This window comes from Malus sylvestris, chromosome 6 (genome assembly GCF_916048215.2).
Source record: "Malus sylvestris chromosome 6, drMalSylv7.2, whole genome shotgun sequence".
Classification (NCBI taxonomy): domain Eukaryota; kingdom Viridiplantae; phylum Streptophyta; class Magnoliopsida; order Rosales; family Rosaceae; genus Malus; species Malus sylvestris.
In genome coordinates, this window is record NC_062265.1 from 16,791,967 (window position 1) to 16,864,055 (window position 72,089).

Below are 72,089 nucleotides of genomic sequence, written 5' to 3' on the forward strand. Positions count from 1 at the left end.
GAAGCTAACACCTTGGAGGGTACATCTAGCAATCCTACTACTCCAAGGTCACTCATTTCTTCTACAATCAAACCTTGGTGAAGAGACTTAGAGGTTCCCTATTTTGGGAACTTGGAGAAACCTATTCTTCCATCCAAATCCATGGATCTAAGAAGCAAGGAATGAAGGCCCTATCTCTTTGGGTGATTAGCCTTTGCTTATGCAAAGAGGAATCTACAAAGGTATTAATTTCAACTCACTTTGTTTTGAGTTGATTATTGGTTCACCAATCTACTAGGCTTTGAATTTCATGGGTAATGTTTTGTTTTTGAATGCATACAAGCATGATTCCGCCTTTAATTTGTTAATTGCATGCTATAGATGTTATTCAAATGAACATGTTTTTCAAAATAATCCCTTCAAAACTCAGGGGGAGTATCCTGAAGAATACTTGCTTGATCTTAATGTACTCTTTTTCCCTATGATTAGGAGTATTTTTCCCACTGGGTTTTTGCTACCTAACTAGGTTTTAATGAGGCACCCACCTTGGGTTGGTCATATCCTTGATGACGTCCCGTAGACGTTTCTTTTGACTTTGCATTTCTCACACATTTTTCCTTAGACTATGGATTTTGTCCCTACTCGAGTTTTTACCATAGCCTTAGGGTTTTTTAGTGAAATTTACTACTTTATTCAAGTTCCTACCTTATTGAGAATAAGCGTTGTTCCTTAAAATCAGTGCCGACGAGTCAACTTCCTCAACTTCTGCATGATGTTGAATCTACCTTGAGAGTGTTGTGAACTTTCCTAGTTTATGTGTGATTGTGGAAATCCTATATTAGATTTGATTCTAGTTATTCTTTCCAATGTGGACTTGTATTCCTTGGGGATGAAAGGATTTCTTATCTCCTTTTACTACTATAAATAAAGGCACTACGTAGGGGAGATAACACATCCTCAATACACAATTCCCCTACAATTATATAGACACATCTCTCCTCTCTCTATTCTTGCCGCCGGCCCTCTTCTCCTTGTCAAATAAAATAAGTTACAAGAAGTTGCAAATATTGATGAGTTTAAATGATAAATGTTTGATGTGGTGGCCATAATTTAGTATGATTTTGAAGCCTGAAATGATTTTGCACTCTAATGTATTGTTTTTATACTCATTTCTTTCTTTGTAACATGAATAATAAATTTTAAAAATTAAAGGAAAATCAATTAATAAAAACAAGGGAGGAGAAGGTGGGTGGCGCCCACTTTGTTTTAAGGACAATACTTGGGTACTCAACAGGGAGTACCGTAGTTGCTGACCATCCTATTTGGACCACTAAATTTAAAACACCTGTAAAATAAAACCCTCTCCCAGCTCTTACTATCTTTCTAACCAAATACACCATTTCATCTCTTGTACTAGTATCCAAAAACCCATCTTCTTTCTCACTACAAGTATTGCTGCCACATCTCCACCAACCACATCTTCTCCCCTCTCTTAAAGCCATGGCAGCTTGACCCTCTCAAATTTCACGAAACCTATGAAAGTTCAGATCCATCTTGCTAATCTTATGAAGGAAATTTCATCTATAAAAAAAATTATGAAGCAAGTTGAAATTATTCAGTGAAATTTGGGAGAAGGTTAGTGTTCAGACATGCCAAATATTCCACAACGAAGAAGTCCGACGACGACGATGGGGTGTTGCCATGGCTTCCTTGATAAAGAATAGGAGGATTTTGGGGTGGAGTTGACAGAGAAAGGTCAGATGTGGGTGGCGCCGACAGAGAATAGAAGTTCCTAGAAGCGTTGGGGGGGACAAGGTTTCTGGTGTTGATAACATAGCAGAAGCAAGGAGTGGTGAGGCTGGAATGGTGAGGCTTTGAGGGAGAAAGGGGATGTTTGGATGTTTGGTTACAAGTTTATAAAATGAGTAATGCTAGGAGACTAAATTTGTGGACAAAGTTTTGAAAATTAAAAGACAGAAATTGATGATTGGTTTATTACTTACATGTTGATAAACGTGCTTATTTTCAGGTGGTGTACCATTTGTATTCCCGTCACAATAATAAAATTCTCCTTGGATACTCAATACCTAAGTATTTTCCTTATTTTAATATAAATTGATTTTCTAATATTTAATTATTTTTATTTGTCATATTTGTAAAATATGTGGGTCTTATATTTGTTATGTCATCATTTAATAATCAACTTAACAAATTATGAAACACACATTGAAGACATTATAAAGATTCAAAAATGATAATATTTAAGGTTGTGATTGTACTAAAACTTGAGGATGTAAATAGTAATTTATCTTTTTGTTTTTGTTAACAAATTATATCCCTCTTTTTATTTTATAAGAATTATTTCCCTCTCCTTTATCATGCACGGTAGTACAATACATGTGTAGAGCAAACAAGAAAAGTGTTACGACAGCGCATCGCTTGACCTGGCCGCATCTGCTTTCCACACCACATGCTCCGATGCCTAAAGCCTAATCCAACTACCAAAATTATGGGAATTAACCCCACTGGATAATTAACCCCCATCTACTCATCCACCAGTGAATTATTGGATTGGGGCCAAGTAATCTAGGACAAAAGGGCAAGTAGCCCGAACGGAATCAATTGATACATTATTTTTCTTTTATACAAACGCTATATTAACATTAAAAATAAAAATAAATAATTTTCAAACTCACTATTTTAAATATTTAAATCTTAAATCTCATTTAAATAGAAAGGAAGAGAGAAACAGGGTCATCACTATTTTAAGAAAAATAATTGTATTTAGAAGAAAATAACTATTTTCAAATTGTTATTTGCATAAATGCTTGAACAAATAGGAGAAACTATTTTATGAGTGGGGATAATAATGGGTATTGCCATTGCCCGAAAACTTTTTCAAACAGTTATTGGCTAGGGATGGGCAAATACCCATTGGTTATGGATAACTGCGGTTACCCGTCCATTTAAATTTCACAGTTACGGTTATGAGTAACCGTTTAGATAAATAACCGTTATGGGTATAACTGTTTACCCGTGGAATTTAAATGGACGGTTATGGGTATTACCCGCGGTTATAAACGGGTACCCGTTTAACCTTTTATTTTAATATATGTAAAACTAAGAAAAAAAATAGTTTCTAGCTAAGTTTAGTATCCCGAAGAAATTGGGGTGCTCCACGGTATGCGGGTTGCCCCAAGGGGTGTGTCTATCTGACATCTATTTTTTACAGATGATTCGATGAATTTTGTTGAGCTTCGATATAGGAGATTCAAGGAGTACTAGAGATGCTTGATTGTTATGCGGATGGTTCCGAGCAAGTTATTAATTGGGAGAAAAGCTCCTTATTTTTTGGAGCTAATTGTTCTACATGGCAAAGGAAGACAATTGGGCAATGTACTAATATACAAGATAGGGATGGTTTTGGGAAGTACTTGGGAAGTATTTGGGATTGCTTGCGGATACTGGGCATTCCAAGCGTGCAGTGTTCAAAGAAGTCCGGAAGGGTATGGATGCACGGTTTAATGGATGGGCAAAGCAATATTTGTCGCAAGCAGGTAAGGAGGTGTTAATTAAGGCAGTTGCAATGGTTATGCCATGTTGGAAATGTGCCCTAATCTAGTTTAATATCAAGGGCAAAGATTATTGTTTGAGCCGTCTCATATAAATGTTATACGCTTAAACGATAAGTCCAAGGAATATGTGATTGGGAGAATGCGATCTAAAGAAGTTAGATTCATGAGACCATTTTTTCGTAGACACATCCTAAACGTTCCTAATCATAGAATTGCCAATTGGGCATTGACAGTCCGTTAAGATCAGTACATGCTGTGTTTTCTCTCAGGGAGAGTGACTAGTCTCGAGTCATTGGTGTGTGTGACATCAAGACAAGTACGTAGGTGCTCAATAGAGAATGAGTTCACTGAACACGATCAACGAAGAGTTCTCATATTCATGTCACATGAGAACTCATGATTGGGATAATGCAAAGTAGTCCTTTGACCTGAGGCATCATAGTTGTCTTGTGGTTAGGTACTTGATCTTTGATTATGTCAAAGTCACCCCATCCGCGGGTGTCCACGACATCGTCGGGGTTAAGCCACTTAGCCATGGAGGCAAGTGAATGCGCAACAAGGGATCTCTAACCTTCAAACCGTTTGGGGGAGAATACTCTATGATATGATTAAGAATCTCTGGCCAGAGTATGAATGAGATTTAGGAAGTCGTTCCAAATCACATTCAAGGTAATCATATAAGCACACGAATCACATTGGATAGTAGACATGAATAAACTGTCAAACCAAACAATGTGGTCAAGAGTATTGTATTAGAGAAAGATTGTATTGCATTTGTAATCCTAAACTGAATAGGTTCTCCACCTCTTCTGATTAGCTTGGGTAACCATGATATGCTGCTAGGTGTCACTCATGGTTTGTGGAAGCCCAAAACGTGTATAATCACTAAAGGGAGAATTTAAAGTAAGTTTCAATTCACAATCGATTTGAAATGGTTTTAATCGCCCACTGCCTCGCTAAAAGGAACCTAATGGATCGTACACCGTGTAAGGTGGAGATTGAAGAAACAATGGAGATGAGTAAGAATAATTAAATGGTTTAATTATTAATGGCAAGGATTAATTAATATGTTAATTAATCAAACGAATAAGTTCGTTAAAGACCTCGGGATAGTTTTGGACCTTAAGGCCCAATGGGCTTCGAACGTCAAGCCCATTGACTTAAGTTGTATGACAACTTAATGAATAATGATTCACAAAGGCCCAATTAGCCCAAATAATACCCTAAGGCCGGCCATTTAGAGATGGAGTGAGTTTTGGACTTATTTACAAGTTTGCCACTCCAATGAATTAAGGTATAAATATGACTTTATAGCCAAAATTCATTTAGGGTTTTTCTTTTGGGGAAAGGATGAGAACATAAGTTCTCCTTTCTCTCTAAAGTGGCCGGCCTCCTTGGAGGGTTTAGCTAGCAATCCTACTACTCCAGGTCACTCATTTCTTCTCCAATCTAACCTTGGTGAAGAGACTTAGGGGTTCTCAATTTTGGGAACTTGGAGAACCATTTCATCCTTCCAAATCCATAGATCTAAGATGCAAGGAATGAAGGCCCTCTCTTTGGGTGATTAGCCTTTGCTTATTCAAAGAGGAATCTACAAAGGTATAATTTCTCAACTAACAAATGTTGTGTTAAGTTGAGTCAAGGTTCACCAATCTACTAGGCTTTGAATTTCATGGGTAATGTTTTGTTTTTGAGTGCATACAAGCATGATTCCGCCTTTAAATTTGTTAATTGCATGCTATAGATGTTGCTCAAATGAACATGTTTTTCACAAAATTTCCTTCAAGTGGTATCAGAGCCTAGGTCTAGTAGTTGGTGAATCCTTTTGGGTTTTGTAGTTCATAGTTTTGATTTAAATGTTGTAATATGTTACAAGCTTTATTCTTGTTTCTTTGAATGTAAATTTTGTTGGAAAATTTGCCATCTCAAATGTTGAAGATGTAGTTCATATGAGCATGAATATTGGAGCTAAAATTTGGTGCCATGTTTTTGGGAAAATTCGGCCAAATCCAAAGGGTTGTTTTTTGGGTTCATGTTTGACTTGTTAAAAGTGTTTTCAAGTAACTTTTGGAACCCCTATGTACCCTAGTTTGGTTATATGTTATTTCCCTTAAGTTTGAGTGGTTTTGGGATGTCTTTGGGTGAAAAATGTTCATGGAAATTTTTTGAGTTTTTCATGAGTGTTCTTCATTGTTCTTGACATTTTTGCCAAGAACAAAAAGTTTGGTGTTTTGATTCAAAGTTTTGATTTATTTCATAAAGTTTATGTTTTATGTTTTTCATATGTTTAAATGTATTAGATATTTGTTTAGAAAGGTGATGGAATTATTGGTGGGTGTGTAAGGATTAATTCCCTTTCACACACACCACTTGCACCACTTGCATGCTTTATGTCAAACTTACCAATCAACACACACATCACTCCTTTCACCTCTCCAAAACCGGCCACTCCCTCAATGGGAGTACTTTTGGGGCTTTTATGCAATTACATAAAGTTTTGATACTTTTGTGTATTTGCATTTTGGCCCCAAAAGTTTACGTTTTTACGTTTAGGTCCAAAAACGCTAAAGGACAAATTGTTTTGCTCCTTTAATGAAGTTTTTGCATTTGTTGAAATTTTTGGGTTCTAGTTGTAATTACATGAAGTAGTGGACTTTTGTGTTTTTACAAAGTGACCCCAAAAGTTTATGTGTTTGCAATATAGCCCAAAAGTTGAGGTTATTGCATTTTGGCCCAAATTAAGTTGAGAACAAAATTGTTTTGTCTCTTTAAATGAGAATTGGATTTTCATTTCATTTAGCTCCATTTAAATCAATTTTATGGATACAAAAACCAAATGAAAATGTTGCATTCAAGTTTAATTAGTTAAAGCGTTAATTAATTAAAGGGTGATTATGAACCTAAGCCTACGATAATTGAGCTATGTGAAAGGCCGTTTCAAATTTGTTTGAACCATGGGAATGTGTAGATTAGATTTTGGTTGTAATTTGATTTGATCAAATGTTGTAAAAGAGCATAAGCTCTTCTTTACTTTAAAGTAATTTGTTTTATTCAAATGTTGTAAAGAGCATAAGCTCATCTTTACCTTGAAGTACTCCTTTCTTGTATTATTTGATATGCATGAAAATGGAGTAAAGGGTCCAACGCCCCTAAGACAACACGCCTTAATATGATTAAACGCGTAACTAAAATCAATCACCATCCCTAGACCGAGATTCAACACTAGGCTCGTGTTGGATCTTATCAAAGGTTCATAGTCATCCTAAGGCCCTAAGGCAACTATATAGTCCATCAATGAATGCAAGCCTTATGTTAGTAGTATCATATGCTCTTGCTTTAAAAACCGTTTTATAAGCATAGTGGGAGTATTATATACAACTAAAAACAATCAAATGGACCAATAGTTGTAATAGGACCAAAATTGTTTTAATAAGATTAAAATGAATGTTTATATATGATGAGACCTAAACCCCTCAACCAAACCATTATTAAGTTGATAAGCGTGAGAGTGCTTTGAACACTCTTTCGTGGCCTTCCACCGTGGTAGGCTCCGATCGTTTGTGACTCGTACACCGGCTTCACCCTATCATGGGGGAGTACAAAGTGCGTGCTTACACTCAGGAGGAGTCTATATGCATACTTGATGTTGTGAAAGGTAGGCAACGAGAATGATCAATATCATATCATTGTGAGGTTGTTCTTGAACCCCTACCCGAACTTGCATGGTGGGAATGACTTAACTAAGTGCAATGGAGCCAATATCATATCATTGTGAGGTTACATTCTCTAGAGGCCAAATAAGATGGGTACTTGCAAGAGATGCAAATGAATAAGCGTACTCTCTCATTATTATTAATGCTAGCCAATATCATATCATTGTAAGGTGGGCTTGGTAGTAGTGAGTCTCCCATACCCTACTAAGAGTTTCCTCCAAAACTCTCGAATTCCAATGAGGGATATGGAATTTGCCAAAAATAGTGGGTGGTGCTATTTGATTTAAAGACCCGGATCAAATGGCTTAAAATCAATCGATTTATATTCGTTATGTATTTATTTACCAATATATTTGCAAACGTTATCCAACACTTGACAAATAAAAGCCGAAAGCTTTAGTTTCCGGACTTGGTACTACAAAACCATAGATTGTCTTTAATTGCTTGTAAATGTACCTAAGTAGTCTCATCCTCACAATCTTCCTATTGATAATGTATCATTAGAAGAATATGTTAGAAAAAAGTCTATCATAAAGAGGACAACACTTTTAATGTCATAATTCTTCAATTACAATTTGTTGTATGAAGAAATAAGAGTTGCTTTGAACAACTCTTAGTTAAATGCAAACATTAGTGCTTGTTTCTTTGTTACATGAACAAGGAACTTTAGAAGTAAGCACAAGGGCATGGACACTTTATGTGCCATGATTCTTCACTTACAAATTGTTGTATGAAGAAATGAGAGTTGCCTTGAACAACTCTTGAAAGTTTGTTATTATGTTTAGAACATAATGGTTGTTTGACAAAAATAGTCCATCAACATGGACTTATGATGATTTTGAATCATTGAGCGTTGAAGTGATAAACCACTTAACGAGATGGAAACTAGGCTAGGACTTCACCTTTTTGTCCCTATCCTAATGGTTCACTAAGTTTATTGTAAACTATGTAGTGAACAATAAACACAAGCTCTCCAAAATGTTTGATGTGTATAACACAATTGAAATAAGTTTCAAGAGAGATAGTGGGAGTTTAGGGAACATGACTATTGTAGTCAAATGAGAAGTCAAATGAAGAAGATAAAATTAACTCCAAGGGAACAAACTTTCTTTATGAAAGGATGGACATTGGAAGGGGTATTTGCAAGAAATGTCTTGCAAGTGTCCAGAACACACCTTTCGAAGGTGCTGTAAATTGTTCTTGAATAGTTCAAAACAGTTGGTTCTTCTACTTGAATGCTTGATTCCGTATTAGTAACTATGTTTTACAATCGTTGTAAAAGTGTGACTAATAAGAAGTAGAAGATATATGAGAGAAAAAAAAGGTGCTTCACATTCGGAACGTGAATAAAATAAAGATCTCTGCGAAAGCAGATAGTACTTACTTCCTCATATGAACTACCAAAGAAATTGGAAAAACCAAAGATTGTCTTTACATTCCAATTTTAAGGAACTTAATTCCGTCACTATAGTAGAGATGGATGAATGTTTTGTTTGACAAAACATTGTTCTTTATTAGTCAATGATTGGATTATAGTAATCTAATTGATTGTCTCTATAGTAGAGATGATATGGTAGTGTTAACTGTTTAGAATATAACGATGCTTAAAACCCAAAAAGTTGCAAGGTAGTGACTAATCCCAACTGAGTTGTGATACCTCAAAAACATAAAATACGAGTTGGTCATAGATGGATGCTTTGGATCGTTAGATCCGGATCCAACACCTTCTTATTAAAATTGTATAGAGGCGAAATGTTCGAATCTTTATTCTTTTGGAAAGAAGAAAGAATCACAAAGTTGTTGAGGTTAATTCACTTAGATGTTAGTGGCACTTGTTCACAACATAATACTACTCATGTTGTATAACATTCACCGAAGATCACTCTCGGTTGGACTATAGTTTATTTTGAATAAACACAAGTCCGAATACTTTGCAAAAGGTTTCAAAGAATTCAAGAAATGTAAGTTGATGAGTAAGACGTCTAAAGTATTTGCCTCCTTAGATTTGATCCAATGAAAGATAACACTTTAGAACAGTTTCCTTGAAAAATATCAAGGAAAGAAGCATCAAAAGATAATGGATTTCTCCATTAGGAGAAGAACGAACTTGAATAAGATTTAGTTCGTTGGATGTTATCAATTACCCATATATAGGATATATGCTTCTAAGACAATATGATTGTCAATTAGAATATCTTCCAAAATTTTCATGACTCCATAGGATGTAGTTGGAAAGAAAGACAAATCTTAATCATGTTAAGATTAGGGGTTGTGTGCTAATAAGCAATATTTGTTTGAGAATTATCTTAAGGATATCCTTAAATTAACCTTTGGATATCAATTCTATAAACCAACTAACAAATGTTGTTTTGTTGGGTAGTTCATTGTAATCCTACAATATGATTTGCCTAAGATAGAGCAATGAACGAGAGATAGAACTCAAAGAATGGGTTCTTTGAGAGACAAAATGATAATCAACAAATATAACAACCTAGTTCCTATACCACAAGCTCCAAGGTAGTCGAGAATGATTTATAAACCGTCTCAGTTGAATGGTTTGAACTTTATGACTATGTCATAGAGTTACACCTCTTAATTCGAAAGAAATAAGAATGAAAATCCTTATGACTACATTGAGTGTATATACAACATATACTCAAGGAAATGGTAAAGTACCATTTGACCCGAAATAATGAAACCTTTATAGCTAATTGGTAACTTAAGGTGACTACAATTAAAGAGATTGGTTGACTTGGAAGAAACCATCTTTAACGTAGTCTTGGTTTCAATTAATTCGAAGATTGCTAGCTACAACTAAATGGTGATTCAATGTTTGGACATAATATGGGTTTCCGAAACCATTATTAAGATAGTCTTGATAATATATGTCTAAAACTATGAATCACAAGACATGTAAGTTGTAGAGATCCAACCATCATGGATCTTAGTAAGCTAGTGGGAGCTATAAACGTCTTATGAGAGAAAGATCAAATCGTTTGATTTCTCATAAAGATGTAAATGAATCTTTTGTTTACTAGGTTTACAAAAGATTAGTGGGAGTTAATCATGTTCCTAAATTTGAATATATATATATATACAAATATATGATATATTAATTTTGGAAATGAAAAGAATACTTCTTCGTTAAAGTTATGACTTTAAAACATTATATGAAGATAGAATGTATATGGGAGACATAGTCTATATACATGGGATGGAAATCTATAATGATATATTTCAAGATATAATTGGATTATATCAATCCCTAATAATAGACAATAGATGCTAGGAAGTTTCTCATATGATGATAAACTTCAATTAGAAGGACGACTCTAGTGAGACTAGCAAGTTGCCCTTCTCAAAGGGAACGTGCCCTTTGACTCCCAAAGAAATAATGCGTAAATAGAATCCTTTATGCATATGCAGAAAGGTGATTTATGTATTTCATATTGTATGAAAAACATTGATATGAGTTGTACCTAGAAAGGTACAAGACGATATCAGTGCAAGCCCAGGATCAGAACCACGGCAACTGTCAAGTGAATCCTTAAGTATTTAAGAAATACTAAAGGATAGATTCCTCAAAGAATGAGGAAGAATTAGAGTAACGTAATGGAAGCGTAAATGTATTAGATTATGAATCTAATCCATCATTGGATGTTTCTTCATTATGAATGAAGAGATAATCAGATATCTCTTTATTATGACTAAAAGAGATATTTGGATGGAAACATTAAAAGTAATGACTTTAGTGTGTTCCATTATGAATGCAAAATAGATTGCCATATAGAAGCTTACAACAATGTTGTTTGGATGGGAAAGTTAATTTATGAACTCTCTATTCGGTTCCAACCAGAAAGTATCTCTAGCGAACTAACACTATGACACTAATGGGGCGATAGCTCAAGCCAGGGAATCAAGGTCTCATCACGATCCGAACTCAAATGAGAGACTAAACCACATGATTAAGAATCATGTATAATGGTGACGTCATTATTCTCAAGGTTGCTTCTATGGATAACATATAGATATCCATTGCCTAGGCCTACTACTCAGCCATTTTTGAAATGACTACAGAAGAGGTATCATCACTGATAACCAAGCTGATTGGCTCTAGTGCAAGTGGGAGATTGTTGGAAATGTGCCCTAAAACCAATCATATGATGATACTTTACGGACATTTCACATGTTAAACTAATATAGTTTAATATCAAGGGCAAAGATTATTGTTTGAGCCGTCTCATATAAATGTTATACGCTTAAACGATAAGTCCAAGGAATATGTGATTGGGAGAATGCGATCTAAAGAAGTTAGATTCATGAGACCATTCTTTCGTAGACACATCCTAAACGTTCCTGATCATAGGATTGCCAATTGGGCATTGACAGTCCGTTAAGATCAGTACGTGTTGTGTCTTCTCTCAGAGAGAGTGACTAGTCTCGAGTCATTGGTGTGTGTGACATCAAGACAAGTACGTAGGTGCTCAATAGAGAATGAGTTCACTGAACACGATCAACGAAGAGTTCTCATATTCATGTCACATGAGAACTCATGTTTGGGATAATGCAAAGTAGTCCTTTGACCTGAGGCATCATAGTTGTCTTGTAGTTAGGTACTTGATCTTTGATTATGTCAAAGTCACCCCATCCGCGGGTGTCCACGGCATCGTCGGGGTTAAGCCACTTAGCCATGGAGGCAAGTGAATGTGCAACAAGGGATCTCTAACCTTCAAACCGTTTGGGGGAGAATACTCTATGATATGATTAAGAATCTCTGGCCAGAGTATGAATGAGATTTAGGAAGTCGTTCCAAATCACATTCAAGGTAATCATATAAGCACACGAATCACATTGGATAGTAGACATGAATAAACTATCAAACCAAACAATGTGGTCAAGAGTATTGTATTAGAGAAAGACCGTATTGCATTTGTAATCCTAAACTGAATAGGTTCTCCACCTCTTCTGATTAGCTTGGGTAACCATGATATGCTGCTAGGTGTCACTCATGGTTTGTGGAAGTCCTAAACGTGTATAATCACTAAAGGGAGAATTGAAAGTAAGTTTCAATTCACAATCGATTTAAAATGGTTTTAATTGCCCACTGCCTCGCTAAAAGGAACCTAATGGATCGTACACCGTGTAAGGTGGAGATTGAAGAAACAATAGAGATGAGTAAGAATAATTAAGTGGTTTAATTATTTATGGCAATGATTAATTAATATGTTAATTAATCAAACGAATAAGTTCGTTAAAGACCTCGGGATAGTTTTGGACCTTAAGGCCCAATGGGCTTCGAACGTCAAGCCCATTGACTTAAGTTGTATGACAACTTAATGAATAATGATTCACAAAGGCCCAATTAGCCCAATAATACCCTAAGGCCGGCCATTTAGAGATGGAGTGAGTTTTGGACTTATTTACAAGTTTGCCACTCCAATGAATTAAGGTATAAATATGACTTTATAGCCGAAATTCATTTAGGGTTTTGCTTTTGGGGAAAGGATGAGAACATAAGCTCTCCTTTCTCTCTAAAGTGACCGGCCTCCTTGGAGGGTTTAGCTAGCAATCCTACTACTCCAAGGTCACTCATTTCTTCTCCAATCTAACCTTGGTGAAGAGACTTAGAGGTTCTCAATTTTGGGAACTTGGAGAACCATTTCATCCATCCAAATCCATAGATCTAAGATGCAAGGAATGAAGGCCCTCTCTTTGGGTGATTAGCCTTTGCTTATGCAAAGAGGAATCTACAAATGTATAATTTCTCAACTAACAAATGTTGTTTTAAGTTGAGTCAAGGTTCACCAATCTACTAGGCTTTGAATTTCATAGGTAATATTTTGTTTTTGAGTGCATACAAGCTTGATTCCGCCTTTAAATTTGTTAATTGCATGCTATAGATGTTGCTCAAATGAACATGTTTTTCACAAAATTTCCTTCATGCCAAACTATGCGATGTCTTGTTTTAAGCCTCCAGTGTGTACGTGCAAAGAGATGGAGCAAGAAATTGTGAGATTTTGGTGGAGGGGAAATTAAAAAAATTGTGGAATGCCTTGGATTGCATGGGAAAATTTGAAGAAGAGTAAGGCCGCAGGGGGTGCGGTGATTGGGGGGTTCAAGGACTTACAATGTTTCAACCTTGCGTTCTTGGCTAAAATTGGGTACTTACACACACACACACACACACACACAAGAATATTAATTAACCTACAACCATGCATGATTCTTGTAATAGATTGACCGTCAAATAATTGGGAGGCATTGCATATATTCATTGCTATTAATACAAAAATACATGTTAAATGTACTTATAACGGTATTTAATTGTTAGAAAAAGAAAATTATGACGAATTTCTTTTTAATTTTCAAGTTGTTAAAAAAATAGGTAGACGGGTAAAAAAAGAGTAAACGGGTTAAAAACAGATAAACGGGTACTCGGTTATGGGTAAATGGGTATGCGGTTATAGGTATGGTTAACTGTTTATAAGCGGTTATGGGTATGGGTATACCCGTTTATGTAAATACCCAACGGGTTAACGGTTATGCGGGCAAGAGCTTAAACGGTTATCGGTAAATAATCGTGGTTACCCGCCCACCATAACCGTTGCCCATCCCTATTCTTGGCACCAGTTAGACCATCTCCAAGAGAGTCTACAAAACTAAATTTGAACTACCATTTAGAATTTTTTGTGCTCAAAGAGCGTTGTCAAATGCATCTTCAAATTAAAAAAATATCATATACTCTCTAGATTTAGAGGCTCTCTATCTCAATCTTCAAACATTATTTTTATTATAGTAACGTGGCTTTGTCAACTTTTTCTCAAAAGTAAAATACTAAAAAGGTCACGCAATGAAACGTAATAATAAATACACAGATTTCTTGAGCCTTATTGGAGCAAAATTATAAATCAACAAATGTTAGTTTTCAGATTGTCATAGAGTCAACAAACTTGTATTTCAGCCACTTACTACAGTCTAAGAGTATTTCTTTTTACTTATAAGTGAGAGGTTTTAGGTTCGATTCTCGCCAAATGTGAATTTGAATCACATTATTACTAGCCTATTATGAGGCTAAGTCCACTCATTCTCCATTAATGTAAATAATATCATTTGTTCAAAAAAATTAAAAAATTAAAAAAATTAAAAAAAACTTGTAGTTGAGGAGTCATTTTCAAAGAAATTGTTGGAGATGCTCTTGTGCTAAAGCTCAACAAATGTCCAAATTTGTGAGTAAAAGTCATACGTCATCCCTATGTATGTCAATATCGAGGCAACTATCATTGATTGGTGAACATTCAAGAGAGAGTATTGTAAATATTATTTATTATGTGGATGTTTACTTCTAAGTCAATATAATATCTCAATAGTTGTACACATTTCTATGTAAATCCTATGCCTATAAATAGGCATTCTAATGAGAAGGAAATCATGGACTTCTCCTCCATTTTCTCTATTGTTTCTCTCTCTTTTTTTTTTTTAATAAAACGATAAATTTTGTTAGATTAAATATTAGATTAGTCATTGATAGGGTTCGAACCCATGTCATCATGTAATGGCTCAACACCTTTCCACCATTGTGGTAAAGGGCCACTTGCCTCTGTATTCTCTCTTATTCCATACTTTATTTCCAATGTTTTACTAGTTATTTAGGGATAATTTGGCAAGAAAATATAAATAAGTTGATGTGGACAATAAGTTACCGGACCTAATCTAATAAGGGGTGTGATATCTACACACCCTATTTTACTTCTTACACATCTTTCTAATTTTCGGCCGTCAGATTAGATGAATTGAAGAAGATCAACGGATAGAAATTAACAAATGGTGTGTGAGAAGTAATTTAGGGTGTGTAGATAGCACATCCCATCTAATAATTGCTCACAAAGTTGAACTTGAGTCAAATAATTGCTCACAAAGTTGAACTTTTGTCAAGTTTTGTATAAAAAATATTTCGTTGATTATAAGTGTAGAAATTAAGGGCCAGGATGCGTTTAGTATTTAAAACATTAGTCAAATGATTATTAAGTATAATTGGCTAAAAAGAAGAGCTAACGCCCTCTAAGAAATGTATATTAACTGATTAAACTACATATTATGAACAATGAAGAAGTCAAATTTGGTTGTCTATAAATATGACTCCTCCAACCAAACACTAATTTGTTATTGCATAAAAGTGCAGTAGGACAGTACCCAGCATAATTAATATGTCGACAACTAACAATAAACAAGATAAACGGTGGCGGTGCATTAATTCTTTAACCTTTGGATTTTTATTTTTGTATTTACAGTTAGAAATTTGGAGTATCTCATTCTTCAGTACAGTGGAAAATCCCTTATATTAAAAGTAGGGACTATTTTGAACCCTGGACAGTTTTTTTAGTAAGGGATAAAATAATTTATGATAAATTCATTTAAATCACAGAAATTAAGAATCAAACACAAAACCTCAAATGCAATGACGAAAACTTTTGAGAAGCTACAAACTACTTGCTTTGAACACGTTAGTTTTTTTTTGTTTTTTTCTTTTTGTTGAAGAAAAAATTCCTAACTAGCTGGAGAATGAGACCCATTCAGATTTAGTTACAACTTTGAAGGGGCCAATGATTAAATTTAAACATGTATATGATTTATATTAATAATACTAAATATCTTACCAACTTTCCTTAAACCACCAAATCAAGGCGACAAGGAAAGATAGTGGGGACAAGCTAAAGACCCCAAAGTTTGGTTTCAATATCATCACTTACTGTGAACTTGACACTTATGCGTGAAAATTTAACACCTTATTTATTAGGATATTTAATCACCTGCATCATATTTTTTGAGTTCTCGATAAATGACTAATCAGTTCTTAGTGTGATAATATTTTGGTTTTCACTATTGAAAAAGAATTTGGACTCGTTTAAATGTGCTTTTAAAATAACTAAAAACGTGTTTAGAAAAAATGTTTTATCGTTTCAAAAACACTTAAAAATGTTTTATGCAAGAAGCACCAGTTATGTGCTTCTTTCAGGAAGCACTTTTAAGTGTTTTTTCATAATTTACTTGCATTTTTACTAAGAATTGAATCCAAAAATATTTTCATCAAAAACATTTTCAATCATTTTAAACGCACATTCAAATAAACACTTTATATTCGAATCTGGATTTGGATCCTCTCCTGAGCTTAAGGAGAGGATCCTCCTAACCAACACATATGGACCGTTGGATGAAAATTCAACGGCTATAATTATTATAACTTTAAAGAAATCTCCCTGTTTGTAGCCGTTGGATTTTCATCCAACGGCCCACATGTGTTGGTCAGGAAGATCCTCTCCATAAGCTTAGGAGAGGATCCAAATCCTTCGAATCTTGCCTGCCTCATTGGTAAAAACATATTTAAACCAATCTTCCACCAAAGGGCAAAAAAGAAGTATTGGAAATTGACACGTTGAAAACTCGATCATAAAGATACACTAATTACTAATCAGCAAGTTTGCAAGTTTTTAACACAGCCAAGGCTGTGATTAGTTTTTGTTCAGGAAAAAAAAGGTTGTGATTATTTTTTTTATTTTTTTTAACAAACGATATTATCCACACTAAGAAAAAGATGGTAAACTTAACCTAGTAATAATGTGGTTCAAATTCACCTTTGATAATTAATTTGCTTTTAAGTAGTCTCTAATCGAAATTTAGTATTACGGTATAGTAACATTCTTTTATTGCAGTAACAGAAAGCAATCATGCTCATGCATCGTGATTCGTGGTGCAGTTCAATCTAGACCGATTCTTCTCCTACAACAACTGAGAGCATCTCCAAAGAAGATGTCAAAATGTTCAAATAAGCAATAATAGTAAAAAAGACGGCATCAATGTTTTCTAATCGAAAAGCCAAATATGATATGGCATGACATGAAATGACATTTACCTCATTGATCTCAAATTTGACATGAGCTTCAAAAAAATTTAATTAATTATTAAATGGTTTTTATTGATTTAAAGCCTTATCTTTTAATTTCTTTTTATTACGAATTCAATGTTTAAATATTTTTATTTTTATACATTTTAATTCATTTTCTTGCATTGCCAATGCAAAGAAAATAAATATGAATTTTAATTTATGTTTAAAACAAAGTTTAAAGATGTCAAAGTATCACATAAGTTGTCAAATTTAAATTTTATATTTAAATTTTGACAGCTTATTTGGAGATGATTTAATAATGGGAAATTTTCTATCTTATCTTCAAACCCAACTTAAATATTTTTGCCATTATATTCTCCATTTTGCCCCGACGTTATTTAGAAAGTAAAAATAAATTAAAAGAACATGAACCCACATATATGCCCACTACTTTTCGGCATCTTCTTTGCTGATGCAAGCGTGAATCTCTTGTCACCGGCGTCTCTTAACCTCCTCCTCTTTTGTATTATCTCCCTTCTCATTTCTCCCTCTCCCTCCTCTATTTCTCACTCTCTTCAATCATAACGCCTGCATCGGAGGCCTACAAGCATAGTTGAAGCTATGTGAGGGCGAGGAGTGGCGGCCACCCCTCCCTTCGCCGAAAAACATGCCTAGGACCACTTCAATTGAAACTTGCACAAGTGGTGTGTCATGGTAGTCCTCGGCTGAGAAGGAGCTCCTTTCTGCAACTTCCATGTCAGGGCGTTTGGCATACATTGTCGAGTCCATACAAATGGAGACCAAAAGTTGTACGTCGATGAGTATGGTGCTTTTGCTTCCGTTCAACTACTTGAAGTTACGTTTGCCGCAACTCATTCAAACAGTTAGAGACGTGAAGATCAAGAGCAAAAAGCTGAAGCACAGTGCTTGATAATGTAGAGGATAAGCAGATTGAGAAAACCCAAGAGTAGAACTTCCTCTCTAGTTACAAGTTTCCGAGTGGTACAAAGCCGGCAATGCGAATAACCACAAATGTCTATGGCCAAGAAGGGATGGCGGAGTTGTTGACAAGGAAGGCATTGAGTTGAAGAGGGATCATTTATCTTGTATGGACATTTCGAAGTCAAAACTTGTGGAAACTAAATGGTGTGCCATATAAGGCGGTTGTGATGTTAAAAGAATTTGAATTGAAGTTGCCATGGAGAATCGTCGGTGAATCTTCCGTGGGGTTTGAGGTGGAAGAAAACCAATGGGTGTGGAAAAAGATTTCAGTTTTGTTTATTTCTTTTTTTTCAGTTTTAATCAAAGGGTGAATTAGGAATTTTAAGAAAATATTTTTTGTATTGGGTGTAGAAAGAAGTTGAATGGGTTCTAATAAAATTTCCCTTTAATAATTTAATCCATTAGCTAGTTTGTTAAAAAATAAAATAAAATTCAGTAATTAAAAATTAAAAATTAATAACCACCGGAGCAGTGAGGGAATGGGGGATGGACGATGCCTTTTGTGACCGTTAGATTAGGGGCAAGGGCAGTAAATTTGACAAACTGGCGGTCAAAGACAGAAGGCGCCCTCCATCTCATCATATTTTGCACGAAACTCACGAAGTCTGCATTTTGGCAACTCTGAGGAGAGAGAGAGAGAGAGGGAGAGAGAGAGTCCTCTCCCTATAAATACACAGCGAAGCCTCCCAATTGTACAGCACCTCCAAACCTCTCCACATCTCTCTCTCCCTGCAAATTTCTTGGATTCTGTGCGAGAGACTCCCATTCCTCTCTCTCTCCTCTCCTCTCCTCCTCTCTCTAAATTCAGCTCGACGAGCAGAGAGGAGCGCCAGGCATTTTCCGATCTCTCGGATACTTTCGCTGAGGGATTTCGTTCGTCGAAGTGACTTAAACGCTCGCCGGAGAAAATGGCCAAAAACGTCGGAATTCTCGCCGTCGACATCTACTTCCCCCCTACCTGTATTCAGCAGGTGACGATCCCTCACTCTCTCTAACTCTTTTCGATTTTTTTCAAATTTTAGTTTCCGTTTCACATTCACATCGATTCCTCGTTGTGCGTCTGATTTCATGATTTTTGTATTTTTATTTTCGTTGCTTGAGAAGTGAGGAAATGGAAACTAATAATCATTTTTTGCTTTATGTTCGATTATTTTGTTAAATCAGACAAAAAAAAAAAAAAAAGCAGAGAAATGCTCAGTTAATTGAGTAGTTGATTTTTTTTTCTTTTTCAAAAATGATTTTTTCTTGAATATTTCTTTTGCATTAATATGTGAAGTATTGTAATTAGACGATTGACATGGAATTTGAGGTTTGTTTTTTGTTCAAAATTTTAATTTTATCTGAATGGAAACAGGATCGTAGATTAGCTGATTATACTAATTGAGTGAAAGATGTTGTGGATTGGATTTCCAGAAAAGTTTGAACATCGATTGGTTTCTTAATGCAATCACACGCACACACATGTAGCACAAGGGTGTTGGAGGCATATGTTTCTCCTAGCTATAATTCCCTGCAGTGATATATCGATATGTGTTTCATGATGTCTTGTTCGTCAAACTAGTTTGATTTCCGTCAACTATTTAAACTTTTCCTTCTTTACGCAAAATAGGAAGCCTTGGAAGCTCATGATGGTGCCAGCAAAGGGAAGTACACTATCGGACTTGGACAAGATTGCATGGCGTTTTGTTCAGAGGTGGAAGATGTCATCTCAATGAGGTACTAGTTTTACATTTGATCCTCAATGCTTTTGTAGCTCAACCAATTGTATTAGTCCCCTCATTGCCATTGCGTTTAGTATTAAGTAGAAGGTTTTAAGAGCACAACGATATGAAAACTGTCCGACTTTTAACAGTGGAAATCTTTTGTCAACGATACAGTTGACAAAGGGAACCTTCTACTCCTGTTTGGACATAATGATCATAATTGTTGGGGAAAGGGCCAGATCACGTAAATATCGTTTTATCTTCTTGTATTACATTTCTTTACTCTTGTGCATGTTAGTCTTAAAACTGTTGTTTTTTCTCCGTAGACACCGTTCGCTATCTGTCTTTACCTTGTACATTATGTGGTCTACATATATATCTATATATGTTTGTATATGTACATGCATGTATCAATTCTTTTTAAGGAGAGTGATGTTGAGACTATATAACGGTTAACTTTTGACCTTGAATTTTCAGTTTGACAGTGGTTACCTCCCTTCTTGAGAAATATGGAATTGATCCAAAACAAATTGGTCGCCTCGAAGTAGGAAGCGAGACTGTGATTGACAAAAGCAAATCTATTAAGACCTTCCTGATGCCAATTTTTGAGGTATTGATTTTTTAGAAGCTGTATGCTCTGTCATTACTCCTTTTAATACAGTTTTTGTTTGGTATCCGATTTTATGCCCATCTTAAGCTAATGCCGACAAATATTATATATCAAATATGCAGAAACATGGAAATACTGACATTGAAGGTGTTGACTCAACTAATGCATGCTATGGGGGAACTGCAGCTTTATTCAACTGTGTCAATTGGGTGGAGAGTAGCTCTTGGGATGGACGCTATGGGCTTGTCGTGTGCACTGACAGTGCGGTATGACCGCTTACATTACCTTGGGTTAACGTCGATAAATAATTAACACAAATTTCCGTTCACATTACTTGTATGTACTTTTATTTTATTTATCTTATCGGAATTTTCTATATCAGGTCTATGCAGAAGGACCTGCACGACCTACTGGTGGAGCAGCTGCTATTGCCATGCTGATTGGACCTGATGCTCCTATTTCTTTTGAGAGCAAAATTAGGGGAAGTCATATGGCTCATGTGTATGATTTTTACAAGCCCGACCTTGCTAGTGAATATCCGGTAATTCTTCCTACCATTTTTGACAGTAGGAATCATATGTTTTTGTTCTTATTTCCTCTGTTTCCAAATGACTTAGGACTATTAATATTTATACTTGAGTGATGCCTTACTGGGTTTCCTTATCCATTATTTAATCATCAATCTGAAATTTTTGTAGGTTGTTGATGGAAAGCTTTCTCAAACATGTTACCTGAAGGCTCTTGATTCTTGCTACAAGGAATTATGTAAAAAGTGAGTTCCTATAAAAATACTTACATCGTGCTATTTTGTTGTATTGTTTTTGCTATTATTTGTTTCTATATAAATGCCTAATTGTTTTCTTTCTTTCTATAGGTATGAGAAATTGGAAGGTAAACAATTTTCTATCGCTGACGCTGAGTATTTCGTATTTCATTCTCCATATAACAAGGTATATATTCTTAGCACTTATCAATTACCATGCCACTGATATTTTTTTTTTGTGGTTTACAACTGAGATTTAGAATGTTTTCCTTCTCCTTTTAAAATAATTTGCCCTTTGATTTGTTGCAGCTCGTACAAAAAAGCTTTGCTCGTTTGGTGTTCAATGACTCCGTAAGAAATGCCAGGTACTGGCCTTTCCTTGATCCCGTCTAAGAATCATAATGCTCCGGACATTATTCTTAATGAATGTTTACGTGGTGATTTATTTGATCTCTTTTCATACACAGCTCCATTGATGAGGCCGGGAAAGAAAAGCTGGCTCCATTTGCTGACCTTCCTGGTGATGATAGCTACAATAGCCGGGATCTTGAAAAGGTACAGTTAACACCCTTGAAAATCTTATTATACTTGCAACTTTCTCGATTCCTTTGATTGCGAGCATAGTTTTACTTATATCTGGTGATCTTTGTTCACTATTTATTTAACTACAGGCATCCCAGCAAGTCGCAAAGCCTCTCTACGATGCTAAAGTGGTACCTACAACTTTGGTACCAAAGCAAGTTGGCAACATGTACACTGCATCTATTTATGCAGCATTTGTATCCCTCCTTCACAACAAACACAGCTCATTGGTAAATGTCCTAAATTTCTTATCCAGAAGGCTCGACTTCACCTGAAACTTTTGGTATAATAAATTTTGTTTGATAACAGGATGGCAAGCGGGTGATACTGTTCTCTTACGGAAGTGGCTCAGCTGCTACCATGTTCTCATTGTGTCTCAATGCTGGTCAACAGCCCTTTAGCTTGGAGAACATTGCAGCCGTTATGAATGTTGGAGAGAAGTTGAAAGCAAGACATGAGGTACTAGTTTTTTCCTTCTTTTTCTGTAAGCATAGTCGTACCATTCAGATACGAACAAACTCTATTTTTCTCAAGTAATGCTTGCATCTTTATGTAATAATATCTTGATTACAATGTGATTCCAATAAATCATACTGCTCATTACTTTGTTTTTGAAATTGCCATGTTAAATTCCTTGGCAACACGTTTAATTGAGTGCTATTGAATAATTAGAACCATATTCTATCCAATGGGAAGTCGGCCGAATTATCACATGTTTGATAAATTAGAAAAGCACCCTCGGTATGGAATTTGTTTATTGAACAACGCGCGTCCTTGATGCAGTTCCCTCCCGAGAAGTTTGTTGAAGTGATGAAGATCATGGAGCACAGGTATGGAGGGAAAGACTTTGTGACCAACCAGGATATCAGCCTTCTACTTCCAGGCACATACTATCTTACTGAAGTCGACTCTAAGTATCGTAGATTCTATGGCAAGAAGGATGCCGCTGCCACCTCTGATGACAATGGTGTGGTTGCCAACTGTCACTGATGGACACAATTTAAGCCTTTCACGCGGTTAAGTTGAGATTTTATGTTCTTCGACGTCAGGTGTAACTCGTAAAACAGAAGATGCTGGCCTCCTTAAGTTTGTATGTTAAAAGCAAATAGTTTGTTCTACAGCAAGTATTGTCGGGTTAAAAATTGTTTTTTCTGTTGTAAAATTGATGGTGGGTGCAGTGGAATAAATAAACAAGACACAAAATTTACGAGGTTCCTCTACAGTCAGTGTGACTGGAGTACATCCTCGGGGCAGCATTGATGCTTTCATTATAATCTGAAAATAAGAGTACAAAAATAACTCTCTCTATTATCTCCTCTCCTCTTCTTTCCTCTCTCTCTTTACCGTGATTCTCTCTGTATTTTTGAAAGCATTACGGAGTGCTCTATTTATAGAGCAACTTCGAACTAATGCATTAACTGCACTTTGAAATTTACATCATCCATTTTGACAATACCATATCCTGCATCTCCAAATTCCATTTCACTTTGCATGGACATTGAAAACTTCTACCAAAGTACTGTGGGCATTCACTACCCACCAGCATTTTCAACACTCCCCCTTGGATGCCCACATATCAACATCAGTTGCCTCGTTAAAACCTTGCTTTGTTTTGGATGCTCCCCCTGATGAGTATCTCCCCCTGTTTTCAAATCATTTAAGTTGATCGTTGATCATTCTACTTCAGTCTCTTAGTAAGAAGAGTTGCCGAAAGAGGTGCTTTACTTGTTGTTAACTTTCCACATGCTTGTTCTTGAGGACCTTCTGCTAGACTTGATCCAAATGTCTGAATTTACTCATTTTATCTGGAGCGGAATTTGATTCAAGAGTAGTGAACATTTGATCTTGAATCGGACTTGTGATTTCTTCAAGGACCTTCGAGGCTTGATCTTGAATGAAATTGGACCATGAGGAACTTCATGTGACAAGTGATCTTCAGTTTTGTCAGGGATGAATCATCACGTGTTTGTTGCGCTTGTCTCCACATGCTTCAATGTATCATTTTCACTTTCCTTACTTGCTCCCCTTGCTTAAGTAGTATTTTCCCTGCTTTTCCCCCATGCATGCGTGGCATCTTCTCCTACAGTATTTGCCCTCTGATGCAGGAGTGGAATGCAACCCTTGCATTTGGATAGTTTATCACTTCTTGGTGACTGGAGACCCAGCTCCAACAACAGTTGAAGATGACTACTCGAGAGCTAGGTAAGCAATCAGGAAAGGTTCCAGGCAGTCGATTCCTTACTTGGAGTTTGAGTGGAGGTTCTGACATATTGCTTTCTTTATCCTTGTCTTTGCAGGTAAGAACAAGGATAAAGGAAAGAACAGGGAGATTGCATGATATGAGATACTCTTGCTCTCGTCCCTGATGATATAAGATACTCTTGCTCTGGTGTGACTTATTTGAAGAGGTATTCTCAGAGAGGAATAAAACTGAGTATGTTGAGAGGTTTGGTTGCAGATGCATCTTCGGCAGTGAGAGAGAGAGTTAGGAGTTTTGGATGTAGGCCTTGCCATGGAGGATGAAAGTCGACATATATAGGGATCTCCCCAATAGCAGGTAGTGGGGTGGACGTGACTTTGTCATCCACGCTTGTCGGCAATAGTGTTGTAGTTGGAATAGTGAAATTCACGCGTTTTCAACTTTATCAGAGATCTTTGACAAAGTTGTACGTGATATCCAAAAGCTGAGATTGCGTCTGAAAAAATTTTATTCAGGAAAATCTGGCTTTTGAAATTCAGAGAGCTGTGCATCTTCGATCTCTGAACAAGTGGCTCTGTTGCCTCTTCTTTTATAAAGGTATTGATTGTATTCAAATTTGCACACTTTGAAGATTTCCCACTTGTGAAAATTGTCTCTGTTGTATTTATGAGATTTCACTATATCCAACCTTTTTCTTTCATCAACTTCTGAAAATGGCTTGCCCATCTAACATTTGCTTAGATTTGAGTCTTAGGACTATACAGGCGAGCCGCATCAGGATAATATATGGCGCCCGTCTTTCTTATCTTCAAATGGTCATCTTACGGTTGGGGACTCTGTGATGAAGAATGACCTAACCGCTACAGTGGTAGCTAGGAATCTTCTCACTCCCAAGGATAACAGAATCCTTTCAAACCAATCTGATGAGGCTGCCGTTCAAGACTCTTTGGCTCTCAGTATTCAATGTGCGAGCTCTGTTTCTAACATGGGCCAACGCCTACTTGCTCGAACTCGCCAAGTTGAATCATTGATGGCTGAGGTGGCAAGTCTTAAACAAGAGATCAGATGGCTCAAGCACGAGAATAGAGTGTTACACATGCTCGCAAATAATTACTCAACGAACATGAAAAGAAAGCTCGACCAGCTACTGGAATCCGAAGGTCGGACTCAAAATGACAATCAGGGGTTTAAGTCTTTATTCCAAAGACACCCATTGTCTCAACCTTCTGGAGTTTCACCAAGTACTGAGGTTTCAAGTAATCAACCTCTGGTGCCTCCCCCTTCTGGGGTACTTCCGAGTACTGAGACTTCACATGAACAACCTCTATGAAGGCTCCCTCATGTTTTCATGTGTATGTACATGTCTGTAATTCCTCGGATATATCAATAGATAAGCTTTATTTCATTCAATGTATTGTGTCAAATACAATAAAGCATATACTTCACTAAGATGTGGTACTTCTGAACCAAATATCAATTTATCTTTACCCTCACGAAGATAAATGATCTTTCTTAGTGTCTACATCATTTGAGTATTTAACTCATAATCTTCAATCCATATGGTTCTTTATAAACATCATGGATAAGATTCGTGTTGGCATATTGTTCGATCTGCAGTTCGAAACAATATTTCCTTCAACACTTTACAATCTTTCTTGACTCTTCAGGAGTCCCAATTTAATATCATCAACTCTTCAGGAGTTCTAATGTCATCGATTCTTGTAAGAGATTTTAGTATGTTGCAACAATATCATAATGATAGTACTCACTAAGGCAATTATTCCATCCATTGGTATTGAGTACATATTTTATGCTTTACCCTTCGGGGGCTTACTTCAAGCAAGTTGAATCCTTCAGGGATTTTCTACACTTCATGACACATTTTCTTTGGAATTTATACAGAGCAATTTGTTCCCATGTATAATTGAGGGATTTACTTATGGAGATATGATGTGGGCGACTCACAACTCTTCGTATATAATTCTCCATTCATATGAACTCATTTACAAGAGTATAATTTCAGGTTTTAATTAGTAACCTTGTGTCATATCATGTGAGTGTAATTCACTGTATTACAAATGCCCAATGTAACCTCCTTGGTTCAACATCTTTTGGCTATTTGTATTACATTCAAATATATAGGTCCATTTCCCCACGTTCTTACAAAATTGTAATGGAATTGCCTTTCTCCATCTTTGTTTTTCGTTGAAAAGAACGAGACTCAATATCAACACAGCTCATTGATGATTTTAGTAGCTACTTGTAAAAACCAAAATTACCATTGGTTATCATCAATCTGTGATCCCATATTCTCATGTGCATGGGCATGCATAAGAGCTTTTTATTTATTTGGATATCCATTGCCTTTTAAGGGCATTACACTATCTCTTCCAGGATAGTCGTAATTTAGAGAATGCGGATTATAACCTCTTCTTGAGCGTTATAGAGCTTGGATCTTAATCTCCACTTCCGGGAGTTGAGTCATTGGAACCTATACGTCTATCATGCTTCATGCATGAGACATCAACATTCCCATGTCTGCGGATTATCCTTTCTGGGATGTGTATCCATGCGGTAACTGTCATGCTTCTGGCATGCAACAGTTATGCTTCGGGAATTCAATAGTTCAGTAATGCAATATTCTTCTTCTTTCGAAGGACTGAACCTTTTTGAGTCTGAGGGTTTGTCACGCTTTAGGCATGCAACAGATAACTCGTTTACTGCCTCATTATTTTGTCCAAACAGGGACATCAATTCTTGTAAGCACATTTGCAACAGGTATATGTGATTTCATCACTTTCTTTGCATCATTAAATGCATCTGGCATTTGATTGTCACATCATTGCATCATTCAATTATTCTTACTTCATTTGATTGCTTCGTGAATCAAAGTAAGATAAATTCTCTTCGTTCTTCTGGAACGATCATTTCTCGTCATTCTTCTGGAATGATATTTTCTCCCCCTAACGGCAGGAAAAATTGTCTTATCAAAATGACAGTCCGCAAACCACGCAGTAAACATATCCCCAGTCAAGGGTTCTAATTATTGAATGATAGATGATGTTCAACATCAATGCCCATTTCAGTACGTTGTGGCAGTGCAATAAGCACATAGATAACACAACCAAAAACTCGTAAATGTATAATGTTTGGCTAGTTCCCAAACACGAGTTGTACTGAGAAATATTGATGGTTGGAAACTGGTCTCAACCGAACTTAATAATGCGTCATGTAAAATGACATGTCCCCATATAGAAAACTGGTAATTTCGTTTTCATGAGCAGAGCGCGGGTAATCAATTTCATCCGCTTAATAAATGCTTCTGCTAAACCATTTTAAGTATGGACATAAGGAACTTCTGGTCCTTATTAAATAGTCTATGGACTGAGACTTTTATGACCTTTATTACAATTAAGTTGAGGCACAGTGGCACTTCAAACTTAAGGTACTTATCAAGAAATTTTATGTCTTGATCTTGAGGATCAAGGGACTTCATGCTCGATTCTTTTTGTATGATGGAACTTCGGGTCCAATCATTTTTATATGATGAGGATCAAGAAACTGCAGGTTCTGATCTAATCAAGGAACTCTGGGTCCTTGTTATACTCATCGAAACAAAAGATAAGTACAATAAATAAATTAAAGCAATAGGCGGTAATTCCAGCCATAGTAAATAAATTGCATTTAAGTAAATAAAGCTTGTGATAAGGGCTTTAATTCAGCACCATTCACATAAATCAAAACTTAAAGCAGTAGGCGGTAAAACCATCCATGATAAATAAATTGCTTTAAAGTAAATAGATCTTGTGAAAGGGTTTTAAACCAAAACCAATTCACATAAATAAATATATATTTTCTCTTCTTTCTTTTCAGATGGTACGACACCATCCAAAAAGTCTTCACTCTTTATATTTTATTATCTAAATGGTGCAGATGCACCAGGCACCAAAACCTTTTTGTTTCTTTCTTTTTCAAATGGTGATGTGCACTATTGACTTTTTCAGATGGTGCCATGCATATTCCATAAACTTCCCCTTTTTTCTTTCTTTGTTTGTCTCTACCAGTCTCGAAACCCAGGGTCAGCTAGGTTGTTATGAAGGTCACACAAAACCAATTCAATCTAGAAAGGCTACCAGAGACTGGCGTTGTTCTTGCTTGGCCCAGGGAACATGGCATCATAAAGCAAGAACCTCCATACAAAGACATAGATGACAGCGGGGTTGATGGAGGCACAAGAGAGGGAGGCATGTGTGGATTCATTCTTGCCATCACCATCTCAAACAACTGAGTATTCATGGGAGTTCTCGAGATCTGTCGAAAACGACGCGATCTGGGTTTCCAAGTCTAATGAGATTCTTCTGGATCTCTGGAAACCAGTTGTCAGGTACGAGTTTTCTTATCTCGTGACGACTTCAGGTCATTGTAAATTTCAATTCTCACCGAAATTCGGCGGAGCGCTTCTGGCGCGGTGGGAGATACAGAAAATGGACATACCTTTTATTCTATGAGATTTTTGGCTAGCAGAGGTGGGAGGTAGGTAATGTTTCACCGGATTTATGGCGTTGTGCTTTCCACTAACATGAGAGCTTCTCGTGCTGATAACGTGTTATAAAATTGATGGTGGGTGCAGTGGAATAAATAAACAAGACACAAAATTTACGAGGTTCCTCTACAGTCAGTGTGACTGGAGTACATCCTCGGGGCAGCATTGATGCTTTCATTATAATCTGAAAATAAGAGTACAAAAATAACTCTCTCTATTATCTCCTCTCCTCTTCTTTCCTCTCTCTCTTTACCGTGATTCTCTCTGTATTTTTGAAAGCATTACGAAGTGCTCTATTTATAGAGAAACTTCGAACTAATGCATTAACTGCACTTTGAAATTTACATCATCCATTTTGACAATACCATATCCTGCATCTCCAAATTCCATTTCACTTTGCATGGACATTGAAAACTTCTGCCAAAGTACTGTGGGCATTCACTACCCACCAACATTTTCAACATTTTCTTTATTTTTGTTTAATAAATTGTTGATGGTAATTAGTAGTCCTCGATTGTACTGTAAAAGCTCTCTTGAAAAAGTATACACGAAAATGATTAGCGCACGCTCCTTTTCTCATTCTTTCTCCACACCCATGTTTCTTTATGTTTTGATTCTCCTTTCATTTATGCGGTTCAAATGTAAGAGGATAAAGAAAAAGAGTGAGCACAACGTCAATGTGGCTTATACGGGAGACAAACTTGGTTATACCGGCTGTGGCTTTCTGCAAGTTTCATACACCCGTTATGCGGTTCTCATACATCACGTGACGGGTGTGTGAAAGCGGAGACGGAGGGTTTTTTTTCCTCTTTATGTGGTGTCGAATCTGGGACTGGGTGAGAGTTGAGGTGATTCTGGGTTTCAAGCTTTAGAACTTACAAAATGCACTTTGATGCCAATAGTCCACAAGAGCGGCCAGAATCTGGATAATGATACCCAGATAATTGATTTCTGCACAGTTTAGTTTGTGATTTTGGGACATTAATCATAAGAGAAATTTACCTACAACAGAGTTTATACCCTTTTTTCTTTCTCCCTCTTCTTAAGAAGCATTCGTGTGAGGAATGCGATATATAACTGGTAACATGAAGGTTCTCTTAATAATGATTGCCAAGGGTGCAAAATTTGCCTTTCATGACTGAAAACAATGTCAACTAGGTTCTAAAACAAAGTCACTCAAAACAGATGTAACAGAAACGACATGATCAAATCCATCTTTTGGCTTCACCCCATTTAACAAACGTATTTTTCTACAACGCAAATAAGAACTGAATTCCCCACGCTCTTCTCATTCACTCTAGTCATAGTGATGTTAGTCTTACCAATTAATTTTCGATTTAATGACATTTCTCTTCTTAATGTTAAAAGTTGTTCTTATCTCAAATTCTTTTGTTTTGTTGGTAGAGAGTAGTTGCCTCATTTGTAACGTAAGAGCATCTCCAAATGACATGTTTAACCTGCCACGTAGATTGACACGCCCCGATCATGATATTCCTCGAATACCAGAATAGGCACGTGTTGGCCGACACCTGAGGGTGACGAAAGTCATTTATTGATACAAAAGCTAAGTATAAGAAGTAAATAAGGGTTATGAATTTAAAATACAATGAATTAATAATTTAGGAACGTGCTCAGAACATACAACTAACTAGAGTTCTAAAAGAATTAATGTAAAATTGAATGAATAAAAGAATGGGTCCTACACCGAGAGGACTCGAAGATGTAGATGTTGCAGTGCATGGACGTCAGGATTGTATGCCTTGATTCTAAGACCTGGATGGGAGCGCAAAATAAAGGTGAGTGGGCCAAGTTCGTATATATACAATAATAATAAAATATTTATCAAGATACTAACCCCCACAATTTAAATGCAGAAAACTACTAGCATAATAAGTAATACGTTTACTGAACACCCTAGCATGCCAAAAACATCTCTAAAGACATATCGCAGAATTACATCGCGGAAACCAAAACATCCAACATCTCACAGATCGTCTCGTAAGCGCTGTGTATTGTTAGTAAGGTCACTGAATAATAATAATACTCCCGACCTAATGCTTGCACCTAAGTCTCTGTGCCCGTAGCCAGAGATAACTCCCTCCGGCCCAATGCTTGTCTCCGTATCCCTTAGCCTTTCGCTAGGGATTATTTCTCCCGACCTAACTGCCAACACCAGATCCTCGTCCCAGGCGGCATAGTGTCCACTAGGTACGCACAAATAGTTACGCCTAATGAGTAGATTTTATATTATATATTTTACCCTAATTTTAGTATATTTTGGTTAATATTTTGAAAGAATTTTGATACTTTGAATTGTATTTTCAATATAGGACTTTCGACTTCCTCTGGAGCAAAACAGGATCAAATGAACGAATTTTGGAGTAATTCCAGTTGGAGGATGTTCGTGAGTCACTTAAATTGATCGTATCAAAATTTGGGATTTTTCCACCAAACGGTTATTTTCTGACAATAAAATAAAGGAGCGATGCGCGGTGCTAAAAAATGACGTTTCTGGGCTTAAATTACGTTTTTGGAGCCCAAGATGACCTCGGATGGGTTCATGGCCTTCTGGAAAAGTGTTTAGAATATTCCAAACATTAAATCCAGCCATATTGGGCCAGTTTTGGAGTAGCATATGGGTCCAAAACGTGGCTGTTCAAATTTTAGGCGAATTTTACCATTTAATTTAGGGTTATGTTTCCTATTTTATTTGATTATTATTTTTAGTTTCCTAGTGGGAATAAAGGACCTGTTTTTAGGGTTGTGTGGGGGGCTTAGCAAATATATTGCTTGGCCGTCTACAGTTTTTCGCTACGCTTTCTTTTAAGCAATTTTGGAGACAGAGAGAATCGCTAGGGTTCTTGGAGATTTTCTACTTTAAAGTGTTTTCAATCTTTTTTCTTAATAATATTTTCTATGATTTTAATTATGAATATACGTAACTAATTCCTTTTGCTAGGGCGAAGCCTTGAGCCTTAGCATGAATATGTGATTTTTATTTAATTGCTTATGATTGATTGCATGCATACTTTGAATTGTTAATCACCAGGATAAAAACTATCTAATTGTCTTAATGCCTGATCACCATTAGGATCTTTAGAAAAGTAATTTGATGCAATTTTGGTCGGAAAGTTCCCTGAAATTGACGCTGACTTCTTGTGATTAATAATTGTAATTTCACTTAGGATGAATACCACGTCTTAAGGGTTGCATGATTTTTCAAAGGGTTTTCATAAAGCATAATGAGTCTTTCATGTTCAGATTTGATCCAAGCGTCCGGACAGGTTGCATGTTAGATATACGTTCTATGTTGGAGGTTCCAAGTAGAATATGAATTAGGAAAATCTAACCTTCAAAGTGGCATGTGTAGATCATGAGTAATTGATAAAAGTTCATAGGATTGCTTGGTGATGGTGGAACCCTAGTGCTTTCTTAGTTTGATTTCTCCCAAAACTGTTTTCTTTTCCCTCTAGTTTTAATATTGCAGATTGTCTTATCTTTAATAGTTAAATTCGTTTTTAATTTAAGTAGGTTATAAAATCAATCATCTCAATTTCTACTTTACAATAATTAATTGGAATTTGGTTTGTTTCGAATTATTTAATAATCCCTGTGGAAAACGACCTTGCGAGATCCGTTTATACTACAACAACCTTGTGATTCTTGCAAGTATTATAGGAGTTTTTATCGCATTCACATGAGTAGTTAAAATCCCTATCAACGCCTCTCAAAAATAACCACTTCATAGTATAAAGTCATCCATCATCTATACTATAAAGAGGGGTTTCGAAAACATATTCTAGCATCCTATCGTCATCCATCAGATAGTCTACCAGTTCATGGTTTTTATAGAAAATACGATATATTAAAATATAGCTCAATATAGGCCGACAATTAATTCCTCACCAAAAACACGAGACGAAAATCAAAATATTCAATAAACATGCGTAACATAAAATCAAATCATAAACTCGTAAGGCATGAAATTCATTTATGCAATTAAACCATAAAATCATATAATTTTAGAGGGGGTCCACTCACAAATACTCCGTAGCAGTAGAGTTGTGCGGAAGAGGATTAAGAATTTCCCCACTAGCAACTTCACCTAAGCACAAAAATATAATAAATAAATAAAAGGGTTTCTAATGGATTTGGGCTTGAATGGATTAAGGTCTAATGGGTTTTAGGATCCTAAGGTTTTTGGGTTAAAAGGGTTTATGGTGAAAAAGGGTGGTTTGGGCTTAAACCCAAACCCATACTTACACACATGCATGTACCACAAACAACACACATACATACACACGTGCACAGTACACACACACACACGCATACAAACACGCACTGTACACACATGCATACAACACACACACGCACTTACACAGGCCGGCCTCAAGCCCAAACTCACAAGCAAATGGGTATCTAGTTACCTGGAATAGTGTTCGAACAAGTTCGAGTGCCAACACTTTCAAACTCGCCAGAAAAAGCGTGGGGTTCACCGTCGAAAACTGAGAGCAAGAGAATAAGTGCATGCAAAGAGTTAAACCCACGAATTTAACCTTAGGTTAGCCCAGCAATACTTTAAAAGTCTAAATCGAGCTAAACCCCAAGAAGACAGTCACCACCTAGCTTCAAACTGAACGACATTCACGGGAATTCGTCGGCGGAATGACATGCATGCACAGATTCTAAGCAGAGAGATTAACCCCAGAGATTTCCGACATAACCTCATCACAGATAGATTAAAACTCACACAACCAAGAAGGGAAATAATTCATACCTGAGATAGAGTTTGAGAGAGCTCAAGCTCTCTGCATTAATGGCAGAGCACCCGATGGTGCACCGATGATATGTACAACACCATAGGTGGATTCCCCATGTCCCAAGGGTTCAAGGTTCAAATTTTTGAGGGTTGATTTGGTCAACATCAAGAGAAATGGTGGGGGTTCCTTCTCGGAGCTTAGAGAGAGAAAGGTTGCAGATTATTGTTGAGGAGAAAGAGAGAGTATTGAGAGTTGCAGAGATCTTGAGGGAGAGAAGGAGCTCGAGATATGGGAGAGAATGAACACGAGGAATAGGGTGTCACGGGAGGGAAATAAACAATGGGGTTTACAGGTATTATAAGGGAGAATGGGTTCTCGGGAAGGGGAGAAAGGTCACGGGTAAGGAAAGAAAACAAAATGGCTTGGGTATAATATCCACACAAGGGTATTTTCGTAATTTAGTACATAATTTTTAAGGTGGGTTGTTAAATAGACATATAACAGTAAAAAATAGCAGCAAACTTTCTCCAACCGAGCCTTCAATTTCTTATGTGGTGTTGAGTCAATTGAAGGCTGAATTTATTAAATGATTTTTTCATAAATTAATATAATATAATAATAAATGTTGTTATGTTTTTTCAAGTATTTGATTGGTTGCCTCAATCCTTGGACCCCACAAAATAATAAGAAAAAATTAATTAAATCATTATTATTTGACATATCGGGTGGAGCAAAATATTGTACAAAATGTCAAATTGTCACATAAGTTATCAAATTATTTTAATGTTTAAAATTTGACATATTATTTGCAGATGCTCTACTGTATATATATAGGGAATTGTTATTAGCACTTCAAAAATCTCATTCTACCCTCCTCTCAAGTGTATTTTTCTTTCTAATTATAGAAAATTTGAAGTGCTAAATGATATTTTTGAAGTGATAATAACAATTTCATATATATATATATATATATATATATACAGAGAGCTTAAGGGGAGGGATCCCCATTTTTTGAAAAAAATGGGGATTAGGTGTGGGGCCCACTTCACATCAAATTTCAACGATCTGAACCGTCTATTTTGTTAGTCTCGATTCATAGATCATCCTTGCAAAAATTTAATTCAATCTGAAACCATTTGCCTATTTAATCATCAATATCAAATTTCATATTTTCTTATATAACAAAGTATTCGTTCATTTCCTTGAACCCAATTAGATGTCTTAAACATTTCCAATTTAGCTAATATTTTGCAAGGATGATCTATGAATCGAGACTAACAAAATAGACGGTTCGGATCGTTTAAATTAGATATGAAGTGGGCCCCACACCTAATCCCCATTTTTTTCAAAAAATGGGGATCCCTCCCCTTAAGCTTTCTGTGTATATATATATATGAAGATTCAAGGACCTCTTTAAACATCAAAATAGAAATACCATTAAATTAAAAGCTAGTTAATCGTTACGTGATTTGCTAACACAATTAGTGATTTGCTAACACAATTAGGAGATATGGTTTTGCCAACATTGGTAAATAAGTTTACCAATAATGGTCGCCCTAATGCACTGTGTTTGGCTTTAAAGGAAAATTTAAAAAGGTAAGATGGCCCTTGGGTTTCGCAAGCGTGATGGACCACACCGGAGTAGTAATAGATAGGCCATGCCAAATTGCCGAGTGTCAACCATTCACCATCGTTTTGATAAAATAAGAGATAATACTAGAAAGATTCAATTTGTAAATTAAATTTTGAAAACTAAAGAACATAGAAGTTAATGATTGATTTATTATTTAAACGTTGATAAATGTGCTTATTTTTATTGGTGACATATCATTTAGTTTCCAAATTTAGTCGAACAATACTTGTCTACTCAAAGATGAATAGGAACTCATACTTAAAATTTCTCAAAATTGTTCGTTGTCACTTTATAGAACTTCGTATTTATAATCAAAACCGTTCATATTATAAATCACCCTATAAAGATCGTCTCTGCAAAAAAATCAATTAAAACTAAGGTCGTTTAGTCATCAAACTATTTAAAAACAAATGAATGAAATTGATAAAAGCATTACGAACCGTCTATATATTTGCTACCATAGATTGACTAAACGACCTTAGTTTTAATTAATTTTTTTGCAGAGATGATCTTTTACAGTGTGATTCGTAGTATGAACGGTTATGATCATATGCATAAAACTATGTGATTAAAACACTAAGAGTTTTGAGTAAGAGTTCCTACTCATCTTTGATAGCCAAGTATAATTTAGTCTCTCTAGCATTACCCAAAAAATAAAACCATTCACCATCGGAAAAATCCATTCAAATGCTTAAAAGCACTTTTCTAGACCTTTTCGATCGACTCTGCCTCTTTGCCGATCCACTTCTTTTTGAGCCCTCACTGGACAACCTCAGATTGAGGAGAACAACTTACATAGATCAGTAATGTCTCGATTGTATTGTACATTGTCATATGAGGAAAAATTTACACACGACGATGCTTTATTGGACAAAGAATGCCTCATCGTGGTTAGAGATTTTTTAGTATATTGGCACATGAACGGATACACCGAATGTTATAGTAAATGTGGTGGAATATTTTTTTAAGTGTTCAACTACTTGTCTAATAACATTTCATATATCAAGTCGTGTCCTGGATTAACTAAAAATTTTCTTTCATACAAATCCTCTTCTTATTGGGACACATCACACACAGAAGGGCCCACACGTCCGCACAGGGCCACCACCAAAGTAGGTCAAAACACGTGGCGCCATCCTCCACCCTACGATCTCCATCACCCTCTTTCCTTGATGTTTTTGTGCGTGTGAAATTTGAAGATATAAAAATAGGGGGCAGTGTGTTGGAGGGCCTCCATTTTAATTTCTTCTCTTTCCGTTATATTACTATATTTACAGTTCCACCCCATGCTTCCTTCTTCTTCTTCCCTTGGACGGATAATATAGAACAGGAGAACAAGAAACTGATCAAAACCCTAATCATTTTCCCGCAGTTTCTCGACAACCAAACACTCCAATCTCCTTTCCCTCTCACAACCCAAGAACACATTTAGGTAAACGAGCTTCTCTACCGTAAATTTACACATATGTTCGGTTTCTTCTGTTTCAGTTTGCAAAAATTACTTCGTACTTGGAGGACCAGGACGACGACGGAGGCGCTTCTGATCTCAGCACCAGCACTGGAGACCTGGGGGACAACGACCATACCAACAGAGACGGTGTCGTTTCGACGCAACTCCACTACGACAAAACGACGGAGTTCCATTCGCTCAAGGAGGAGCTCATTGACTCCGACCCACCATAACCACCGCAGGCTTACCCCATCGGAATGGTGCCTGTGGCTATGCCCATGCCCATGTCCGTGCCCTCAACCGTCTCCACCCTGATCCGACGCTCTTCCACCAAGGACCGCCATACCAAAGTCGAGGGGCGCGGGCGGAGGATCAGAGTACCCGCCACGTGCGCTGCCAGGATCTTCCAGCTGACCCGGGAACTCGGGAACGAGTCCGACGGAGAAACAGTCCGGTGGCTGCTCGAACACGCAGAGCAAGCCATCATCGAGGCCACCGGCACAGGGACCGTTCCTGCCATTGCTGTCTCCGTCGGCGGGAGCCTCAAGATACCCACCACCGCATCCACGTCGGTCGAGGATAACTCCTCACCACCCTCCTCAACCAAGAAGCAAAAACGCCCCTCCAATTCCGAGTTCTTGGACGTGGAAAACGACGCCGTGTCGCAGTCGTCGGGTCTTGCTCCGGTGGGTCCCTCCGTGCCACAAGGTCTTGTTCCGGTGTGGGCCGTGGGCGGCCCCGGGTTGATGGTTCCGGCAAATGCGTTATGGATTGGCCCTGTGGGGTCGGGGGCCGGACCTTCAGGCCAACCGTAGATATGGGCCCTCCCTCCGACGATGACGCCGGTTTTCAACATGGCAGGAGCAGCCCGACCCATATCGAGTTTCGTGGCGAACAGAGGAGGAGGAGGATTAGGAGTACTGGATGTTCGGGCTCCATCTCCCCCGCTGTCGAACTCAGCGGCAAATACGAGCACGGTGGGACCGAGGGCGGCGATGCGGTCGTCGACGACAATGGCGCCGAGCGTGAGCTCCTCCAGTAACAACAGTAACGGCACCGGAAGCGGCGCGACGACCAAGACTCAGATGCTGAGGGATTTTTCTCTAGAAATTTACGATAAGCGGGAGTTGCAGTTCATGGGTCGACCAGTTGGACCGGAAAATCATCACCAAACCCAGTGAAATCGAACCGGAACCGGAACCGGCCCATATCCGATTGAGTGATTTAATGAGTTTGTTTTAGTTTGTTCAAAAGACTCAGTGCTGATGAAACAGCCGCCAAATTAAAAATAAAAGTTCAAGAAAATCCACAAATGTTTAACGTTTAATGATTATTTGTTTTTTTATTTTGTGGTTTAATTTTGATATAATGATATTTATTTTCTGAAAAAAAAAAATGCATGTGAAAATAATTTTCATGCAAATTAATGGCATTGCGGCGATGGGAATGAGCAGGTGACTACGTTAAAGCAGTTCACAATCTACTTTCAAATATAGAGAGTTCTCATTGAGATATTTAAACTTCTTTCTAACTACTATCACGTTATTCATCTGCACCTTAAATTGAATTCAAAATATACCGAATGATATACTAGCTGGGACTCGTCCCAATCGTTCCTACCCAACTCACGATATTTTGGAGTGCTACCTTCTTTGCGGGATGACGGCACACACACGTGTGAGGAGATCTAACATGTGTAAGGAGGACGGAGTAGGCGTAGAGTTCGTTGAGCCTGGCTGGGTGGGTGGGGCTGGGGTGCGTGTGGTGTGGTCCACCTGGAAATGGTGGGTCAACTAAGCCCAAAATCGGAGTTTATCCAAACCCCACCACAGACTACACCCCGACGCTCTTTTAAGTTACGTGTTATGTACGTTGCATCGTCAACGCATTTCTGTTAGAGCAAATCCACCGGTGGTGGATTAGGCCAGCACTCAGCACAAAAAACAGGCTGGACCCTATCCATTTACTCCAGCCCACAAAACAGACTGGCACCCAGCCCAAGCTGGTCTCTGGGCCAGCACAAAACAGGCTGACCAAGAAGCTGGGCCATTTGCTGGCGTTGGCCACGTGGCCGATCCTGGGCTATTGGATTTGATTATTTTTCAAATCCAACGGTCCAAATTAATTAACTACATTAAAATTAATTAAAAATATAAAAAAATACAGATTTTTTTTTTTAAAATACAGTAAAATTTTAAAAAAGTTATTATTTTTTTTCTATAAATACCTAACCCTCATCTTCTACCTTATACCACATTTCAATATTTTCTAGACCTTCTACCAAAGCTTTCATATATTTTTTGTGTGAAAAAAAAATACCAAAAAGCTCATCCTTAATTTATTTGATGAGTTTATGTAATTTTATTTTAGTGTGTTTTTTTAAGTTTATTTGATGAGTATGTAATTTTATTTTAGAGTGTATTTTTTTTAAGTTTATTTGAAATTTTATCCGAAATTGGTTAAAAATCTTATCCAAAATAAACTTAAAAAAAAAAAACACACCAAATAAATGCACTGGGTGCCAGCGCATTTTTTTAGGGGTGGAGATGCCTTGGCCTATTACTGTTCACTCCAGTCTATTACTGTTCACTTGAGTGGATAAATGCGCTGGGTGCTGGCGCAAAGTCCTTAGGGGTGGACTTGCTCTTAGGGATGTGTAAAATACGCTGTGTGTGAGGGAGTTGATAGGGAAGGATCATCAACGAGAAAGATGTGATCCCGTGGACGGTGGGCCATCGTCAAAGTTGTCAATGGCTGGGCGATGAAGTCGAGTGCACCAAGGGGTGTGGTGGGTTCCACTCGTTACACTTGGAGGATTGGATGTTTTCTAGTCCGAGTAATATTAGGAAGATTAAATTTGAAGAAATTTATTTGAAAACTAAAAGTTATGTAATGATGATTGATTTATTATTTAAATATCAATAAACGTGCTTATTTTTATTAGTGACACATTATTTGGTTTGTAAATTTAGCCTCATAACGTTATTCTTTCTTGCCCACATTTGCACTCTCCTAAGTTGGGCTGGTTGATCCGATCGAGATGGGGGAAGGCACACAGATTGGGCTCCCTTTGAGAAATTTTTGAGGATGTGCTATCCACAGTTTTTTTTTTTCTTTTTTTTTTCACACATTTCTTATTAATTTTTGTTGTTTAATCTTAATTCAGTCTATTTGACAGACGCAAATTAAGAGGATGTGTGGAACACTGGTGATACACCACAGGTTATTTTATAAGTGGAGGGAAGTTTATTTTTTTTAGTTGTTAATTTTTTAAAACAAGTGTCTCACCACTTGTATAGTGACATGTTATGTACCACTGTGTTTCAAACATATTGAAAAATCTCTCATTCTTCCGCTCCCCCTTCATCAACCACATTAATATGGGCCCCTTCAGTTCTACTATGGACGGCTCCCATGTCTGATGAGGATCTCAAATATTTTAATTGTTTTGATACCTTTTGATTAAACCTAGCATTCATGTTGTGTTTCTCGTGTTCGTGTCATACCCGATATTTTAATAGGTCGTATCGTGTAACACCCGTTAAAATAAACGGGTAAAATGACCTGACCCGAAATCGACCCGATAATATTAACAGGTAATATGACCTAATCCATTACCCGTTAAGGAAAATATATTTTAAACCAATAAATAATCAAATGAAAAACATAATACTAAATAAGTATATACATACCATATTATCACATTCAAAACATAAAAACGCATTTGTCTTTCAAGTATTACATAGTTACATACCCAAAATAAGAGCATAAAAAAAACATTAGAACATTACAAAATATCAAATGTTCAAAAGATTTGCAAAATTAAGAGAGTTATGTTTCAAGGTTTGGAACCTTGCACATTTTCTTACAATCAAACTCTTCAATTTTCATCAATCGCCATGGGAAACGGTATTGGAACTTTGGCTTGATATATTATCTATAAGAGTTATATTGATGATATTTTTAGTGAGGCTTTCTACTTTAGCACTATCTTCTCATTTATCATATAGCTATTGTTTAAGTAAAGTCTTTAATAGTTTTTTAATTAATGTAGAAGTGTGAAAAATATAGAAAAAATATATAAACGCTCATAATGACAAGCTTTACAACTTTCGTAAAGAGTTTAGCTTTGAAATGTGCCACTATAATCATATAAATCATAAATCAAAATTTAACCGTCAATTGTTGTTTACATTTATGCTTCATTTTTCTCACCAAATTTGTTTTTTAAGATTTTCTTTTTTGAAAACATGATCTATTAGAAGATATAGGAAGATGAACGGTTCGGATCATTGATATTATGTTCAGAGTTTTACCGTTGGTGAAAATATTGCTTGGTGTTTATAAAGTCTTTACAAACTATATAACATCGACTCATATTTTAATTAACCGTAAATATCAGGACATGATATCAAAGATCCGAACCGTTCATCTTCCTACATCCCCCAGAAGATCATGTTTTCAAAAAAGAAAATTTTAAAAATGAAATTAAATATAAAGAATAAAGCCTAAACGACAATCGACGGATAAATACAAATTTAAGGTTTATGGATTATAGTGTCGGATTTCGAAGTTGACCCCTTTACGAAAGTTGTAAAGCTTATCACTATGAGTGATTGTGTATATATATATATATATATATATATATATATATATATATATATATATATATTTTTACATTTCTTACACTTCTACAATAATTATTATTAATTTGATTACTTTTACACTCAAATAAAAAGCACTATTCATGACTGTTTGGAGGGTTTTAAAAATCTAAACGATAATTTAAGTGTAACCATTGTTTACTCGTGGAGGAATGATGAATCACGAGTGTTTATATATTCTTTCACATTTTTCATACTTGTAGGGATGTCTTATTGCCTATACTAATACTATACTAGTATTAGTAATTTAATAAACTCTCAAAAGACATGTAAAATTTATCCTATTAATGATAATAAGAAACTCTCAAAATAAAAATAAATAAATGAATAAAACTTAATTTTTTAAACTTATATAGAATAATAATACAAAAAATATATATTTAATATATAATATACCAATATATACAACATGGCTATTGTATTTTATAATAAAAATTTTAGTAATTAAACTTTAAAATTAAAATTTATTTTTCTTAACGGGTCGAAAAAGGTTACCTACATGTTACCCGTGTGTATACCCGTTAAGAACCTGTTATTAATGGGTTCTTAACGGGTCACTCGATAATGACCCGATTGGTTATTGTGTTGACCCGAAACTCGTTATTTTCGTGTCATTTTCGTGTTGTGTAAGAAACTGCTGGGTCTACTTTTGATCACATATATCAATACTTCTCAGTCGTTGATGCATAATGGCAACCCATATTTAGTACGGCTTAAAAGTACACTTGGTTTCATCTTTCATGAAAGACTTCGAGTTACTCAAGCGCTTGGCGACTAAAGCATTTATTTACGGGCAGCAGGAGTTCCATGCATATAGTATGTGTAGGTTTTTATCTTGCATGACGTTATATTTTTAATTAGAGAAATTCATATTTCAATATATTTGTTTTATGTAAGTTGCTTTCATCCTTGAGGGATAGACATATCATGCTGATATTTTACAGTTTCATGTTAATGTTGAGTTACAAAGAAAAATGATGGGGAGTGATTTGTGCTACGCACTATTATTTTTCCCTTTCTATACATTTGTTTAATAGTGACCCTTAATTTTTTTTTTTTCTGATTTGTTCAATTTAATGATTAAACAAAAAGAAAAATGTGCGTGAAGTAAGAAAACAAATGTTAGCACACACATTTACCAAAATGCCAAAATAAAAAAAATTCTCTCATGCATTACAAGTGAAACCAATGGAGGCCAAAATCATGGCGCTAATGTAGGAGCGATTTCATTCCAACGAGGGCATCATGTGATACCTCTAAGAGCAAGTTCACCCTACTGAGGCAATAATTGCCCTATCAATTGGGCAAAGGCAATTATTGCCTTAGTGAATAGAAATTATTCTAGTGCATCTCTACCTATATAAATAAATTGCCCAAGCAATTAGTATTAAAAAATATTTTAAAAATTAATAAAAAAATTAACAAAAGATAAAATATTTTTATTTCTATAAACATCTTACTCTCTCTTGAAACTTATTTTTCCTCCCCACCTTTCTCTTTTTCTCCGTCTCATCCCTCCCCTCTATCTCATTTTCTCCCTCAAGTTTGCAACCGCACTTGAGTAAACCAAAACTCCACTTGAAAAACCCAGCTTTGAGTAGAATTTAAACCTTACTGGGGTGCAAATTTTGGGCATCAGATCAAGTAGAGAGCTCAGATCGGAGCGTGTCGAAGGGTACAAAGGTCTAAAGCTTGGAGATTCACGACTTAATGTCAAACTCAAGTGAGAGGAAGAATGTGGGCTTGAACCATAGAGGGTGGGAGTCAAGCTTGGGCGGGAAGAGAAGCGAGAGGAAGCCCATCGATGACAAGAAGGAGGGTGAGGCTCTGATTTGTCGACATCACCGATATGTACAATGCTCCTATTCCAGGAAGTGAATTTCATACAATTCGGTGGTACTTGAATTCCAGGTTGTTGAGGGCTTCAGAATGGAACTTTCCACCCCATTATATCCTCATCATTTCTAAAATTCCAAGATTGCCCCTTTGCATTAACCCAACACCACCGCCGCTGTAACACCTTGAATATTTTAGAAATGATGTGGATATTCATTTTATTGTTTATGTGGAGGAAAATAAAAAATAGATTGATTTATGGTTATGAAACTCGAATGGGGAAAATGTGAAATTCCACTTCCAAATTTTATTATTATTATTTATGTCGTATAATTTTCCGTTAAGTGAGGAATGACGAAAATACCCCTATTTGGTTAACGTAATTATATGAGGACATATTTTATCCTCATATATTTTATTGTATTTTTTTGATATATTTGAATAGAGGACGACCTTACAAGTGAGTAGATGCAAACAGATCTTAATTTCGAGTTAGAACGAAGAAGTTACGAGCCTCGGAAGTAGTGAGATTGTTTAGACATGTGGACTTATTATTGGTAGTAAGTTTCCAAATCCTAACTGCCTAAATTAGCAGGTTTCCATTTCTAGAAACTGGGTTTAGAGGCCCAAATAACCCAGAAAACCCACCCCATTTGACCCTTTCGACCTCCCATTTTCCGGTGGAATTTTTCGACGCCACTACCTCCATCTTGAAGCTCTCATTCCCTTCTACAAAACCCAACCAAGATCCATCTTGATTAACCACCGTACGTGGCGATGCAGGGCCACAAATACTGACGAAAATCAACAATTCTCCGGCCACCCTTTTCATTTTTCCAGTGAATCGGCAAAGTGATGACCGACGCCACTACTTGGGTTTTGTTGCCCATCATCCTAAGAGTAAATCCTGACCAGCTTTGACCCTGTTGGACCACCGTAGGCGACAAATTGACACTAGGAAGCTTTAGGCACCCACCGGCTTTATCGACCAAATTGACTTTCTTTCGTCCACTTTTGAACTTCGTGGCAGGTATAAAACTTGTTCTTCTTGTTGAGCTCTATCTTCCTGTAAAATTTGGTAATTTTTTGAGTTCATCGGAAAACTGGGTTTCCGTTCGCCAGAAACCGCCACCTGCGGCTGTGCGTGGCTAGTGGGTTGATGCTGCCTTTTTATTCAAATTTTGATATCCTAAATACGTAGTTGGTATCCAATTGATGTGTTTTGATTATTAAAACTAATGTTGGTTATTTATGTTATTTGAATGATTTAGAAAATGGATTAACATTGAATTGTGAACTATGAATGGCTTGATCCCTTCGTAGGATACGTAGACAACCTAACGAGATGATTAGATGCAGCCATAAAATAACTTAAATTTATTATTGTACTTGATTTCTTTAAGGAAAGAAATTTATTATGCTTCATAGCGTAGAGATGACTTTGTTTTGGCCTATCACCGGATTTAGCTTCCAAATAAGATTTTGGATCGTTACAGCCGCTACCCAATTTAATATGAAATTTAACCATAATAATAATAATAATAATAATAATAATAATAATAATAAAATAAAAGGGTAAATATCAGTTTACTACCCTCAAATTTCATGGTTTTCAACATTTAGTACATGAAGTTTTTTTTTGTCCTAGAGTCATACCTAAAGTGTTAATTTTGTGACAGTCATATACATTCTTTAGTTTGGTTGTTAAGTCTCCTGTTAACTGATGACATGGTGCACATGTGGACAATGATTGGGCGCCACGTGTTATTAAAAAAATATTATAAAATATTAAAATAGTTAATTTAAAAAAAAAACAAAAACACACACACACACACGTCTTCCCCCACCCTCCACCCCTCCACCCCTCCATCCCTCCATCCCACACACCCAAAACCCCTTCGTCTTTCCCCATCCTCCACCCCTTTATCCCCTCCACCCCCTCCACGGCTCCAACCCTCCACCCCTCCATCCCAATACAAGAATAATTAATTTTGCAGCTCCAAAACCATAACAGATAAATTGAATCAAAGACCCACTTTTACCAAAAATTGGATAATCCAAACAATGGAGGAAACAAATATGAGAATCATAATCTATCCATATATTTAAATTCCACACATTTAACCTCAAATCTAACAAATCTTATCCTCAACGATCAAAACACACTCGGAGGATGATAAATCAATTTAATCTTTGAAAAATACTCAATCGATCACAAATTTTCACCGAAAAAAGATTAAGGTTTGATGCAATAACAGCTTTAGATCCAAATATCATAGATTAATTAGGCATAATAAGAACAAAAGGGAAAGAGAGAAAGAGAGAGGGATATGAGAATGAGACCATCGTCGTCCTTGTCGAATAGGCTGAACACCTCCTTGAACTCGGAGATCTGGTCGTTGGTGAGCTGATCGGCCATCGTTGAGAATGTTTGGCTTTCGAGAAAATCACAGAGAAAGTGTCCAAAATGAAAAGGAAAATAAGTTTGTGCATGTCTCAAATGTGGAAAAATATGAGAGACGGGTAGGCTTTATATATCCAAAGAAAGAGTGGTGGATGAGATGGAGAGGTGGAGCTGTGGAGGGGGTGGAGGGCTGGGGGGTGGGGGAAGACGAAAGGGTTCTAGGTGTGTGGGATAGAGGGGTGGAGGGTAGGGGAAGACGAAGGGTTCTGGGTGTGTGTGTGTTATTTATTTATTTATAATTAATTATTTTAATTTTTTTAGTGACACATGGTGCCTAATCATTGTCCACATGGGCGCCACATCATCAGTTAACGGGAGACTTAACAGTCATACTAATGGATGTATGAGACTGTCCCAAAATTAACACTTTAGGTATGACTTTGGGACGAAAAAAACTTCATGTACTAAATGTTGAAAACCACGAAACTTGAGGGTAGTAAACTGATATTTACCCAAAATACAATAAAATTTTAGTGTCTCTAATATTTGGTGAATAGAGGCATGTAATTTTTTTTTTCATTAATTAATATATAAAATTTAACCAAATATTACCTGACGGATATTTTAGTTGGTGGAAGCAAAAATGGTTAACATTTAGGGTTTACCCAAAACCTTTACATGGAGGAATATAGTTTCAGGGCAAGTCAAAATTTGTTGGGCAACATTTTGGCGCGAAAAAGGAGAAAATGGCACGCAATATCAAACGGTTTGCTCGAAATCCTGTCATTGTTGGCTAGGTAGGCTTTGCCCGACAACAGTGTTTGTCAGCTAAGATCTACTCTTGGTAGTCAAAAACTCATAATGACATGTAATAAGTATCCACTGACATAACCTTTGCTCGACGTTTTTCTTGTACTTTCCTGACGGAGTGGTTCGTTAGGACAATCCTTATTCATCAATTATAAGTATGTGCCTTCCTCTTCCTCTTTTTGCTCAGTACCTTCATCTTCATCTTTCTCCTCCGTGCCTTCTTTTTCTCGTTCCTTTTTCTCCCCTTCTTATTTACTTTCATACCGCATTTTCCACTACTTGAACCCTACCTTTGCACCATTTTGCATGAAGTCCCCAAGTAATTCACGAAAAGCTGTAGAAAATGCATAGCTATGGTGGCCTGAGTTCACAACCAGAAGATGACGGTGCCTAGGCCTACATGGTAGTTAGGGGAATGAGGTACATTTTCAGTTATAGAGGTCTAGGGAGTAGTAGTGGTGGTAAAAATCAGAGAACTAAGTACGAGAAGAGCATGGAGAGGATAACATTGTCACGGAAACGTTACTCGAATATCTTACATGTTGAAGAACATGGAGAGGATGCCACCATCATGGGTTCCAAAGCTTTAAACCCTATGGCTGAGTTGTTTTTTACGAAGGACTACATTGTACTTAATGAAAGTTGTTGAGGCCCAAAAATGTCACACACCAATCCAACCAAGTCTCAAAGCCCAATTGTCATGCGAAGCCTTCACTCAAGCCCAAACACATGCCAAGGTGCGGGATCGATCAGGAATATATTGACAAACATGCCACGCTACAGGAATTAAGCCAGATATTTACACAAATCTCACCATGCTCATGCTTATTCATCATGCAAAGCTTCCTTATGCTAATCATTGTGCATGCTAAGCCCAAGTCACATATTCAGGGCTTGTCAAGTGAGTTGTGGTGTGGATGGTTACGAAAGGTTATAGGGCTTACATGAAATCAGGGTTATGGAAGACAGTGGGCTACTTGGGGGCCCAAGGATCCAAGCCCATATCATTTGCATTTCACGTAGGCAAACATTGAGATAGGACTAGCCTGGTTTACCTCTTTCCCTAGCAAGCCAACCCTATTTGTTAAGACTAAACTAGATTCCTGCATTAACTGTATGCTAAACCCAGCAAGTCAGGCATTTAATGTTGACTTTCCCTTCATAGCTTGCACAGACAACCAATGCGCGAGGGCCATGAGGCGCGTTACCAGAAGTAACGCATGTAGAAGGTTGGCTTGGGAAGGTCGCATCGCGGAAAGAAGCAGACTGCAGGTTTCAACAGTGCAGCTACCTTACACCAAAAGGAAAATAAGGCTAGGGAGAAAGGAAGGGGAAGACAAAGCCACAAAGGGAGATTCCTTTGAAGCCTAGAGAATAACCCTTCATTTACAAAATGAGGGATATAGCCATTGAGCAAGGGGGAGATAGAAGATAATGCAAGGAGAGAGAACCACCCAGGAAATAAACCCTAGATTCCATTTAGCCTAGAAGCATACTCCAAACCTCAAGAATCACCATCCATGCAACCTTAGTAATTCCCACAACCTCCATTAAAGATCCCAACCATTAGAAGCCTTGCTATCACCCTAGGAAAGCCCAAATCATCCAGCCAAGAATTCCATGCAACCATGCAAACCCCTTATTTCTCATGTTAAACAAGTAATTTTCTACCTTCCACACCATGCTTCACTTAAGCAAGTTATTATCTTGATCAATCATGTTATCTTCAAGCCGTTGATATTATCGAGGTACTTCCTAAGACAAGCTAACTCTTTTGAGATATTTCGGGACTTGGTACGAATTCGAACCAAGAGAGACAAGAGGACATTCTCAAGGCCCAAGTCAACCTTGACCTAAAAGTCCCCCAACAAAAGTATAAAATAAACTCTAAGAGTTTTAAAATCCCCAACAAATGCATGAGGCAATGAAAAATCGGATTTGTCTTGTATCATAACATTGGCTGATATCATTTAAATTTCTCTCTTTTCTCAATTTTTTTTGTATTGGGTTCTAAAGTTCTAAACCCCATGGCTAAGCTTTATTTCACGAAATACTACATTGTACTTAATGATGCATGAGTAGTGATGAGTATAAGTGAAGTCCAATTGTCATCATTTGAGGGATCCCATATCCAAACATGTGAAAACAAAACCCTAATCTTTGCTTCAATCCCTACCATTGGATTAATCTCCACATCTACTTAATAAATACCCATTCTTCCTCCATTTTTTCAGATCACTAAAATCCACTATTCTGGAAAAGTCTCAATCCAAGATCCAACCATTAAACATGTTTGCATATACTTTGAAATCTCTAACGCTAAAAATTAGCAAAAAAACATTGGGATGTTCGGTAACGAGACAAAATCGTTCGACAGTTGGAAACTAAAATTCGCGATTTAATAGTCGTTTTAGCTCCATTTTTTTTTTTTTTTTTTTTTTTGTTTTTTGTTTTTTGTTTTTTTTTGTTTTTTGCAAACTCAATCACAGAAGAATAAGTTGAATGAACCCAACCATGAATTTAAAATATTTAAAATTGTGGATACAACAAAAACTTACATTATATGTGACAACCCGTCCCGAGAAATAATTATTGTTGATGTGAAAAGACTAAAATGACCTTATGCGTTGAGATGTGTTGTGTGTGACATGCGATTAGAAATGGACTAATATGTTAAATTCCTAAGTTTTTGGGACCAATTGGAACTAAGGAAATGGGTGGTGATTGGTTGGTGACTTTTGGACCACACACACACTACACCTCACTTTCTCTCTCTCACCCTCCCGTACTCTCTCTCTCTCTCTCTCAGACTCACTCTCTCTCTCTCTTTTCTTCTCTCTTGTACAGACTACACCCAAAACCCATTGAAACGTGATAGATTGAGGGTGTGAAGCACACCATTGTGTTCGTGAGGACCATATGAGTTCAAAGGTACCATTTTCAGGTAAGGAAACCCTCGAAAACTCGTGAAATCCGAACCCCATTTTGAGGTACTGTTCATGCAAACGTTAAATCTTATGTTTTTGGAAATTTCAAGCTCACAGGGAGTTTAAGGAGATCCTTACGAGGCTTAGAGTACTTCATTGGAGGTTTTTGGACGTCGGGATATCGAGATATGCAAGTTTAAAGTTTTGGCTGGAAGTTCGGGGATTCTCAGGCAAGATCCAGTGGTTTTGGGAGCTTGAAATTGGTATGATTTTATTCTAAATGTTGTAAGCTTTGTTTGGGTACAAATTTCATTAAATTTGGTTAAGAAACGACGAAGATATAAGGATTAGAAGTTTTCCTGGTTTTCCGGTGACCGGCGACTTGCCGGAGTTCAGAGGTTGAAGACAACGGAATATTCCGTCAAGTCTGATGGAATATTCTGACGCCGTCAGTTACTTTTAACTGTTATCGTTGGGATTTGATGGAATATTCCCCAGAATATTCCTGACGGCGTTAACTGACTCCGTCAGTATGCCTGTCAGGTGGCCGCGGGTAGGGCCGTGCCCATGCCGGTGCATGGGAGGTCAGAAAAATATTCTAAAAATTTATGGATGATCCTGAGGTTGTGTAGGTCACTGTGGTATATTCATATACCTAATTTGAGCTATGGATGAAAAGTTATTACATAGTTTAGTATATGTACTTTAAAATAACGTTATTTCAGTACTTCTCCTATAGGCGAGACCTATCTGGAGGACGAGCATAGCTAGGCTAGGCATGGGGGTTATGACCCAGCTGCATATCTGTGAGTGGGCAGTTATTTTCAGTAGATATATATATATATATATATATATATCTACTTGACGTTTTTCCCAGAAAACATATTTAAAGGAAATGTGATTCAAATGCCATGTCATATATGCCTCGTATTTTAGCATATGCATTATCATAATTATGCATATTGTTGCATGGTGCTGTGGAGGCCTAGGTAAGCTACAGGTGTTGTGCTAGTAATGGTTATGAGATATGATGATGATGATGTTGAGATGTATATTGGAGCTCATTAACCTGCACCCCGATGTTAGTGCTTTTGCCCTGAGTTAGGGGCACAGTCTTTCACATGATGTTCACCTCCCACACCACACGCTTATCTTGGATCCAAGTTAGGTGCACAGTCCTGTCGTATAGACCACTTTGAGTGGGTCCGACTCGTAGGTGACCTATGATTATTCGCATAATCTTCACGTGATCGTAGCACTAGAGCGTATTATTATTTTAAACCCAGTCTTGACGGTTAGACCACGCGAGGTGGTTCCGACTCGTGTACAGATATGTATATACATGATGATTGATATGATGAGATATGTGACGTATATACATGATGGTTTATATGATGAGATAAGATTGATGTTGTGATTGAGATGAGCTCTAGATTTTGCCGTATAGATCACGTTAAGTGACTTCGGCTAGTAGATGGTTATTGTGAATTGCATCATCTGGCTTACTTTTGGTATTTTTATGATTATTGAGCATGGCATATATATATATACAATGTGAATCTTGATTTATTGAGCATGATTTGAGATATATACATATTTATGTATTTTATTTTTTGGGAAAGTAACTATATACTTGTTTTACGGCGAGGGGTTAGTATATTCAAAGAAAAAAAATAAGGTTTTCGTGTAAGTATGTTTTTACTGACCCACTCAACTTTGTTTTTTGCCCCTCCAGGTTTTAGGTAACAGAGTTGGGTGGCCATGAGGAATCCAACGGTGTTCTGACAGAATCCGAAAAAGTAGGATTCACCTTCGGGTGTTGTATCTTAGTAATTGTCCTAATTGACTGCGACTAGACTTTCTTATTGCTCTGAAAGTGTAATTATACACTTACACTCCCACTATCATCCTTTCTTAATTGGGATTGTTAGTTGCTTGGTTTTAAATTGTTTGTATATTCCATTACTCTTTATCGCTTCCGCTTTGCGCACATGGTTACGTCATTCTCACGTGACGGCCAGCACGTCTCAACTTCGGTCGGGGTGTGTCATTATACTTCATGGAAGTAAAGAATATTCTTGTTTTGGAATCCATTCTTTACAAGGGGGCATTCTATGAAACTAGTTTCCATCATCCAATCGTTAAACATGTTTGCATATAATTCGAGATCTCCTACACCAAAAATCACCCAAAAAAGCCGTTGGGAGATTAGGTAGCATGACAAAATTATTTGACGGTTAGAAACTAAAATTTACAACTGTAGAAGAATAAGATGAATGAACTTGATCATAAATTTAAAATAGTGGATACAACAAAAACTTACATTATACTTAATGAAAGTATAGGACAAAAGTGTTTTGGAAGCAATTCTTTACAAGGGGCACACATTCTATGAAACTAGTTTCCACGATCTAACCGTCAAATATGTTTGCAAATACTTCGAGATCTTTTATGCCAAAAATGACCCAAATAAAAAATGTTGTAGATTAGGTAACACGATGAAAACATTCGATAGTTAGAAACTAAAATTCACAATCTAACAGTCATTTTAGCTTCGATTTTGTTCATTTTTTTACAAATACAATCTTCAAATGTAGAAGAATAAGATGAACAAACCTGATCATGAATTTAAAATATTTAAAATAGTGGATATAACAAAAACATATAATAAACTCTTAAGTGTTTTGGAATCCATTCCTTACAAGAGGGCATGCGTTCTACGAAACTGGTTTCTCCCCATTTTTGTTTCAACAATTTAAATATTTCTGGTAATGTAGCCTAATGGAGTTTTTATGTTTGCCCCAACGAAATGTTAGGTCTTGAACACGTGTCAAAATTTTTAAAACCTTTGCTCGAAGAACCTTTTGTTGGGCAAATGTTTAAAAAGTTATAACCCCAGAACCTTCTTCTTTCTTCTTCCTGCAAAGTCTCTACAAGCTCTCTCTCCCTCTCTCTCTCTCTCAGTAATCTCTCTCTCAAATCCTCTCTCTACCTTATTCCTAACAATTGGAAGTCTCTCTCTCTCCCCCTAGTGTTTATTTTTTATTTTTCATTTCGAAGTTGTGAGGATTGTTAAGAGATTGTGATTAGTGGATTGATTATGTTAGGATTTCAATTGAAATTGTGATTGTTTATTGTGTGATTTGATTTGAAATATTTTGTGATTTGTGGAGTGGGATGGGTACAGGGACTCGTACAGTGGGATGAGGTGGGTACGGGGACGTGTATGGTGGGGTAGGGTGGGTATGAGGACCTGTATAGTGGTGAGGGTGAGGGCGCGTGGGTATTGGCCACGGGGAAATGGTGGTGGTGAGTGAGAATGATGATGCTGGTGTGGCCATGGGTAGTGGTGGTGGTGGGGTGGGTGATGGTGAAACTTTTGAAATTTTTGGAAATTTAGGAGGTTTTATGAAATTTTAGGAGGTTTTATAAAATTTTAGGAAAGTTTTGAAATGCTAGCCAATTTTAGAAATTATTTGTAATGCTAGGAAATTTAGTAATTACTTGAAATGATAGGCAATTTTAGAAATTGTTTGAAATTTTAGGCAATTCTAGAAATATGTGATACTTTTGAAATACATTAGAAATTCTGTGGAATTTTAGATTTTTTTTTGAAATCTTCAATTTTAGAAATTGTTAACTTTTAGGAAATTTTAGCAAATTTTGGAAATTATGTGATCTTTTCCACAAATATCTTCGTGTTTGATCACGAGTGGTCGCCATTCTGCTTCCACCTCTGCTCAAAGTGAGCAGTCAGCCCTAGTGCCACCTTAGCGGCCAACAAGACTCAAACGGACACTACAGAGTTAGTTGTCGGCGCGCGTACGTCTCTGTCATTAACCTAGGTCGTTAGATCTGCTAGGCGGCTCCACAATAGCAATTGGCACCAGCCTATGCCAACACTTGCCCCCGCCCTCATCCCAACCTTTTCCGGGCAACGCAGAGGCCAATTCAGCGACTGTGGAGGATGAGGGGAATGGAAACCTCCCCACCGGCCTGAGGAGTAAAAGATCTTAGAGGATTTGTCTAGGGTTGGCGACCAACCAGATCATTTTGGTCACACATAAGAGGTTCCGAGTTGTATACTTCCCCAAGTACTGCCGAACGAGTGCTAAAGTTAATAGTTTGTTGACTCATGATTGTGGTGGCCTCATCCGCACCAAATGCCCCCTGGATGCCAATTCATGGAAGACGCACAAGGACCCGATTCGTGCCAAGATGAACCGAGAGATTTCCATAATTATACAATAACTTTCTTACTTTAATATTTGTTTTCCATTAACTTATTTTATGTGGTTTTAAACGAAACCTCTTTTTTTTTTTTTGGATATTTCAGGCCAACTTCAAGTGGAATGAGCGGGACAAAGCTTTTTTTTTGCTTACACAGACTGGGTGTAGAGCGGTTGATATAAGGAGTGGAGATACAAGCTACAAGAGTGTTACGAAAGTTTTCCTATGCCTGAAGTAACTCTTACAGAATAGAACCACCCCAAGAGTTTGTGAAGATAGTTGCTGAGTGGCAGTGGTTGTGCACTAATTTTTAGCGTAAAAAATATCAGGTAATCAAATTTTTTTTATATTTAATTTAAGCTCAATTTTTATACTTTTATTTAATTTAAATTAATATATTTTAATGGACATAAAAGATTGGCGGCACATATAGGTAACTAGGAGAAGAAGTCGTACTTTCACCACTTCGTTCTCGACACCTATCTTATTGGGTAGAGAAACGGCAAGCGGCTGAGGAGCATTTCCCGCAGGTGGTGGTTTGGGGCAACGAGGTTGTGAATGGAATTGATGTAAATATTCATTTCTATGTTTAAATTGTAAATTTCATTACAATAAATAAGGTTTAAATTATTATCGATAATCTTACTTTATTTCCCTTTTTTTTGTGGGGTTCTATGATTCAGAAGAAGGATGAGTACCTAGCCAACCTTTCCTAGCAACAATTGGATGTGCCTATGGAAGAGCTGACACCTAATTCAGAGCTGTCTCTTTATTTGCTCATGGATGGGGTTGGGTGAAGGAAAGGCAAGGAGGTTTGCGGCCTAGGAATAGGTCGGATTCAGGAAGTCAGAAGGTTTTCATCTTCAGCTAGCTCTAATCTATCGACCGAGATTGATTCCAGACTTAAGCAATTGTAGACAGAGTTGGCATGCCAAAGGGAAAAAGGTGAGCGCTTGACACATGCTGTTGTAAAAGATCGAGAATTAATGCACTTGTACATCGCTGTCGTGGCCCAGTCCTTGTTAGCTTCTGTCATCAGGATTCCCAAGCTCCCAACCGAGCTTTTGTAGCCATTTCGCCAATCGCCCCGGCAACCACCATAATAGTTTACGTTTTTTTAATTTAGTCTTGGTAATATAATAGTATGAACAATTCTATTTTAGTTGTAAATATCATTACTTTTATTTATTTATTATAATTATTGTTTTTAAAATTTAGAATTAAATAAATAATTTAATATAAACTGTGTTTTTAACATATTTTTTAATTTAAAAAATAGGCCGACAGACTTTTTGTCGAGCAGAAGTTTAACAGAATTTCAAGTTTAGTTTTGTAGAGTTTGCCCGACGACTAGGCCGTCAGATCAATCTCTTTACATTTTTTAATTATGTGCTAGCCGATGAGATACTATTTTTTGAGTTGCTTCTATTGGCTTAATTCAGTCAACGCATATTCGCCCAACAATTGCATTCATTGGTTTAACGTATATTTGGCCGAGAAAATTTGTATTCGTAGTTTAAGTTTCGGTCGTTAGGTTTTGACTGACTATTCTTTTTCGACGAACCTCCGACGGTTAAACTATGTAGTGACGACTGAAGGTTTTAGCCGACAAAGTTCTTTCCTTTGGTTGTGTTTTTTTTTGGTAGTGTAGGGATTTTACTTTTTTGCACATGTGATTGAATATTCTAGTGGATAGGATCTTGGTTTCTACCCATGCGTCCTGGATTTGAAACTCCCATTTTCGTAATAATAAGAATTTTTTTTAAAGGGATAATATTTTTTCTAATTTTGAATTGTGTGAAATCTGACAAGATTGTTATTTTTTCATAATAAAATGCTTTATTTTTATTTTTAAATACCGGTACGTTTTAGGTTAAAAAAGGACATTTTAAAAGTTATGGGTACATCTATAAAAAAAGTTGAACAGATTTCACTTCAAAAAAATGGGTGTCTTATTAGGGATGGACACAGTTCGATTCGGTGCAGTTTTGAGTAAAACCGAAACTGAAAATGAAGCTTTTTGCTGTTCGGTGACGTGAGGGTTTGAAACCAAAACCGAAATGAAACCAAATTGTTTGATTCAGTTTCATGTGGTTTCAAATAGTATCGGCTCGGTTTTTGAGAAATTTACACCTGATATGCCAAATTGAATCATTAATACTGTTATAACCTATTTGAAGTACCCTTGCTTTAGTAAATATGAAATTATCAATTGGTCAAAATTATTGTCTGAAATTTGATGCCTGAAATTATCAACCCCTTTTGTTTCACAAGCTATGCCAAATTTGAATTAATGAACACTAGTAACCGGTTTCCTCAGTGATATAATCATCTGAAGCCGAAGTCGATAATTGGGAAGAACCGCTGGGATATCATTATTCAAGCCCCTAAACTTGACAAATCACACAAGGGAAAGTAAAAATTATTTGAGACGAACATCAAAAAGCCGTCTATTTAGAGCAACATTGACTCGGGGTTCTCAATGTAGCCTTTGAAATTACTACTGTCATGCATGCTCAGATGTTGCAAAAGAAAACATGACATAATTTGAGGTGTGTTTCGGTTTTGGTGCGGCTTTCAAAAGCCAAAACCAAAACCAAACCATTTTCTGCAGTACTGCTCGGTTTCAAAATCCCAAAATTGAACCGTTCAGTGCAGTCTGATGTTCATGTTTCAGTTTTCGGTTCCAAGTACCCACTCCTACATCTTATATACAACAAAGTGATATATTTTTTTATTTATGAAAATGGATATATTCTAAATAAATTAAGGGTACAAATAAAAGATTAAAAAAGTTACAGTTACAAATAGAAGTTTTAAAATATGAGCAAAAAAAGAAATTAAATATACCGGTACAAATTAAAACTAAAAAGAAAATTGGTATAGATTAAAAAAAAAATGATTGAAATTAGAAAAATGGGTACAAATTAAAAATAAAAATAAATGTATTAATTATAACGTTGATGTTGCAGTCCTATTAGATTAGGAATGTGATCGTGTAAATTCTATCATATCTAGGATATCCTTATGGGATTCTACCATATCTCTTAGACTAGATATTATCCTATTAGAGTTGTAATCTTATTGGGGTAAGAAATTTACATTCCCTATTACTATAAATAATGGCACAATGGGATGGAATAAGACACACCTCACAATTACATATATTTCTCTTTCTCTCTATGCCCCCGCACCCCCTTTCTCTGTTCTTTATATTATTCAGTAAATTAGGCCTACAACACGTTATCTTCTGTAGTGACTGAAGGCTTTACTTGTCCCCTTATTGTTGCTCGGCCTGCGTTGCAGCAGCCAGCCTGCTACTTTACTTGTTGTGGCACAACGAGCCCTTGCCTAAAATAATGGGCCTATCATTTCAGCCTGCAGCTCTAAGCCTCTGCTCCTTGACCCGTTCTATCTTATGGGCCATATTTTTTTCTTTTTCTCGGCCCGTGATTGCAACAAGCTTACAAGCTTGGTTTTGCAGGTTGTTGGGCTGCATGCAGTAGCCACTCACGAGACCGACCCATAGCTTGCAGTTGCTTAGCTTTGCAGATTTGACAGCAGCCAGCAACCAATACTGGGCTGCCTCTTGTTCTCTACCCAAAGCCATTTTTGGCTTTTTTTTTTCTTTAAGCCTGCACCTATATATTGTGGTGCCCCGATGTCATGGCCTTAATCAATTTTTGGGCTTATTTTTTATTTATTTTTGCATGGCCTACACCATCTAGCCCAAAATATGGCCTGAAACTTTGTATTATTTTGCCTCTAGGATCGACTCCGAATGGTCTTGATCTATTGAACTAATTAAAGTGACCGGCAATCTACTAATTTGACAAGACATCCAAAATTATTGGCTTGAAGCCCACTTTTGGACATTAATGATTCAATATTTTATTTCTTTTCTTTGAACGGCTGACTCCCTTTCGTAGTTCCAAAGCACTCACACTTGAGTTCCTGAAGCAACCACAATTCCACTACACTTAGTTGCATATTGTATTTTGTGTTCTTGCAGATACCTCCTTTTATGAACTAGAAGTTCATAACTAAACCCAAACCTGTAGTTTTGAACTTAGTGCTTTTGAAAGCCGAAGTTTTCATAAAACAATACACCCATGGAAACCCGAAGTTTTTCATGTAAATCATGTCTTAGAACCCGAATGTTCTAACTTTGATGCATATGGATATCTTATTTGCACAGCACCAATCACAATCTTGTTCCCTCCATTCAATTGATTGTCAAATCGTAATAAGTTGGATTTCACTACCCTAATTGTTCCATAAAGTCTAGAAGACTGGATAATGTCGGAGAGTTTATATCGAAGGTTTTCGATAAGTATTGCATGTATTTTGGGTTTATAATTGGACACTAAATTCCCATGTTAACCCAAAATAGCCTCGTAGCGTGATTATAAAGAACAATATAAATGATCGCCCGAACCTTGGTGAACTCACCAAGCTTTCGATTTCTACTTAGGGCTATGCAATCTTGTACGCAGCTATGTTGGTTTGCCTTAAGGCCCATTGCCACCAAACTATTTGACGTTATAGTTGGTTACTGGGTACTTACGCATTTTGGGTGTGCATTCTATGTTCCAAGTTGCGCTGCCGCAATGTACCAATATGGGTCCTCACATAAGGTTTTGAATCTTTGTCGATTATGATTCTTCTTCACATTAGCTCTTTTAGAGCCCTCGCAAACGATCTTCTTACCGCTCACTTTGTGGATTGTCACTTCAATGAGACAGTCTTCTTACCGTTAGGGGGAGATAAGAACGTCAACATTCCTGTAGAACGACACGAATTTGCGTGGACATTGCCCACTATGTCTCATCTTGATCCATGTACCGCACAAGTTTGATAATGAATGCGATGTATTCTAGCTTTCAAAATGTTACTCGAGACACATTCCTCTGATTTAGCTAAAGTGATGAGATCATATACCAGCTGCAACTATGCCTGCAAAGATGGATGTACTTAATGGACATTGAGTCAACATCCCCAAAGGGTGTGTCGTCCCTATTGGACGATTTGGGCACATTTGTTAGACGGTCCGGTACATCGGTGAAAAGCCAATCAATCTTTCTTGACATGAAGCACGACAGATGACTTGATTCATATAATTCACTTCCCTAGAAAAGGAAGGTAACGACACAACATGAATTCATACTTGATCGTTGTCTCAAATCATTTCTATCTCATAAGATTAATCCAGATTACTCCCGAGACTTGAAGTTCTTAGTCCAGTATACTAGTTTGGATGAGATAATAGAATTGGGATGAGATTATCATCAATGATGTTTTCACTTATATGGTAGCTACCGACGTAAATGAAAATCGACGATATCGAACTGAGTTCCATTGATTAGAGACAACGTAGAACTAATTGGACAACCGAAATTACTATCTAGGTTAAATTATTTACCAAAGTGTGTTTGGATCTATCGTTCCTACACTGCGCAAGGTAACCTTGTCCTGTTACTAATGGGAAAGGAAGCGTAATGAGATGAATGAAATAGTGCAATGTAATGCACGCCTTACAACGCAAGGTTTCTCTCAAATGCCATGTGATTGACAACAACATTATGAATGTGGTTAGTGTTTCTCCATGGGGATATAGATACGGAGATTTACATGAAAGTTTCTGAAGGATTACATGGACTGGTTCAAATAGTTCTAGACCATGGAACACCTTCTTAACTCGTTTGAGGCTTTCACTTACAGATTAAAGTGATCTAAAGGATGTGGTATACTCGTCAAAGTGATTATTTGATCAGTTAGGGATATGAATTATGCCCTTGCGTGTTAAACGATGAATCATATTTTGAATTGCTAGAGTTATAGTTTATGTCGTTGACATGAATCTCATTAAGACTATAGAAGAGCTTGAGAAAACTGCCTTGCACCTAAAGAAGAAATTTGAGATGGATCTTGGCAAAACTTATTTATGCCTTGACTTGAAGTTGAAGCATTGTTCTGACGGTACTTTAGTCTACCAGTCAAACTACATCCAGATGGTGTTTCCTTTGAGTATACCTATGATCTTCCATACGTTATAAACAAATGAAACCCTTGAAGAGGTTATGGAATCCGAAGTTCTATATTTAAGTTCAACTTTGCGCTTTGTTGTACTTAGCTTATTGCATTAGATATGACATCTCTTTCACTGTTGATTTATTAGTAAAGATGCAGCACCGCACCTACACGCAGCCACTAAATTGGTATTAAAGACATTTTTCCTCTACCCTGAAAGGTACTATGAACTTTTGCTAATCCTGACACATCCAAAACGGATCTGATCCCTTTGATCCTTAGAATGATGCTTGCCTTGTTTGTTATGCTGATGCTGGTTACTTATCAAACCCGCACAAGGCACATCCCCAAAATGGTTATGTCTTTATCATTAGGGATATCGCAATATCTTGGAGATCCACGATATGACCTTAGTTGCAAAATCTTTGAGCCGTTCCCAAGACTCACCTCACTTCACTACGCCACATGTGAGATATGGTTGAGAGCTCTTGTTGAGCATATTCAAAGTACCAACTGTTTTCATCCATCATTGAGTCCCAACGATGATCCATGAAGACTATATTGTATGCACGACGATCCATGAAGACTATGTTGTATGCATCTACATCACATCAGCAAAGTATGAGGAGATTGAAGTCATGCAAACCGATCCTAGACAACCTTGCCAACCTCTACATGATGTCACTGCCGATGTCAACCTTCTAGAAGTTTGTCCGAGGAATTGGTATGCCTAACTATTCATATGCAATGCTTGTAGTTCTCATTTGGAAGTTCTGTCAAACTTAGGGGAAGTATCCAGAAGTATACTCACTTGATCTTAATGTACTTTTTTTCCCCACGATTAGGAGCATTTTTCCCATTAGGTTTTTGCTACCTAACTAGTTTTTGATGAGACATCATCCATCATAGGCTGGTCATACCCTTGTGGGCTCTTGTACTTGTGTCCAGAAGATGAATATTTTTGCCTTAATGCAACTTCTCACTTTTTTCCTTAGTCTATGGGTTTTTCTCCCACCTTGGGTTTTATCATAGCAAGGTTTTGTAAGTGTTACCTTTTATGCATTCTTCCGTTAATTTAAGACTCGCATTTGCTCATTGTGCCGACGATTTCATCAACTGCAGTTACTTCATCGCTGAAGATCTAATGTGCCATTTGTTTAAGTATTTACACACTTAAAGGGGAGTGTTGCATTCCTATTAGATTAGGAATGCGATCGTGTAAATTCTATCATATTTGGGATATCCTTATGAGATTCTACTATATCTCTTAGACTATATATTATCCTAATAGAGTTGTAATCCTATTGGAGTAAGAATTTTACATTCCCGACTACTATAAATAAAGGCACAATGGGGTGGAATAAGACATACCTCATTATTACAGATCTATCTTTCTCTCTATGTTGCCACACTCCCTCTCTCTGTCCTTTATATTATTCAATAAATTAGGCCTATAATAGGTTCTAATTTTAAATGAATATATTTAAAAATGGTTCAATAATTTTTTATTATATAATTTAAATATACTAACATGTAAATATTTTATATATCGAAATAATGACATAGATAAAATGTCACAGCCCGTCTCGAATTATTACTATCGACGATGTAAAATGACGGTTTTATCCTTGGACGTTGAGATTGTAGTGTGTGTAATGTTCTTTGGGACTTAGATGTGTTTTCTTTGGTTGGTTGGTGACCCACGTGGAACACACACACACCCAAAACCCTCAATCTCTTTCCCGTGCCTTCCCTCTCTCTCATTCCTCTCGAATTTTTACAGAAAACCCGTACAAACGTATTGACAAATTCCAAGCTTCCATTTCAAGCACGGATCAATGTCAAGAAGGTAAGATTCGAACTCCTTACAAGTCCCTGAGTTCTTTTATGCCATTTTTAAGACCTGAAAACCTCAAAAACCCCGAGAACTCTAACCTCCGATTTGGTGCACTGTTCATGCACACGTAAATGTGAAGGTTTCAGGTGATTTGAAGTTTGTAGGAAGCTTTAAAACATCCCTACGAAGCTCGGAGAAGAAAAACCAAGCAATTTGGCCGTTGGGATCTTCAGTTTCAAGCTTGGCCGGTTTTTCTTGAAATTCTCCGGCGAGATCCCGTGAGATTTAGGCCCTAAAACTGATATGGGTTTGTTCTACATGTCCTAAGCTTCATTTTGATATATAATTTGCCAAATTTTGTTGAAAAACAACGGAGATATAAAGGTTTAAAGATATTCCCAGTTTCCAACGCCAACGACGGTTGCCAGAGTCCTGAGGTTAGGGGTGACGGAATATTCTGTCAACTTTGACAGAATATTCCTAACACCGTTGGTTAGTTTTAACGGATTCCGTTACTTTTAACGGAATATTCCATGAAATATTCCTATCAGCGTCACTGTTACCTTCAGTGTGCCTAGCATGTGCCCGTGCGTGGGCGGTGCGTCTGGCTGTACCTTGGTGGGCGCGTGGGTGGTTGGAAAATATTTCTAAAAATATGGGGATGTTCGTGAGATTGTGTAGATCACGTTGGTATATTCAAACACTCTATTTGAGCATTGTATGAGAAGTTATTAGTTAGTTTTCGTTAGGTGCTTTAAATTAACATTTATTCAGTTAATTCACATATAGGTGAGACTTATCCTGAGGATGAGCGCAGTCAAGGGCGACTCGGGGGCTACGACCCTTCGACATACTAGTGAGTGGGCTTTTGATTTTCAGTATATAATTATATACTTGATATTTTCCTAGAAAATGCATTTAAATGAAAGTATGCCTTGAATGTCATGCATATAGATTTATATTTTGTATTTGCTAGTATATGATGCATAATATATAATTGTGGTGTTGTGGACGCTCAGGTAAGTACCAAGTGAGTTATGTTTGGTTATGTGAATCATCGATGATGTGATATGTGATTGAGAAACATTGAGCTCATAAACGTGCACCTAGGGTGATTATGATTTAGCCAGAGATATGGCACAGGCCTGTTATTGATGTCACCTCCAGCACCATATGCTCATATTGGATCCAATTTAGGTGCACAGTCTTGTCGTACAGGCCATCATAGGTGGTTCCGACTCGTAGGTGACTAGCAATTTATCGCCCAGCTATCACGAGATAGTAGTATCGAGCATATTTATATTACACTCAGTCCTGTCGTATAGACCTTCTCATTGGTTCGGACTCATGTGCAGTAGAGTGCCATATAGGTCATTGTAGTGACTCCGGTTAGATTTGACTATTGAGTTATGAATTCAATCGTACAGACTTCTATAAGGGTTCCGGGTAATATGTTATATTTCCATGAATTTATTCTTACCTGAATTACTTACTTTGTTATATCTTGGCATGGCATACTTATGATTATGAATATGTGAAGCATGATTTGAATTGATATATTTACATATATAATTATGCATATGTTTATATTCTACTTATGGGAAAATTATACATGTTGTACGATGAGGGGTTAGAACTTTTGAGGAATGAAATGGTTTTGTAAAACATTTGTTTTTGCCCACTCACACTTTCTGTTTTGCGCCCCTCTAGGTTTTAGGTAACTGTTGTTGGTGGTGTACGAGGATTTCGGCGGTTTTGACATATTAAAATAATTGTAGGACATCTTATGGTACTGTATGACTAGTACTTGTCCTACTGGATTGCACCTAGACTTTCTATGCTTTGATTAGGTGTACTTACACGTGTATCTCACTCTTAGCACTTACTGACTATTAGTGCACATTAGTAACTTTTGGTTGTTATTTATTCATATATTTTCTATCCTTATTGCTTCCGCACTGTGAATATGGCTATGTTATCCTCATGTGACGGCCAGTATGCCTTGATCTAGGTCAGGGTGTGTCATTTTGGTATCAAAGCCTAGGTTTAGGAGTCCTGTATAGTTTTTGAATATTCTAATCTTTGTGATGTCTTCTGTCAGAACTATGCCGCCTCGTAGAGAGCCCCGTCACTCAACTAAGCCTAGTTTCCTTGTTATTGCTCAATTAGGGGAAGCTATAGTTAATGCCATTTAGTCTACGTTCTGTCCTCCTCAAAGGACACCTTTTGAGACTGTGTATAACCTAAAGCTAACTTATTTCATGGGAAATGAAGGACATGAGGGAGTGGAGAAGTGGCTTAATCATGTTGAGAAGACTTTCTTTGTGATGCAGAGTCAGGGGAATCTTCCTCCTGATAGGTGGGTCAAGACAACTACCTGGTTTTTGGGTCTGGAGCCTGCATCCTGGTGGAGACAGGAGTCATATCAGATGACACTAGAAGTTGTAGCAGATTGGGAAGTGTTTAAACAGTTGTTTTGGAAAAGGTTTATTCCTCCTGAGTACATTGATCGCAAGAAACAATAGTTTACCCATTTGAAGCAAGGAAATATGTCAGCAAATGAGTACTATAGGAAGTTCACTGATTTGTCTCGATATGATCCGGAGGTTGCTGTGAAGGATGATTTGTGAAAAACATGTTCATTTGAATGACATCTATAGCATGCATTTAACAATTAAAAGGCGGAATCATGCTTGCATGCATTAAAAAAAAAAACATTACCCATGAAATTCAAAGCCTAGTAGATTGGTGAACCAAGACTCAACTCAAATCAAAGTGAGTTGAGAAATATATACCTTTGTAGATTCCTCTTTGCATAAGCAAAGGCTAATCACCCAAAGAGAGGGCCTTCATTCCTTGCTTCTTAGATCCATGGATTTGGATGGAAGAATATGGTTCTCCAAGTTCCCAAAATTGAGAACCTCTAAGTCTCCACACCAAGGTAAGATTTAAGTAGAAATGAGTGACCTTGGAGGAGTGGGATTGCTAAATACACCCTCCAAGGGGGCCGGCCTCCTAGAGAGAAAAGGAGAGACATGTTCTCTCCAATTTTCTCCAAAAAAAACCCTTAATGAATTTTAGGCTATAAAGTTCTTTATATAGTCACTTCTTTAAATGACTTAAGAACCAAAAAACCCTAATTCAACACACATGGCCGGCCATATAAAGGATTTGGGCTTTTGGGGCTTTGTGAATCTTTATTCATTAAATTGTCATACAACTTAAGTCAATGGGCTTGACGTTCGAAGCCCATTGGGCCTTAAGGTCCAAAACTATCCCGAGGTTTTTAACGAACTTATTCGTTTGATTAATTAACATATTAATTAATCCTTGCCATAAATAATTAAACCATTTAATTATTCTTACTCATCTCCATTGTTTCTTCAATCTCCACCTTACACGGTGTACGATCCATTAGGTTCCTTTTAGCGAGGCAGTAGGCGATTAGAACTCTTTCAAATCGATTGTGAATTGAAACTTACTTTCAATTCTCCCTTTAGTGTTTATACACGTTTAGGGCTTCCACAAACCAAGAGTGACACCTAGCAGCATATCATGGTTACCCAAGCTAATCAGAAGAGGTAGAGAACCTATTTAGTTTAGGATTACAAATGCAATACGGTATTTCTCTAATACAATACTCTTGACCACATTGTTTGGTTTGATTAGTTTATTCATGTCTACTATCCAATGTGATTCGTGTGCTTATATGATTACCTTGAATGTGATTTAGAACGACTTTTCTAAATCTCATTCATACTCTGACCAGAGATTCTTAATCATATCATAGAGTATTCTCCCCCAAACGGTTTGAAGGTTAGAGATCCCTTGTTGCGCATTCACTTGCCTCCATAGCTAAGTGGCTTAACCCCAACGATGCCGTGGACACCCGCGGATGGGGTGACTTTGACATAATCAAAGATCAAGTACTTAACCACAAGACAAACGTGATGCCTCAGGTCAAAGGACTACTTTGCATTATCCCAACCATGAGTTCTCATGTGACATGAATATGAGAACTCTTCGTTGATCGTGTTCAATGAACTCATTCTCTATTGAGCACCTACGTACTTGTCTTGATGTCATACACACCAATGACTCGAGACTAGTCACTCTCCCTGAGAGAAGACGCAACCCGTACTGATCTTAACGGACTGTCAATGCCCAATTTGCAATCCTTTGATCAGGAACGTTTAGGATGTGTCTATGAAAGAATGGTCTCATGAATCTAACTTCTTTAGATTGCATTCTCCCAATCACATATTCCTTGGACTTATCGTTTAAGCATATAACATTTATATGAGAAGGCTCAAACAATAATCTTTGCCCTTGATATTAAACTAGATTAGTTTAACATGTGAAATGTCCGTAAAGTATCATCATATGATTGGTTTTAGGGCACATTTCCAACATGCTGCTAATCCAGTTGAGATGCTCCGTCGATTCAGGTTGGGTACTAAGAACAAATGGCGCTCTATAGCGACATCGACTCCCTATGTCACTTACCAGGAGTTTTATGAGGTTTCACTGCGGATTGAGGATTCAGAGAACATAACCAGTGAAAGTGAGGATGAGGAAGAAAAGAATAGGAACTAGAGAATAGGAACTAGAGATGCAAAGAAGGCCTACTGACGCTCTGGTTCGAAGATGTGACTACGGGACAGAGGTTCAGGGCCGAAGGGGTTGAGGAAGACCTAGGAAAACTTTGAAAGAGACCCTAAGAAAAGACTTAGAGTGCTTGGATCTAACGGAGGACATGACACAAAACTGAGCGCAATGGCGTTCTAGGATTCATATAGCCAACCCCACTTAGTGGGAAAAGGCTTTGTCGTTGTTGTTGTCTATCTCTCTCATTACGAGATTCCTCTGTCTCTCTTCTCTTGTGATTGCTCTATCTCTGTTTTCTTTTGTAATACTGTCACATGAGGAGAGAGACATGGAGAAAGGGGCATACACAACATTACAATTGGCGCAAGGCATTTGCTGAACTACCTTAGTTACTGTTTAAAATATTATCTCAAGCATTTCTGTGTTCCCCAATTGCAGCACATTGTCAGCCAAAGAGTCACTGATCTTTACTTATGGGAAGAGCTTTAATGGATTCGCTGCAAGATTGTCTGATGAAGAAGTTGCAAAGTTGCCAAGTAAGAATATCGCCGAAAACAAGTGGCTACTAACCCGCAGCGAAAATTTGTTGCAAAGTGTTGAAGTATTATACATAAGTATCATTTGTTCTGATTACATTTCAAACTATAATAATATAACATGTTTTGCAGAAATGGAAGGCGTAGTTTCAGTGATTCCAAACCACAAACTAAAGCTTCACACAACAAGGTCATGGGACTTCATGGGTTTCAGCAAAGGCCAACTTGGAGCACCTGTAGAAGGAGAAGTTATTGTTGGGCTTCTAGATACAGGTAAAACTGAAGAAAGAAAAAATAAAATAAAATAAAACCGATCGAAAACTTACACTATTCATCTCCTTTTAAAAAATTTCAAACCCTTGTAATTGTCTTGGGATAAATCTAGGAATCTGGCCGGAATCTGATAGCTTCAGCGACAAGGACTTTGGCCCTCCACCTTCAAAATGGAAGGGTAAATGCGTAGGTCGCAACTTCACCTGCAACAAGTGAGCTTTCTTGTTCAAGATTTTTTTGCTTTTGGTGAACCCTAAAAGATGTATTTTTACTGTATTGAACTACGGGGTATAACTTTCAGAGGCTATTAAACTTACAACAAAGAAAATAGGCAAAGCGGAACCATTTCATTTTCAATTTTACAATTGAAAAATCCTTTAGTTTTCGGAAAAAATGAAAACCGAAAATTGAAAGCCATATTTTAAGAACTAAAAACTTAAAACTTAAAACTAAAAGTAATTACCAAGAGTTTCCATTAAATATATAGAAAAACTAATGAAAATAACTTGAAAACTTTAAGTTTTAACGATAAGGACAAAATAAAGGGTAAAGTGAATAGTACCAGGTTTGACTTTTTAGTGTAAAAATGTGGTTTTTCGTTAAAGTGAATAGTATTATGGGCTTTTCGTTAAAACTCCCTTAAATATAACAATATAATATTAGTTAAATGGTATAAAATAGATTTTGATCCATTTAAAGATTCTTTTTTGTTCTTTATATTTTGACACTCTGATGTGGTAAAAACTAACACACAAATTAAACCCTATTAAGATAGTTGTAGTACGCGTAAGTAGGGATCGTTCTAGGCCGGAGATTAGTTAGAGATGCTAATCAATACAAATTAAACTTAAAAACTGAAAACTAGACTCAAACAACTCAAAACAAGCTAAACTAACTCAAATAGCACAAAGCTAAGTTAAATTGACTCAAAACAAGAACTGGAGGGTGATTTGGATGAAAATTAAACAAAAAAGACTCAGAATACTAAATGGGGGTTATTTTGACAAATTTAAAGTAAACCTAAGTACTTGCAGAAACAAGCTAAAGGTAATACGAAATTGGATGCTTTTAGGGGTGTAAGGCTAGCTAGAGGGTCCTTCTCCACACATGACACATATGTATACAAATCGATTTCCAGTTATTATTCCTATAAACCATGAATGACAATGCCCCAAATTAATTGTGAGAAGCACAAATTAACTTTCAAATTTTCCTAAATTCATTGAATTAGACTCAGTGACGCAACCAAATTATTCTTATCAAGTTCCCTATATGAACAGCATGATAGAGATACATATCAAAGATCATTAAGTTCTTTGAAAATCATAAGCATTGACAAGGCATTTGTAACTATGAACTGCATGATACTCCTGCCAAGAATTTACTTAACACAATCATGACTAGTGACTTTTACTACTTGTGAATATAAGTTCATAACGATTAGGTGAAATTCCGTTATATTCTAGCATTAAATTCATGCATGCAAACTAAGTATGCATCCTTAATCACACACAAGAACAAGTTCTCCATAAAACATATAAGTAAATTGCATTCACGATTTATGAAATCATAACTGGATGTAATCAATTCATATCACTTATATGTTCATGGCTTTGAATTCTCCTCTAGCTAGAACAAATTTAGTTCCTCATGTTCGCAATTAAACAAAACCAATCTAAATTAAACATTGAAAGCAAAAGATAGAATACACCTAGAAACGCTCTAGCAATCCAAAGGTCTTGAATGGCAGGCATAGCCCCAAGCTTCATCCTCTCCTTCCTTCCTTGCAAAGCTGTGGCACAAGTGAGATTTTCTGATTTTAGGCTCTTATGTGTGTGGTGAAATTGTGGCAAAGATGTGTATTTATATGGCTAGGGTTCGGCACAATTTCTGAAGGGAAAAGGATTGCACAACAATAATTTGTAAAGGAGAAGGATAGCACAATCATAGGAGGAAAGGGAATAGGATCACAGCAGGTTTCTAGGCTTATAGAAAGGGGTTGTGGCAGGTTTCTAGAAGGAAAGGGATAAGAGGGTGTGGCACCAATTTAGTGTCACATCCCGACTCGGGGTCCACCACATCCCAGGCCTACTCTACCACCGCAGCAAGATATTGTCCGCTTTGGGCCTTGACTAAGCCCTCACGGTTTTGTTTCTGGGAACTCACATGAGAACTTCCCAGTGGGTCCCCCATCATGGGATTGCTCTCGTGCGTTACTTGCTTAACTTCGGAGTTTTGATGGAACTCGAAGCCAGTGAGCTCCCAAAAGGCCTCATGCTATGTAGGGATGAGAATATACATATAAGGTTCACTCCTCTGGCCGACGTGGGATCTTACAATCCACCCCCTTAAGGGGCCCGACGACCTCGTCGGCACACCACTGCCAAGGTTAGGCTCTGATACCAAATTGTCACATCCCGACCCGGGGCGGACCACTTCCTGGGCCCACTTCACCATCGTAGCAAGATATTGTCCCCTTTAGGCCCTAACCACACCCTCACAGTTTTGTTTCTGGGAACTCACGAGCAACTTCCCAGTGGGTCACCATCATGGAAGTGCTCTGGCCACCTTCTCGCTTAACTTTGGAGTTCCGATGGAACCCGAAGCCAGTGAGCTCTCAAAAGGCTTCATGGTAGGTAGGGATGAGAATATACATATAAAAATCACTCCCCTGAGCGATGTGGGATCTTACATTTAGGGCAGAGGATAAGGTTTCTAGAACCAAATATTTAGGTGATTTAATGTGAAATTGATTCCCCCTTGCAGCTGAAATTAAGGTAGGATAAGATTAGGATAGGATAAGATAAGATAAGGTTAGTTTGGATAAGATAAGGTTGGATATATGTTCCTTCCTTTTAGCTGATTCCTTATCTTCTTTGTCTTGACTTTATTTTCTTCATCTCATCAGTATATCCCTAACCTCTTGAACTTCAAAATCGTCCATCCACCTTGCTACATGCATGTACTATCCATTCGTGGCCCAAAACTGCTCCAAAATGCTCTAAATTGCACTTTCTTGCCAATTTTGTTATTTGAACCTGAAAATACACAAAAATTGCTTAAAGCACTCTAATAAGTAGAAATTAGTTATGGCAATGCAAGAAAACAAGCTAACTAAGTCGCATAAATATGCTCCTATCACACTCCCCGGGGGGTTTGCGCACTATTAAAAAAGGTTTTGAGCACTTTCTAGACTAGTGTTATATCATTATAATCTTTTAGAAGTGGTTATAATTAATGATTTAGTTTTAGGTCTTAGTGTGGCGTAGCACTGAATAAAATATAAACTAGTCCAACTTGAGCCAAGCCAGCCACTCCAAACTAGTACAAGGTAGTATAATCCAAGCTAGTCACGCATAATAACATACTGGACCTATTGAGACGATAAACATAAAGCCATCTGTGTGCAACTAATGTTGTTTGGCTCATCTTGATCTAAATTCTCAACTAATTGAACACTTTGACATCACAGCAAAGTCATCGGAGCCCGGTACTACAACAGTGAAGACGACTATGACAGCACCGAGTTCCATTCGCCAAGAGACTCTATAGGACATGGAACCACACTGCTTCGACTGCTGCAGGTCGTGACGTGCAAGCAAGTTACTTTGGACTAGCTTCCAGAACAGCAAGAGGTGGAGTCACCAATGCTAGGATTGCTGTGTACAAAGTTTGCTGGATAGCAGATTGTGCGGCTGCAGATATCCTTGCAGTATTTGATGATGCAATAGCTGATGGAGTTGACTTTATATCAACCTCAATTGGTTCGGATGAACCACTCTTGTACCTAAACGACCCCATTGCTATCGGGTATTTCCACGCCATGAAAAAAGGTATGTTGACCTCAAGTTCAGCTGGAAACAATGGGCCATACCCCACGACGGTTACTAATTATGCGCCTTGGATTCTGACTGTTGCCGCCAACACCATTGACAGAAGATTTACCGCTAAAGCAGTTCTTGGGAATGGACAAGTTTATTTTGTGAGTTTGACACTATAATTACATTACTGTGTTTGTACCATCTAAACTGACCATCTACTATGTCTCTGTTAAAGACGAGACTCACCATATAGTACCACACAAGATGAGTAATTGAGATGGTACAAATAATTTAGTTTTACTCTATATCAGTTGTGTATCATTATAATTAAGTCATATTACTAACAGTAATCAGTAATGGTGTGAATGTGTTGACCCTAAAAACTACCAAGCCTACGTGGTGCGCAGGCCGAGTAATCTATAAGCTAACTACGTCATTCGGTGAATGCGGGGCATGCCATCTCGTTGGCCGAGCTCGGCCGAGGAGTAAATTTGTTGATGTTGCATTGGGTGCGCGGCTGACTTCTACGTCTTACGATTGCGACCGAGGAAGGAACACGTCTCGGCCTCTTGGGTTCTCGAACCTGAAGCCAAGGCTACTATTCTTACGAATTTCACTAATCGTCGTCGTTGGATTCGGTCACAGTGATGGTATTCGTCAGAGTAAACTCACGCCGAATCGACACCAAGGTGTAAGGGCATAAATACTCAAAGCAGATATGAGTCTTAATAATAAACGTGGTTCGGCTGTCTGAATGCCACTCTCTGAATCCTACTTGCGAGTATCTAATCATAAAATAACTCCGCGTGCAATGCGCCGAGCTCAGTAGGTTGTAACACCTCGCTTCGCCGAGAAGGCTAACGAGATGACCTCAATCAATAAGGATCCAGAAATCCTTCTCGACCGAGACTTGGATAGGTAACCAACCGTCCTCGCTGCAGTGCTGTTGATGCCAACGGAAGATACTGCGAGATCGACTGATTCTACAGCGACAGAGTTATCTATGCCGACTGAAGATATCACCGGTTGCTTTCACAGTGCTGTTGATGCCAATGGAAGATGTGTCAACGAAAAGAGAAAATAAAAATCTCAAGTTGTTGAGAGAGTTTGCGTAAGGCAGTTGTGTAACCTCCTCTATTTATATCATCAGATACCTTCAAGGTCGAGTTAAAAACCTACCCGGAATAGGACTTCTTCTCCTGATCAAACATTAACTCGACCAGTCCTATTTTCACTATAATTGTGAACCTAGTCATTTATTGAGCTGGATTCACTTCCGGGTTATTAATCTTGCCGAGACTCCTCATTGCACCAGGATTCGACTTGTCTTGCAGCATGACTTAACCGACCCAGGTTTGGAAGCCCACGACCTAACCGATCCAGAACTAAACGATCCTTGGTAACCCTGTTGTAAGGCCTTTTGGGCCGAGAATAATTCTATACTCGGCCCAAACTGATATTTTGGGCCCAAACATTGCCCCTTCGCTTCTGAGGTCCTCGGCCTGAATCATCTAGTCGAGCTCCGACCTTGAAGAAGTGAAATTAACACTCAAAATCCAAATACTCTATTTCCAAGGCGCATTTATTGAGTACGATTGCACGATCTTAATCTTGCTAACCAATACACCACGTGGCATCCTTCCCTAATAATGACGTTTAAAGCGTGCGGCTCCCTGAACTGTCATACCATCATGACCTTGTTGCTGAACACAACCATGCC

General features: G+C 37.2%; 1 protein-coding gene, 2 long non-coding RNA genes and 1 pseudogene across 4 annotated transcripts; all 4 read left to right on the forward strand.

Annotated features, from left to right (window-relative positions):
- The first annotated feature begins 18,747 nt into the window (after positions 1 to 18,747).
- Positions 18,748 to 23,118, forward strand: LOC126625112 (hydroxymethylglutaryl-CoA synthase-like). The gene is made up of 12 exons (XM_050294191.1): positions 18,748 to 19,120; positions 19,759 to 19,865; positions 20,330 to 20,462; positions 20,585 to 20,728; positions 20,845 to 21,003; positions 21,161 to 21,234; positions 21,337 to 21,412; positions 21,535 to 21,590; positions 21,693 to 21,780; positions 21,897 to 22,037; positions 22,117 to 22,266; positions 22,591 to 23,118. The coding sequence occupies exons 1-12, from the start codon at positions 19,058 to 19,060 to the stop codon at positions 22,795 to 22,797; spliced, it is 1,398 nt and encodes a 465-aa protein (XP_050150148.1). The 5' UTR covers positions 18,748 to 19,057; the 3' UTR covers positions 22,798 to 23,118.
- A 13,280-nt stretch (positions 23,119 to 36,398) lies between these two features.
- LOC126625115 (transcription factor TCP9-like) lies at positions 36,399 to 37,720 on the forward strand (annotated as a pseudogene).
- Positions 37,721 to 49,134: 11,414 nt separating this feature from the next.
- On the forward strand, positions 49,135 to 50,927 carry LOC126625118 (uncharacterized). Its single transcript, XR_007624338.1, has 2 exons — positions 49,135 to 49,297; positions 50,770 to 50,927. It is a non-coding gene; the product is annotated as an uncharacterized LOC126625118 (long non-coding RNA).
- Positions 50,928 to 52,694: 1,767 nt separating this feature from the next.
- LOC126625117 (uncharacterized) lies at positions 52,695 to 54,477 on the forward strand. Of its 2 annotated transcripts, none has more exons than XR_007624336.1 (3): positions 52,695 to 53,593; positions 53,681 to 53,833; positions 53,948 to 54,477. It is a non-coding gene; the product is annotated as an uncharacterized LOC126625117 (long non-coding RNA). The 2 variants fall into 2 exon arrangements; XR_007624337.1 differs by having other exon boundaries at positions 52,699 to 53,593; positions 53,681 to 53,815.
- Positions 54,478 to 72,089: the final 17,612 nt, after the last annotated feature.

Excerpts from the sequence above, each read along its gene's own strand:
- LOC126625112 (XM_050294191.1), top strand. The coding sequence starts at position 19,058 with ATGGCCAAAAACGTCGGAATTCTCGCCGTCGACATCTACTTCCCCCCT. Across the intron at positions 21,413-21,534 it reads TTCATTCTCCATATAACAAG|CTCGTACAAAAAAGCTTTGC; the intron begins GTATATATTCTT and ends GATTTGTTGCAG. Across the intron at positions 22,038-22,116 it reads ACAACAAACACAGCTCATTG|GATGGCAAGCGGGTGATACT; the intron begins GTAAATGTCCTA and ends GTTTGATAACAG.